Source organism: Electrophorus electricus, chromosome 12, assembly GCF_013358815.1.
Source record: "Electrophorus electricus isolate fEleEle1 chromosome 12, fEleEle1.pri, whole genome shotgun sequence".
Classification (NCBI taxonomy): Eukaryota; Metazoa; Chordata; class Actinopteri; order Gymnotiformes; family Gymnotidae; genus Electrophorus; species Electrophorus electricus.
Window position 1 is genome coordinate 2,649,713 of NC_049546.1, and position 70,000 is coordinate 2,719,712.

Genomic DNA, 70,000 nt, shown 5'->3' on the forward strand with positions numbered 1-70,000 from the left:
ACTGGAGAGAAGCCGCTCTAGGGAGCAGTCCTGTTCTGATCATTTGGTTTGTTTGATTTAGTTTGGTTGTTTAACACTAAATTAATAGATTTAAATACTTCCACACGGGTGCCTGCAGCTCTTTTAATGTTATTTATAAAGCCTACAAAAATGGTTTTTAAAGTCTTTTAAAATATGCTTAACTTCATTTGCAATATTGTGATTATTTAGTCCCTTAATTGGCTTGTATAATTAATTTTTTTTATACTTTTAAATGCAAGTCATATAAGTTCCTTATAAGGCATGAATTGCTCCTCCCTGTTGGAGATGGAGACAGAGACAGTGTAGCACACTACACACACACACACACACACACACACACACTACACACACACACACACACACACTACACACACACACACACACACACACACACACACACTACACACACACACACACACTACACACACACACACACTACACACACACACACACACACACACACACTACACACACACACACACACACACACACACACACACACACACACTACACACACACACAAACAGACACACTACACACACACACACACACACTACACACACACACACTACACACACGCATTACACACAAAATATATTTTATGACGTTGTGCCAGTTCAGAGGATTTCACATAAGAACCACTCTGGTAGAATTTTATCCTCAGAATGAATGAACTTTAGACAGTTATGCACATTTGCAGATTGATATATAATTCATATCTATTTTCCATGTTTTGACGCCATTCTGACAAATTCATTAGGCATGTACGCTCAGAGAACAATAGCAGCAGTATAATCAGGAACTCACGTGGGTTATTAGAGACCCAGAATCAGAGCTTACAAAGGCAAGGAGGAGCCTAATAACTTGGCATGAATGTCATGTGACAGACAGTGTCCTCAGACCTGTATTATGAGAGGCCCATTAGCTGTGCCAGTCAGACACACACACACATACACGCACACACACACGCACACACACACACGCACACACACACGCACACACACGCACACATACACGCACGCACACACGCACGCACACACGCACGCACACACGCACACACACACGCACGCACGCACACACGCACGCACATACACGCACACCCACACGCACGCACAGACACATGCACACACATGCACACGCACATACACACACGCACACACACACACTCACACGCACACGCACACACACACCCACACACACGCACGCACACACGCGCACACACACACTCGTTAACAGTTTTCCCTAGTGAGCCTGGCCTGCCCTATGTAAGACAGGTGTGAGCCTCAGCTTTAACACAAACTCTCTCTCAACACATACTCTCACTCTTTCTCTTTTACTCTCTCGCTCTCTCTCTCTCTCTCTCTCTCTCTCTCTCTCTCTCTCTCTCACATACACACACACACACACACACACACACACAAACACACACACTCACACAAATTCCCCTGCTACTACGCAGGCCACTCCAAAATCATGTCTAGCTGTTCACATTGGCGCTGTGTTGATTTTTGAATTTTACTTTAGTTTAAAATGTTTAGTTTAGCATGTATGCTGCACCTACTGACATTCTTCACAAATTCCTGTTTTGATGTTTTATTTTCTATCAACTTAAATAGTAGCATATTAGGTGCCACACCAACCAGGCTCACTGCCAACTCTTTAATTATGAAAGAATTATAATCCTTTTCATTTAATAAAACTTTGATTAATTAACAGCATATCTAGAGATTTAATTGTTGCCGTCTGTTGAGAAAACAGGTCAGGACCTTCTCGGTGCTGAAAAAGGATCGTGTGACTTGAAGTTTTTAATTACGTGGTGAGCACATGAGGGCCTCGCCCTTTCTTACTGTGTGCGTAGCTCGTAGATCATCCCAAATGGGAACATTCTAGCAAATGATTTTTTTTTTTCCCCTAGTGCACAAGCTCTGGGCTCCACCATGCTTCATTTAACAGAGCCCAGACTCTTCCTGAAGTAACGAAGATGACAGCACAATTAAGAGTTACCTTGTGCGTGCCGCTAGGAGTGTTAGCGCGCTACCTGCCTGCGCAACTGCTGCCCGCGAGAGGAGTCAGCAATTACAGCGATGTAAACACGGCGCCTCCGCCCACCACACAGGCTTCTGTCGGCGCTGCGCCACCCACACCTCCCCGTGTCAATCACAGCCCGTCAAAACACATCAGCTCCGCGAGCAAACAGTGGAAAACTCGGGCCGACAGCTCGCTCTTTATCACACCTCACGCCTCGCACCTGTGGCAGGTCCGCGTTTGCTTTTTACCCGATCACGTGGTTCCTGGAGTGTGAGAAAGTAAAAAGTTTGTTCTGGTCTTGATTAACTGAGGGACAGCAGTTAGCTCTAGGCTGGTTTTTGGTTGGCATTGTTTGGATGCCAACTACCTTCAATTTGCTTTGAATGTGTGTCTGGCATTTGAAAGTTAGCAGCTCAGGGCGTGACACTAGTCATTCTGTACTCACAAAGGCTGTAGCATCTCCAAACCCTTCACTCATGATTTTAGGGCAAATTGACATAACTGAAATAAACGAATCTTAGATGAAGTTTCAGCACTTTGTAAAAAGCTGAGCTGTTTTTGACCGATGATGGAAGAAAAGAAGATGCACTCACACACACACACACACACACACACACATACCACACACAACACACACACACATACCACACACAACACACACATACACACACACATATACTACACACAACTCACACATACACACACATTTACCACACACAACTCACATGTACACATGCACATACATTCACCTTGGCATTCTAGGTAGGCCTGGAGAAATAGAGTCACACACACACACACACACACACACGCACACACACATGCACACAAACACATCTCTTGGCAGTTGGGGCCAAGCCTGAGCACAGCTAGAGGAGGAAATACACACACACACACACACACACACACACACACACACACACACACACACACACACACACACACACACACACAAACTCCTCTCTGTGCATGGGGCAGGCCTGGGTGTACCTAGTGTCTCTTCTCTCAGCAGACAGGCCCCATCTGCCACCTGCTCCTCCTCCTCCCGTGTGTGTGTGTGTGTGTGTGTGTGTGCGAGTGGGTGTGAGCGTGTGTGTGTGTGTGTTGTGTGTGTGTGTCCCAGTCCCAGTGACAACTGTCGAGCAGCCCGTGCAAGATTGATTATCAGTCAAAGCCCATGGCGCTAGCGGCAGACTTCAGTGGGTTAAGCTTGCTGATCCAGCAAAGAGCACAAATACACAGCTATGCGGGCTGTGCCAACTGTGCCCGCCGCCGTGGCGCTCACAGAACAGCCGTGCGTGTCGCCGTGAAAGCCAGCCAAGGAAACACAGCTGCGGCACAGAAGTTCCGGCCTGCGAAACTTGGCGCCTGGCGAAGGGCTCATAAATAAACATGGCTGTTGGATGGCACGGTTTTCAACCGTCTCCCGGGCCACGATAAACAGCACGTGAGCTTGAGCACTGCCCTTAACGAGGGCGACGTCTCAATACAGCGCTCCCATAGAACCGAGGCGCACGAAAACACGGACACTTACCATCAACCCTTTAAAGTGTTTCCCTCATAACCACACCTGTTTTTCCTTTCTCTTTTAAAAACTTGTATATAACAACTTTATGACTACTTCATTCAGTAAATTGATATTCTACAATAATTCTAAATAACCAATGTACATATAAATAACCAGATTTACCTAATATTAGAACTTGCACTGATTTACATAAATTTATAAGTGCATGTTTATAAATGTAGATATAATGTCATACAATAGGCTTATACATAATAGGTCATTATTATACGTAATATTCATATATTATATGAATCATTATTATATATAATATTCACAAATGTCTCTGCCATTTCCATAATGAGAAGGCAGAGGGGCATACTACCACCAATCAGACTCTTTCCTGTTCTGGTCAGCCAACAGGATAAGTCTAATTATTTGAAGTCTGAGTGAGCGCAGCCGTTTGTCGTGGATCAGGAACAGCACAGGCTGGAGTGCTGGAGGTATTCTTGTCACAGACATCTTCAACCGACTGCCATGCATTTCAAATGGGCTCCAGCAATGCTGCTATTGACCTGCGCCCCTCCACCCCAGCACACGCCTCTGCCTCACACGCTCCAGCTCGCTCCAGCTGTGGCTTTCGGGCGAGAACTATTGGCATATGCCATTTGTGGGAGCTTGGTAATAGAATCAGAATATCATTTCCAGGAAATAAAGTGCATATATGTTCACTAATGTCCTCTGATTAAGAATAACTTCTTTTCCATGACAATGTTACAGGGGACAGACTTCAGATTTTTACTGCCGTATTCGTTCCACTTTGTAATTTAATGTAGTCTGAAGTTGTTGGACGTGACGGCTCCTACTGTATTTCGCAAAAATATTAACGATCGTGGATATTCAGTTTAACAGCGTGCTTGGTGAAGTATGTCGGATTCATTCGATTGGGATCCAGAGCCTTTGATGGAGAGCTGATTTTGAAACAAGGTGTACTTGATGTGTTTGTGTATATGATCCTGTGTTTGATCCATCAGACTGTGGTTGTGTCACCAGCCTCTGCCTGAATCCTACGTTTTCTCACACACCTCTGTGTGTGGCTGTTGGCGAGAAAAACGTACGATGGAAGGCTGATTCCACACTGGTGGTTCTGTGAATTCAGGTGATCGTGTATGCTAGTTTCTCTGGCTAGCACTTGACTGTAGAGTCTGCGTGTTTCACACTAGGGTTCATGTTGAGTTCATCTTCCTCCATCCAGCAGATCAAACATGTACATCACTCATTTCTGGAGGCCATGTTCGTTTAAAATAGAAATCGCACACACACACACAGGCTTGCACACGCACATGCAAACGCGCACGTGCACACGCACACACACACACGCACACAAATTTAAACTAAAACCTATTAAAATGGCTTAAAATGCAATATCCAGATCACAATACAATTATAATGCATTACAATCACTTGCAGGTTTATATTTTCAATATTTTGACAGCATGGCAGCATCTGACCAGAAGAATATGAAACTCACTGTGTTAGCAATGTTAGCAACATTAGAGAGCTTTCAATGGCCTTAGAACAGTGTTTAATGAAGAATAACTTATGTGTTGTTAACCAGAGCTGAACCAGTGATTAAATGTTGACTGTAACAGGAAAATATTCATCTATATTATTGTAGTTGTACATCAACACATGTTGATTAAGAAATTCCTTCCGCTTGCTTGATTCCACTCAATTAAGAGACCCGAATGGTTATTTGGTCTTACTGACTCTTAATTGAATGGAAAACACCCGCTCTTTGGATGGAAAACACCCTCTCTTTGGCGGATTTGCCGAGCACATGGAATACTCTCAAATATCTGGGCTCTGTGAAGCTCTTTGACTGCTGTCCCCATGTGGTTGGCATTCTCGTCGGAAAACAAACGCTGGCAGTGAGTGCATTGCGGCCAAGGGGAGCAGGATGCTGTGGGTAGGCGAGGCAGCTCGCGGGAGGGGAATTCGCCCCGCCGATAATGCCCGTTAGCCAGAGGAGCAGAGACACAGACAGTGGCTCCCTGCCAACCTGCTGTCCATCAAAACCCTCTCTGGCCTTTCACGTGGAGGGGACCATTGTGAGAGATTTGCATTGACTGGTGAGGCAGGGGTGAGTACAGTGTGTGTCTCTGTGTGTGTGTCTGTGTGTGTGTGTGTGTGTGTGTGCGTGTGTGTGTGTCGTGCTGCGATAACTCCCTGATCCGCGATTAAACATGCTTCCTTTCTTCTTGCTCTGGTCACTCCTTTCTATCCCAGGTGCGGACCACCGTAGCATGTGCGTTCGGTATCGTCCCCCACCGATCCCCTCCCTCAAAGTCATCTACGTCGGGGAACAGCCACAGTGAACTGGACCCCCACCTCTACCACCACCCCCCAGCCCCATGTAGGTCGAGACAGCAGTGCTTGGCAGGCTTTCAGACCTCCAAATTCCTCCGTTGTCCTGCGGTGGGGCTGAGACACACATGCGTTTTTTTCTCTTTTTCTTCTCCTGGACCCCCCCCCCCCCACATCCCCCCACCTTACACACCCCACACACCCCCCCCTTACTCTTCACCCTGTGCTTCCATTCTCTTTCCTCCACGCGGGTGTCAGTGGGGCACTCAGCTCAGCCTGGTTGAGGAGCACGCATGGCGACGTGGAACAAAGAGGTGGAAACCCTCGGACAAAGCTGCCCACTCTACTTGAATTACAAGTGGTTGGTACTCGTGGAGAATAAAGGGGGTCTCAATGGACCACTCAGGGGGGCACTGTGGATCCTCACCCACGGAAAAGGCAAGAGGCAAAAAAAAAAACCCCAAAAAAACAAGCACATACACACACACACACACACACACACACACACACACACACAGAGGACCACTAAAGTGTACCACAAACAAACACTGTTTTGAGGGAATTTCATACTAATTACTGGACTCGGTTCTGTACACTTGAAACATTTGCCACCTTTTGTGTGTTGGCATTATATACTAAAAACAAAGTGCCCTTGATGTCAGGAACGTTTGTGCGGGCTGGGAGAACCACAGAAACACTGCACTGGCTGGCATTAAGCAAGTGTAAATAAAGTTTAAAAAGTATGCATGAATTCAGCATAGAAGTATCAAATTAACTAATTGTGAACAGTTATGAGGTCAAGAAACCTTCATTTTACATGTTTGAAGTGAAATTACAGGAAACTTTTTATTGTAAGAAGCCAAGTGCCTAGTCACATGTAACCCAGCAACTTGGGAATTCAAGTGGAATGCAAAAACAAAGAAGTGGGACGCACCACTGTGTTAACTGGTACCCTGTGAAATCTGTAATGTTATGTTGAATCCGTGATCTGTATATTAAACCGAGAGCTTATGTTCACAAAATATATCAGCTAGATCTCAGAGCTTCACAGCGCAAAAAAGTCATGTCTTAATGTGTGTTGTTAGGCTGGTGCTCTCTCTCTGTGTTTCAGCAGGCTCCTTCCTGAGTCCTCTTCTAACAAAAGACTGGCTTAGATCTTATTTCATTAGTGGCTTGGCATTGTTGGTCTCCAGCTACCCACGCACTCGCTGGCGAAGAGAACGTTTGGAGGGAGCGGTGGAGATTCTCGCTCTGGGGAGCGGGTCACATTGAGCTACACCAAACATCTCTCTCTCCCTAACACACACACACGCAGACACACACACACACGCAGACACACACACACACACACACACACGCAGACACACACACACACACGCAGACACACACGCACACACACACGCAGACACACACACACACACACACACACACGCAGACACACACACACACACGCAGACACACACGCACGCACGCACACACACGCACACACACACACACACACGCACACACGCACGCACGCACACACACACGCACACACACACACACACACACACACACACACACAAGCATTCATTCTAACAGGTTTTGATGGAATGACTCTGTTCTGTGAGTTTTTCTTTCTTTGTTTGATTTAACTGGACTAGACTTGTGTGAGCTCCTCTGTCACTCATAATATCCAGCTTCTTCCACAGTGCATCTTGGAGCTTGCAGACAAGGCTGGTCCCAGTGACCCATCCAAACTGGAAAAAGTGATGAAACATCATCAGCTTCAATGAAAGTGTAAGATGATTAATCAATATGACGTATAAACTGTTTATGGTTATCCCTGATATTGATAACATAACAACTGAAAACAACAATTTGACTGTTTTGGTGTCAGGAGTATAATTTCTTAAGGAAAACACACACACACACACACACAGGCGTGCGCACGCACATGCACACACACACACACACACACACACACACACACACATACACACACACACACACACATAAACACTTGGTGTTTTTAATCACTTTGAAAATTGTGAATTAGTTTGCTGATTTTTTATGTTAGCTGCTCATCAGTAATTAACACATAGATAATTATAGACTAGCTGTATTCCTCTATTTGGTTTCAGGTTCATGTTAGCATCTCCAGAGCAAGAGGTTTGCCAGTTTGTGATTTTGTGATCTAAAGCATGATTGATTTCTCTGGTGTTTCTGCAGTCATCTTAAAAAATGTTGACACCTTTCTAGGAAGGACATGTCAGGTTTAGGGTTGTGATTGAAATGGAGAACACTGTATCAAACGCAACCCACCAGAAAAGTTCATCAGCCCCAGAATAAACATGTTTTTATAATGATAAGCTGCAGAAATGGTCATCCACTCAAAATGTGAAGGGGATTCTCTGATTGAACAAAACTGGGTATAAGACCCAAGATGCAGCACCAAAACACACTCTTAGGAAACACTGGGTTGAATTTTAAAAGAGCAGTCAGTTCATTCAGAAACTAACCTAAAATATTTAAGCATTAAAATATGACACAAAATCACAAGTAGAAACAAAATATTGTTATATAGGCTAGTAAAAAAAGTATAACGAACTGTGCAGTTCATATTTTACTTAAAACATTTTTAGTCTATATGGTAAAAGTTTAATTTTGCACTAGATAGAAATTAACAACAGTAATGACAAACTGCTTTATAATAACAATACCCAAATTAGCCTAACGCACAAAGATAAACAAAAGGTTTCATGCATGTCATGTGGCAAGATGCTCATTAAAAAGTTTGGTAATTAAGAGAAATGCACAAGTGGCTGAGGTGTAGTCAGGGTGGTTGTTTTTCCTATAAGACCCTATTTATTTATTTATCTGCAGCACAATTAACAATTTATGACAAGGATTCAAGTCCCTGCTTGTATGCAACACTATTCTTATTTCATAGCCATTTTCTAAGAACAGAGTCCTCTAAGCATTTACTTCTATTTTTCTATCTATCTATCTATCTATCTATCTATCTATCTATCTATCTATCTATCTATCTATCTATCTATCTATCTATCTATCTATCTATCTATCTATCTATCTATCTATCTATCATTATTTTATTTATTTTTTTATCGGTTTTACCACGTCTCGCGATAATATATTACATTTCCATACATTACTACTAGGGTCTCGCGCCTTCGAGATGACGTTCCAATCCCAATCCGTCTCCATGGACACGGCGTGCTCTCGCCTCCGCTGCTGTGTTACTGTTTAACCGTTCGGGTGGAAACGGAAAGCGTCCGGCTACTAACGAGCACAAGTAGCTTTCCCTCACCGGTTAAATGGCAAGTTTAAACAGAAACACATATGTTGTATAATAGAGTATTTTTGTAAAACAGTTTTGATTGCTACACGCTGACTGGGCAAAAAAAAAGAAATTCCTCACAAGTTTCTACCGAGGCGGAAATAGTGAGACACAACTGTTTACTGGGCAAATTGTCAGCATGGCCAAGAGGGCAGTTTACATGCCCATCAGGGTGTGAATATGGAAAGTGAGAAATAGTTCCCCGATGCGAGGTTTGGCCTTTCGTCTTTAATCTCAGTTCACCGGTACAATTAAAATGTCGTCACTGGTGTGACTGGTTTTGTCGCCGTATGATGAGAACTTTACCATGCTACTCGGTGGATTAGCAGTTAGTTAGCTGGCTAGCTATCGTTCCTATTTTGGTGTTACTCTATTAGCAAGCTATTTATCTTTGCTATTTCTTCGCTCAGTGTATTTATCATCGAGACGAATCTCCGCATGGTTTAGCCTGTTCCGAGTATCTAAATGTTTTGGAGCTGTATTTGATTTAAATGCGCATTAGAAAGTACATGTTTGGACACTACTTACTTATGCTAGAAATCCAGCCAGCTAGTTAAGTCACCACCGACTTCAGGTGTTGTTTATAAATGTAAATGGCCTAAATACCGATTCTTCGGTTTATTCTGAAGTGATGGTTAATTCTTGCTCCAACCACCTCCTTTAACGATCAAGTCTAAAGGGTGTTCTAGTCCTAAGTACAAAACAAAACTCTTTCCTGAATCTTAAAATGCCTACCATGAATTTAGCTGTTGTGTTCGTCAATCTGCATTCACTACCCACTTTCTTAGAATCACCTTATAAATGTACAGTTAGAGTGAAATCTGTTGCCATGCACAGTTTGCGATGTGCACTTCTTCAGCTGTCACAGGGGCAGTGCTTTGGGGAGGTTTTTAGGTGGTGCATGATTCTCACGTCGGTAGTCAAATGAACATATTTCCAATATGTGGGTTTGTGAATGTAAGAATGTATACTGAATACTGAAGTCTGTAAAGCCTGACTGCAGGGCCCTCACACATACACAGGAGCAGATGGAGTAAGCTTATGATTTGTTCTGCAGGAACATGGCAGACACCAGCAATTGCCAGAAAAACTGGTACTCCATACTAGGGGCTTCTCCCAGTGATGATTTACACGAGCTGAAGCAGAAGTATCAGAGGCTTGTACTTATGGTATGTATGTGTTTATGTATTTATTTATGTACCTTTCTTGCTATTCTCCAGGTTAAAAAAAGATCAACAGTCACTAGCCACTCTAATCAAGTGGTACCTGTAATAGTGAAACACCACTTCATTAGAAACAGCTTGGAGCTGTATGGTTTAGTCTCTTGCCATTACGGTGTACTCATGCTTCGCCCTCGGCAGTGTCCGTTTGATGTGACCTGTTTGATGCTATACCTGATTAACTTGTGGCAGCAGTAGAGCTGGTCAATATTGGGGCCAAAAAAACCTTTAATTTTTTTAAAGGTTTCTGTATGGTTCCCAGTTATGATGTAGATTTTTTTGTTTCTGAAGTGGGGCATTCTAATTCAAACAGATCATTTTTAGAATGGACTTTGGAAGATTTAGAGTAGAAAAACAGTAGCAAATACCACCATCTATCTATAAGAACCACATAGTGAATACAGTGGTTTCTTTTAAATATCCTTCAACTGGACTCAAGTAGAACAAAACTGTAGAATAAATCAATGTAAGAAAAGTTTTCTTTAGTTGTCTCATTTCAATAATAGCAAGCAGCTCTCACTTTGAACAAATATAATCTGCTTACTTTTCAGTTAAAGAAAATTAAAAGCATTGTTTGTAGCCCTCAGTTATCTATCAAAAAGCAGAAGTCCTGATATAAGCAAATATTAGATACAAACAGTCCATCAAAGTCTGTCTCTGAAGTTCTATAGTTAAAGCTGAGGAAATTTGGGAAGCAGAAATGCAAAGTGTTGTGTTTGTAGCTCTCGATGAGCTCTATAAAGAGCAAATATCTTGAGGTTTAATAACACAAACATTTTACTAAAGCCTATGGCAAAGCTGCCCAACACAGGGCAATGATGCAGCAGATGTCAGCTGCTTTCCAGCGGGAGCTTTGGTGTGTGTGAGGGCAGCTCACATTAGTGTTTTCATCATGCTGGTTCTCACATTGTTCCCATTCCTCCAGGAAAAACTTTGTCGCGCTGCCACTTGTTGTTGCAGCTGACTTTTGACGCAATTTACATTTAAATTTATTCAACATCAAATTATTCAAGTCCATGCTAATTTTGTGTCACTGAAGTGATGTTTCCAGCTTTCTTTGCTGCGAACTCATTACTCTGCAAAGTTTTTATGGTGCATATGCATGACAGGGTGGAGCCTGCACAGAGACCTGTGGGAAATGGCATTCATCTAGTGCAGAAGGCTGTTTTTCATTCGTTTTGCTTAAAAACTGATACTTTAACAATAAAATATGTGTATATGTAAACATGTACAAGCTTGATTATCACGCTAAATCAATAATTCCGCTGAATGAAATTGATCGGGAAAATCGTTCAACGCTAGGCAGCACAACACCCATTAACCTTCCAATACCATGTGAGTTCTGCTGCTGTGTTTACAATGGTATGCAAAAGATTATTATTTAACACAGCTGACTGCTTTGGTACATTTGCTGTCTTACAACACACCACTCTTGATCTACTTGATATCTAATTAGGGTAATGCTTGTTTAGTGCAGAAGCACTAGCAGTTTATGTGTTTATGAGAAGAGAAAAAAAAAACCTTCAGTCTACTTCCAAACCCCCATCACTACTATTTTGTGTTGGCCTTGAGCCGATAAATGATATTTTTGGAATATTGAGATAACTTACATAAATAAATTACAATATTAAGTACTATTGTTGTTGTTGTTTTCTCACATACCGTTACCCTGTCACATCTTTCTAATGGCCTCGTCTTTATTTAGCCATTCACTTCCTGCAAGCATTTCAATCTAATTAAACATCTATACAATAGAAAAGATTGTGGTTAGTTTTGCACCAAACATGACCAACTAACACACTACAAGTATACATTTTTTAAAATGATGCCTAAAAAGATCGTAACCGATTTTAAGTCTGTCAGTGAATGCTGGTGTAGCTGCGAAGAGAACAAAAAGACTCGGGAACATGTGATGAGCTCTCCTGTAGAGAGTGAAAAGATGCTTGCCAGAAGAAGTGCATCAACGTGGCAGTTTGGCACAGTTTTGGTTTTAAACCAAATGAACACAGAGAACTCGTTTAGATGTTACCACTGATAGAAAATAAAATTAAAATCTCAAAAGTAACTGGTAATTGCTGTCATAAGTTCATAAAGTGCTGATTGGCAAGAACTGCTGAAAAGATAAATGTATGATAATAGCAGAATGTGCATCAGCTAAATGCCATAAATGTAAATGTGAATGTTCATGTCTGAACCACTCTGTGTAGATAAAAACTATAAACTACCGTAACTACTGAAGAGCTACAGATGAAGCCATTTTTTTAGCACAGCAGAATTTTTATCCAGAATTAAGATCCACCACTCTCCCGATGAGACGCAGCAGTTTACTTGTGTAGCGGCCGCAAAAAAAAGGTCACACTGCTGAAATAGACAGTCCATAGATGGGGTACTTCTTGACTGAGTCACTCATGTGGGGTACTTAACTGAATTTGTGATTTCTCTCGCATAGGTGAGAGCTCTATGAGTCATGGTCTCACAGCTAAAAACTGCGCTCTCAACTTTGGGTGGTGAAAATACCATATATTCACATTTCTTTCAGTCTCTAGTGCTGTACGGAACATGGAAGGTTGGTCAGTTCTGTCAGCTCTGTCAGTTCTGTCAGCTCTGTCAGTTCTGTTAGCTCTGTCAGTTCTGTCAGTTCTGTTAGTTCTGTCAGTTCTGTTAGCTCTGTCAGTTCTGTCAGTTCTGTTAGCTCTGTTAGCTCTGTCAGTTCTGTCAGTTCTTTTAGCTCTGTCAGTTCTGTTAGCTCTCTCAGTTCTGCTAGTTCTTTTAGCTGTGTCAGTTCTGTTAGCTCTGTCAGTTCTGTGAGTTCTGTTAGCTCTATCAGTTCTGTTAGCTCTATCAGTTCATTAGTTTTGTTAGCTCTGTCAGTTCTGCTAGTTCTGTTAGCTCTGTCAGTTCTGTCAGCTCTGTCAGTTCTGTGAGTTCTGTCAGCTCTGTCAGTTCTGTTAGCGCTGTCAGTTCTGTTAGCGCTGTCAGTTCTGTCAGCTCTGTCAGTTCTGTTAGCTCTGTCAGCTCTGTCAGTTCTGTCAGCTCTCAGTTCTGTTAGTGCTGTTAGCTCTGTCAGTTCTTTTAGCTGTCAGTTCTGTTAGCTGTTAGCTCTGTCAGTTCTGTTAGCTCTGTCGGTTCTGTTAGCTCTGTCGGTTTTGTTAGCTCTGTCAGTTCTTTCAGTTCTGTTAGCTCTGTCAGTTCTTTCAGTTCTGTTAGCTCTATCAGTTCTGTTAGCTCTGTTAGTTCTGTTAGTTTTGTCAGTTTTGTCAGCTCTGTTTGCTCTGTCAGTCCTGTTAGTTCTTTTATCTCTGTCAGTTCTGTTAGCTCTGTCAGTTCTGTTAGCTCTATCACTTCTGTTAGCTCCGTCACTTCTGTCAGTTCTGTTAGCTCTGTCAGTTCTGTTAGTTTTGTCAGTTTTGTCAGCTCTGTTTGCTCTGTCAGTTCTGTCAGTTCTTTTATCTCTGTCAGTTCTGTTAGTTTTTTCAGTTCTGTTAGTTCTGTCAGCTCGGCCGGAACATGCGAGGGCTGGAGAAGTGCCACTGCTAAACGGGACCTTCCACTGTAGCGTTGCTGGTTAAAGTGGTTGGGATGTTACTGTGCGGCAGTACTGGGCCCAGCCCAACCCATCCATACCCACTCACCCTTCACAGGAACCTGCAGTGCATCCACATATGTTTGCACAGAGCAGAGGCCCAGTGGCAGCATAGCAAGGCAGTAGAGACAGGAAGTAGATCAATTTTATGGTGGTGGAGATGGGACATTGATCAGTGGGGACTTTCACAAACAATGAATCTGTTTCTATTTAGCAACCTTGTCATTTCAACTCATTGTTTCACATGCCAGTTTAATCAAATTGCATATGTACTGCAAGCTCAGTTCTGCTGGGTTCCTTATTAAAATGAAGGCATGACTGGCTTGTCACTATATACTCATAGTCCTGTTTCATGTGAAGATGGCATAGCATTGCCAGTTTCCCAATGTCATTAGGAGGCACCGTACAACATGTACAATAGAATTTACACTGAGCTTACCAGCAGGACACAGTGTGCAGTCTTAAAGTAGTTGTGGGATTTATGTGATTATAATAAATGATTAAGAAGCTCAAATTGAAATAGTAAAATTCATGTTCAGAAGTGTAAACATCAAGCTTGCCAGCCATGTGTACTTGTTTCTACATCAGCTGTTCAAGAATCTAGTGGCCTGCTCCCTGTGTAAAATATGGAAGCGTGGGAATGGGTGCGCAGGCAGGAGGCTTAGCAGAAGCGCCGAAAGCAAACACAGCGTTATGAGTCATGCGGCTCAGTGAGTAACAGTGAACAACCAATCATATTACTACAGAGTGGTTTCTCTTCTAATGATGGAACCCAGATTGTCGCATCCCACCCAGTTGTTTAATCTGCTCGGTTTAAACTCAAACCCAATTCAATTAAAGCAGTGTGCAGTAAATCCGTCGGGAAGCCCACAGATCCATTAGAGGAGTCTCTCTGAGGCGCGCAGTCTTCCAGCCCTGTGGCTCCCAGCTCACTGCAGTGGTTCGGTGAAGTGGTGGCACCGCGAGAAACTCCGCTGCCAACACCCGCCAGCTTACCTCCGCCAGCTGCTGCGAGCCGAGCAGGGCTCCTGAAAGGTTTCTGCGGAGGCCTGTTTTTAAACGTGTCCGCGCGGAATTCCGTCAGGCTTCAACCTGCGTTGTTAAAACACGTTCCCTGGAATGCTGAAACGAGGTGTTGTGTTTTCCCCCTGGACGCGTCTGGAGTCCCGTGCGTATGTAGTGTGGGAGCGGGCTGACAATAGGTGGCAGTAGCGTGATGTCGGCAGCCTTTGCAATACCCCCCACCCCCCCACCTCCTGTGCGGCTGGGCATGAGGAACAGGATAGGCGGGTACCCCCCGGGCACGCGTGCGTGCTCACCGACAGTCCCTCCGCTGATGTATGGCCACAGCCGGAAAGAGCTTCAAATTGGCCTGCCCTTTACATTGTGTCTCTGCTCAACTAGCTCCATTAGACCCGGCAAATGAATATTTTACAATGCATGCAAAGAGACAGCAATTAAAGCGTGTAAGTCCTGAGATGAGGCAGGAAGGGAGGTAGAGGGGGCGAGGCTCCTCAGCAAAGCCGCTGCCTCCCGTGCGGGGTTTGCGTTAGTAGGCCACACCTGGGCTTTGTCAGGGGAAGCTGAGAGGGCAGTGCCCTTGGGATGAGTGTGAGAAGAGCCACAGTTTGTCTGCCAGAGGCCACCACTCCCGTACCAAACAATAGGCTACCCTAACTTATATTCACTTATGTTTATACTTTAGCATAAGTTAAAACGTACACGTTAGTAAACATTACAGTGATTATTTGGATTTAATTTGTTGGTGAAATCTGATAGAAAAGGCTTCATTTATCTTCATTAAACATGCTGTATGCTGGTGTTTTTCAGATTTCTGGAATATCCTTTATCTATCTATCTATCTATCTATCTATCTATCTATCTATCTATCTATCTATCTATCTATCTATCTATCTATCTATATATATATATATATATATATATATATATATATATATATATATATATATATATATATATATATATATACACACACACACACCCCACACACACAGAGAGAGAGAGAGTAAATAAACAATAAACACTACTACAGAACTCCACTGGGAATCTTTGTGCAGTGGAAAATGTTGTGTGTGGAGTGTCAGTAAATGTTGGCATACCAAAGCTTGACTACATGAAAGGAGAATTATAAAATAATCCAGATCTGTGCAGCTGCCTATGTGACCATTGAGGGTACCAGTGGCAGTTGACCTGGGCTTTCACGCCGGACAGAGCGACCCTGGGGGATGTTCGGGGGTTCAGCAGGGTGACAGGCTCGAGGCTAAGCCCCACTTCAGAGCCACGGACATTCGCCTCCGTGCGGAGCTATTTCCCCGCCCTGCAGGGGACGCTCCGGCTGGGGAGAGACCCGGCACTTTCAGACTTACTTCCGTAGCCCTCCAGGAGCCAGCAGGGAGACTACCGCCGGGCTGGTTGTCATTGTTCCTGCCGCCGGTGGTCTTTGATGCGGACAGCTTGTGTTGCGCTCTTGGCAGGTGTGCCAAGCCCAGCACAGGCCAGGGAGCTGTGGGCTTATGTAACGCTAACTACATTCTGTAGTAACCCGCTTCCATCGAGATAACGAGGCCGTTTTTTGGTGTGTGTGTGTGTGTGTGTATGGAGCTGGAGGTTTTGAGATTATGTAACATTTGCAGTGTTTATGTGAAAGATTTGCCTCAGACTGCGGAAAGAGCTTCTGGTGCTGTCGACATTCATGTGTCAAATTCCACGTTTTGGCCGTAGGTGAAGATTCCCAGTATTGTCCGTGGAGAGAACTCGGATGGCTCACCCTTTAGCTGTTACACTGGGCCTTGCTATTCCACCTCCATACGTCTTAACGCAGAGTACAGCTTTGATGAAGATGATCATTCAGACGTCCCTGGGCCTCCCAGCTTATGCCGTGGCTTCCTTATCTACTATTTGCATAAATTGCTTGAAGATCGAGCTAATGGTGACTCACAAATCGGCGCTTTCGCTTTTATTTTTCCTACCGTTTGATCTGTGGACTTCAGTGCCTCTGTGACCTTCTCTCATCCCGCCCGTTACCTCTGCCCCCGTGGATCCTTTCCTGCTCCCGCTCAGGATATCTGACCTGTTTGCACGTTCCCACACACAAGTTGGTGTAATCCTCTCCATGGGCGTCCTGCACACCCCGGGTCCGGAGACTCTGCGCTGCTTGGGGTCGAGCCATTCTGGTAGTTTTAATTAAGAAGAGCTTTGAGGAAACCAAAGACGGAAGCTTCTAACTTGGGACCTGAATTTTGCTTTGTCTAATGCATGTCTACTTCTAAAGACTAGTGTGTGCTAAAGCATATATCAAAGGTAGAGGTCAGGGCTTTAAGTCAGTAATCAATATCAGTGCAGAGCTGGAGGACCCTGGTGATTAGTGATGTGGGACTGTATCTGTGTTGCGTGTGTATTGGCAGATAAATGAAGTCACAATACTGGTGCAGGTTTGATTTGACTGATATTTAGGGCTCATATGATGCTACTCTACAGCTTTTCTGCAGACCGGACAGGTGTGGAAGCTATCCACTCCCAGTGCTGCGTGCGGGGCTGTGTCATTGGTTCATTTTGACTGCTTCGACTTTGAGTAAATAAAGGCTTACTATCCAGATAAACTTATAAAAATGTTTGCACTACACTATTAATCTATTTTACAGGACAAAGGAATCTATACACATACAATGCAGCAAAGTTCTTCTCATAGGAGAATGGATCCTTGGTGAATGGTGAAATTCCATGCGTCCCAAAAGTGCTGTTCCTCGCTGAATATTTGTATCCAAGCCAAATAATAAAAAACACAGATACGGACGACGCTTCTTCCTACCATTTTGCTTCCTACCAGAAAAGTGACGTACGGAATTACTCAGTCGATCCACGGTTCGGAGAGAGTTATTGTGTGTGAAAGCAGACCCAGAATCGGTCCTGTGTGCAGGCTCAAGTATTCAGGATGAGTGTGAAGGCGCCCTTACGCTTCCACGGTCCTGCCGAGCAGAATCAGCAAGCATGTGACTGAAGCAGTAGGGGCTTTTACTTTGATTACCAGTCGTGTGTGTTGACATAAATACAAGAAATCCATGATATGAGTGTTTTCGTCATCAGTGTGAGTGAGACTCACTTTCATATGTATATGTGGGTGGATTCATGCAGCCAGCATGTGGCTGAGTGCAACCGTGGAGCGCCTCTTGCCTCGTGGGCCGTTTGTGAGCTGTGCAGGACGCTGGGGTCAGACTCGGATAAACTGCCTGACCCTTCCTCCATCCATCAGCCAGCTCTTCGTGCCAGGACACAGGAGCTCCGCAACCACACAGTCTCTCCGGTCTCCCCACCCCTGGCCTGTCTTTCACAGAGCCTTTGCCCTTTTAAACTGTAATCCTGCCATTACTGAGGAACTGTTTTAAATTGATTGGAGACGACTTGGTAGAGGAGAGCTCCACCCCCTCAACTCCATGCACCTCCCACATCCCATAAATGCCCCGCCTCCTCCACGCCCTTTCCACCTTCCCTCCAGTCACGGTCCAGAAATGATGCTTGTTGGTGATCGTGAGGGTAATTTTTGGCTCATTGGTGAAGTCAGTGTTCTTTTGCCTGTCTCCTGTTTCATTTAAATGGACTGCTTGTCCAATCAAGAATATCAAAACTTCATAACAGATAAGAGACAGAGAGAGGGTAGAGACGGGAACGATCATTTAAACACTCAAGCAACCCTAAATTTTAATTAGTTTTAAAACTAATTGCTTTATGGAATAGTTTAATCTTCCCTTTCCTTTAATTTACAAATATAAGCCTAACAGTAATCGGCTACCCAGCACTGCTGGTTATTGGCCAGCAGTGCAGCCACCAAAACACAGCAACCATACAGAAGTCCTGCAAAGGCACGTCAGAATGGAATCACTGGCCAGGTCAGACGGCTCAAGAGGACCAGGCTGCTTTCCTCTTTCTCCCTTAGTCCTTCCATGGGCGGCAACGGCTCCCTCCTTTGCGGATGGCCAAGATCCGTCCTCTGGAGCAAAATCACTTCACTCTGTGTGAGCATATCCAGTCCAGCGGGAGGGGGTGGGGGGGTTGAGAGTGCACGCTACTGGTGGAGCATTACTGTGAGCTAGCTGTGGCTACATCATCATTTAGTCAGAGTGCCTGGGCTCCACAAGTCACGTTTTCAGGTCTTAGGACGCCGCGGCGGCGGCGCGTCACCTTTGACCTCCCGCCCAGGCCACCAGGCCGGTCTGCTCTCCCTCTCCGTGATCATCTGTCCTCTGTGATTGTTTTTCCCCCTGCTTTCTTTTTGCGCCGTAATCTGTTTGTGTTTGCTCAACTCTGCCTCCTCCGGTCAATTGGCCAGAAGAAATGCGACGTGCTATGAGCAGACCATCCGTACAGAGCACTGGACACATGCTGGGATGATGATTGTTGTTGTTGTCGTTGTTGTTGTTGTTGTTTGTCCCTTGTTCTTCTCCCCTCTCATTGACTGTCAGACTTTCAGGGACTAGCTTTCTGTTAATAACTTCGGTTCTTAATAACAGGTCTCCAGTAGGTTATGCCCCGCGCCTCACCTGCTTCACCAGGCCACAGCGCGGCCTAAGCGCACACCAGTGCTCATAGTTTGTTTTGATTGGTAGCTTCACCCAGACAAGCAGAAGCCCGGCATCTCGGCGGAGGAGGCGTCCCTGCAGCTGCGCAGGTTCCTGGACGTGGATCAGGCCTGGAAGGTGTTGGGCGACGAGGAGAGAAGGAGAGCATTTGACCTGCAGCTGCGTGGTATGTACCTTCTCCTACTGACGACACCTGCGCACCTTTAGACCTTTAGAGGATAGCTCGTTTCATCCTGGTGAAGATATCAAGCCTCCTTCACTGCATCAGAAATGTGTGTTCTACCGGCACTGGTGCTGAATAGAGACAAAACATTGTCTGGTATTTAGCTTGAAGGCGGGCTTAGACTGTGGCATACTTGTGCTAGCTTACGGAAGAGTTCCATGGAGACAGCAAAAGGCTTCTTCAAGCGTTCGATAAATGATGCAAACGTAAAATGATTTCGTTTAGTTGAATTGTATGAATACTATGATTCTTCAGACACTAAGAGAACACTCATTTGCAACTTCTGAGATTGGTCAGGATGATTGCAGCAGCCACTACAAAATTATGTTATATGTTAGTCGGCTCATCTGCATGTTACTACCTTTCACGATATCAGTATTGCAGAGGCCAGGCATCGAGGTGTCAGCTGAGTGGTGTGCTTGTGTGGTGTTTGGAAAGGTCACATGACATGAGCTGTTAACTAGGCCATTTAGAAAAGCATGGGCAGTAGTTTCAGACACGAGGTTTCATTGGCTGTCAAAATGGCGTCAATGTACAATATGTTGTAAAGCTTTTTTTTGTGGCGATTAATACGTCGCTAAATTGAAATAAGGCTTATCCAGGCTGTTTGCAGATTGATCATTTATCATTTACATTATTTGATTAAAGACTTAAAGACAAAAAAGAGGTTGTCCAACAGAAAACGAGGTGAGCGTGCGAGCGTGCGTGCGAGCGTGCGTGCGTGGAACAGAGCGAGACAGTTTTAGAATGTGTGTATGGGGGAGCAGGATGGGGAGAGAGGGAGAGGAAATGTAGGTCAGGTCTATCACACATGGCCTGTTCTTACATGAAGTGATGGGCTGTCTCTCTCCTCTGGCCTGAGGAAAGAGCTCCTCCAGCTTCCATTAGGAGCTTCAATAAATGTACATCCAGGCACACCATTAAAGCAGCGGTGCTGGGCAGCCCTCTGGGGGGGGGAACACCCGCCTACAACCCCCACCCTCCGCACCAGCTGTTTGGGGTCACAGTGCACCCGCCCTCCTTCCCCAGTGGACGCAGACGTTCGAACTGGATTTCATGTGTGCTGTCGCAAACTGTCCCCTGAAACTTACCAGTACCCCTTTCTGAGGCTGAGACATACAACAGCGATCTCTTTGTTGTACAGAAAGCACACATTTGTCGTTCCGATGTTACTTCAGGAAAGTCCGTCTTAGTCAGGCGCGCCGGTCTGGCGGTTCCAGGTAGTCACCTGCTCACGTGCCTGTGGCGGTAATCAAGCCCAGCGATTGACTCAGGCTTGTTCCCCAGCCCAGTATGAGGAGCGATTGATCGGGCCCTGATTGGCCTTTACTCCAGTGGCTCGGGGGTCAAAGTGTGGGTAAGAGTGCAGTAGAGAGGTTTAACCCTGATGTAGCTGGAACCACTACGCCATAGTCATATGCTTCAGGATATTAATATATGAAAGTGGGATATATATTCATGAATATTTAAACAGTCTGTTCTTTATGCAACATGAAGAAAGGATATTCCTGAATATTTAAATAGATCATTCTTTATGCAATGTGAAGGAAAGGTTATTTTTTCACACTGCATAAAGAATGTGAATGAAGCAGCCGTGTTTTTCTTCATTTCAGAGTAACCAGGAATGTTTGAAAATGATCGCGCTTTTATATGTATATATTTGTGCATGCATGTGCAGTCTCAAGCATATATCTATACACCATATTTTGTTACTGTGTGTGTGTGTGTGTGTGTACCTTTGGGTATGAATGTGTGTCTGTGCGTGTCTGTGCATGTGTGTCTGTGCATGCGCATGTGTGCGTGCGTGTGCGTATGTGTGCGTGTGTGTCTACGTAGGATGTGTGTGTGTGTGTGTGTGTCTGTGTGTGCAGTGCGGAGGTCATCTTAGTGGACCAGATCCATCCTGGTCCTCTCCATGTCTGTTCCATCTCAAACTGTTGCCCACTCATGCTTGGTAATTACTCCTCATTTAAACTGTCAGCATCATCCCATAGCCAAATAAGCACTGCTTGGCCATGATGGCACTGGGGCCCATCTCATATGATAACTTCTATCCAGAACCAGAACTCGCTGACCCACGTGCACCTACATGGTGGCCATAATAGGATTAAACCCCTTATTAGAGTTTAATGGCATCCCTCTGTTCCATGTATAGTTGACTTTTACCGTCTTTTATGTGTCAGTTCTCCCACTGCAGTTATAACGTACAAACCAACCTAGACACAGCAAGCCTCCCTGGCAGAGTAGCAGTGCAGACTGGACAGCAGTCTGTTGGTCTGCACAGGGCAGATGTAGGCTAGACAGCAGTCTGTTGGTCCGCACAGGGCAGATGTAGACTGGACAGCGGTCTGTTGGTCGGCACAGGGCAGATGTAGACTGGACAACGGTCTGTTGGTCTGCACAGAGCAGATGTAGACTGGACAGCGGTCTGTTGGTCTGCACAGAGCAGATGTAGACTGGACAGCGGTCTGTTGGTCGGCCCAGGGCAGATGTAGACTGGACAGCGGTCTGTGAGTCTGCACAGGGCAGATGTAGACTGGACAGCGGTTTGTGAGTCTGCACAGGGCAGATGTAGACTGGACAGCGGTCTGTTGGTCGGCCCAGGGCAGATGTAGACTAGACAGCAGTCTGTTGGTCGGCACAGGGCAGATGTAGACTGGACAGCGGTTTGTGAGTCTGCACAGGGCAGATGTGATGGGTTAATGAGAGCATTTCACTAATTTGAGCGGCGCTTCTGCAGGTGTGAAACACGCTTCTGACGACTCTTTTGTTGAAAGTACCCACACGTTTTTACTCATCTCCACCTCAACTACACATTCCCCCTTTTCTTATGGCATGGGAATTAGTGGTGCAAATTTCTTTGCCAGACTTTAGGAGGGACTTGCAGGGCCAACTGTAGCGGCACGCGCTCAGGGCAGACTGCAGACTAATTAAAGGCAAACATGTTGAAAAGTGGCACAGGGACGTGCTAATTACCATTCTCTCACAACGGCTGCAGGGCTCTTCTCTCTCGCTCTCTCTCTCTCTCTTTTTTTGTATTTCACGGTGTTACATCTTGGTCTTTCTTTCCTCCTCCCCCCTCATTCCACTCCTGTGACAATTAATTGTCAGATTTCATATTTTCATATTCCAGAAACTGTCTTTCACACTCTTAATATATGTTGGCTTTTACTGAAAGCCTGTGTCGGCTCAGCCTGTTGGGAGTGCCTATGTGGGGGCCTTTTGTGAGAGTCTGACGCCCCCTGCTCTGGCGTTTTTTTCCTGAAGCACCTTTTGTCTGCTCTATTCTCTGTGTGTTCGGCGGGGTTGATCCAGGCCAAGCTGGGTTTCACCTGAAACCGTTGTCTAGTTTTCGGCCCCTTTCGTGGCGTTCCGATCTTGCTGTGTGATCTTGATGATCAGGTGGTTTTTCTCCTCTCAGTTGAGGTGAGTTGGGGGTTGAGAACCATGCTGGTCACTCTTAAAGGAATAGTCCAGTGAAAAACCTCATGTAACATGCGTTTTGGTTTTAGTTGGCACAGAAATGATCTCTCGTAGACTCAAGAACCAAGCACTTCACACACAAACTCTTTTGAACCTTTTTGAAATACTCTGAAGGTTAAAAAATTGTTTTACAGTGAAATTTTCTTTTTAACCCGGAGTGTCTATGTACTCGGATATATCAAAGAGAAAATGCAAACAGGAATTGTTTCATGACCAACCATCTGCAAAGGTCATGAGTTATGGATCAAATTAGTCACACCTGTCCCACAATTACTAATTCACTACACTCAGTCTTTAAAGAAGTATAATACAGTGAGTGCCTGTATTCATACTAGCGTAGCGCCATGTGTACCTAACTGTCATATGACGATGTCTGCACGGAAACATCATGATTGCCAATTTTATTTATTTATTTTTTTGTAAAAATCACTTGCTATGATATTGTTTGATATTATGGTATGACATTGGTATGACTGATCACTACTGATTTAGCAACATACGCAGCTTTTCCCTTGTTTTCACATTCCTATTAATTATTATTATTTATTATTATTATTATTATTATTATTATTATTATTATATAATGTGTGTTTGTGTGTGTGTGTGTGTGTGTGTGTGTGCAGCTGATGAGCTAAAGCAGAGCTGGCCAGTGGATGCCTGTGTTCTGCTGGAGGACATGTCCTGGGACAGTGGTGAGTAAAGTCCATTTAGAAAGTTCCAGAACCCCATTCTAGCCACAGCTGCTGCACTCCTGCTTAGTGTGGCTTCTGTGAATGAACCACGGCAGTACAGCCAGTCTCCCAAAGGTTTGTAGATTGAAGCCCAGCGATTGACAGAATAATGTAGGTAAACAAGGCAGCAGTCACAGTCTTGGTCTAGTGGGCTCTGGTGGGCTCCTTGGGGGAAAAAACTCTTAATCCTTATTCTGGAAATCCCTAGATCAAGCCCAAAACTCCATTACCCACAATCCCTCTGGCAGGAAGTAGGTAGGGACTAGGGATTATAAGGAATAGGAAAAGAGATCAAGTTCCCTGGTCTCCTGCTGTGTGGTTTCTGTATAACAGAGGTACAATTCGTAATACTGTTTGGATGCATCATGTAAGTGTTCTTCCAACTCTCAGTATATTGTTGTATCTGATGTTTAAGAATAGCCATACAAGATGGGAGGATGCATGTGTTTGTAACGTTTGCTTCCTTTTGCTGTGGTGTCTTTAAAGCATCTATCTATGCCCTCCTCCACCCCATTATGATAAAGATGATAAAGCCATCCGGATCATTACTTCCTGTCCCTGTTGTTTAATCAGACGCGTTGTGGTGCTCCTCAGTGCATTATACTGTATCCTTCACATGCACACCATAATTCAAACCACCTTCTGTGATCAAGGGCCTTCACAGAGCTCCTGGACTTTCCCTCAGACCTTCTGCCCTTCCTCCGGGACCGAGCTGTAGCAAGACCGTGAAAACACAACTGTCCAGAGTAGCCGCAGAACCCCAGTCCCGCCTCAGACGCTGGTTCTCTGATAACTCCAAACCTCCTGCTGCCGCTGTGCTCCAATCGATATCTCGCCTCTGTTTCAGAGTGCGGGAGTTACTCCTACGGCTGCCGCTGTGGCGGAGAGTTTGTCCTTGAGGAGGAGGAGACGGAGGACATCGCAGTTGTGTGCTGTGACACATGTTCGCTCAGTATCGAAGTGAAAAGGTGTACGTGATGGCTCCTTCCACTGCACAGGCCGTGTGTTGTGGTGCCTTACCTCTCTGGGTACTTACCTCACAGCTGGTAAACTCCTTTGTCATTGAAAGACTAATTTTGGTTTCTTGTCTTGTCTTCCCATTTTGGTCTTTATTTAGTCGAAGGAGTATAAAAAATGGTTTATGCCAAAATCATGTTTCATATTAATGTTTTGTTTAATGTTTTGATCTTATCATTTGCAAAAAAACACCCTTGTTCTTATGCAGAAAGACCTTGCGTGTTTGTTTTGATTCTTGTGCATTGTTGTGAAATATTGTAATTTTAACTTGTTTTATTTGCAATTAATTTATTAAAGAGGACTTCCGTCTTTGTTTCCTCTTCTGGCTGTTTGTGATTGGCTGTGCCCTGCTGCAGTGTCACGCAGCCTAACTGAACCCCTGGACCCTCACCAGAATCCTTCACCAGCTTAGTAAAATGTAAACCATTAAATTCTCACGCAGCCCTGTTTCACAGCATGTACACCATCAGAGGACTCTTTCAGGAAGTGGGTCACATCTTCCTGTTTACTGGAAGCCCTTGGGTTGTTGGCTCTAAGGTGACCTCATTCTTTTCATGGGCCAGACTAGACTCAAACTGGGACCGACCGCATTTTCTCCTAACAACCGCCCAACCCCCATCCCCCAACCCCCCACCACCACCCACTTTGTGAGGGAACACGAACGTTCCAAATGTTGAACGTTTTGCTAACCCAAAGAAGTCTTATTGTTTTTCTTTCTCTCCTGTAATCAGGGGACATGTGGGGTTTCATGGATCAGGAGAAGAGTAGTGGATGGTTGAGACTTCAATCTGGTTCGTTCGACTCTGGGCAAAAATCAAAGAAGTGGCTCGACTGGAGCAGAAAAGCCTGTGCCTTTTTAATCGGCGCCCCCTCCTGGTGGTCCAGCCTGAAGCTGAAGCTGGACATGCCCGAGGGACTGCAGTGGACCGAACATTAATCCATACTGACATCAATTAGAGATAATCTCATCACTTTTAGAGAATAAGCTTGTCAAAGCACTAATTAAGTCTGCTGCTCCCTTCCCTTCTATGTGCAGACAGGATCAACAACACATTGTAGCCCAGTGATGGACATCTTCTTGCTATTTTTGTGAGGGCATAGGTTCACCGCTGGTCTGCACCCTCCGCCCTGGACCTGGACATTGTACGTGTTTTTTGCTTTTTTCCAGAGTACAGTCATAGGAATAACAAGAAAACAACATGTAGTTCAGGCATTTAAGTTCCCACATTTCTGATTAAGATGCCAGAACAAGCAGGGTCTTCAGTTTAGGGTCTTCAGTTGCTTTTCATAGGCAATGTTACCACAAAATGGCTTCGCAGAGATTAAGGCCCGGACCTGTAACAAGCAGGCTCAGGGTCAGAGGTGAGACAAGTGTCCTGTGATGATGCAAGATAGAACTCTAGAGAGGAACCTAGACTCCAAAAGTGCCTCAGTAGTCCCAGCTAGTTAAGTTATATGCAGTGGAGACAGTATGTGGATGCAGATGAAACTCTTAAGCTTGTTATTATATCAATCTTTAAGCACATTATTTAGGAGTTACTGTGGGCTATTCAGTAACTGCACTGAAAACCAACTAGATTGAGACAGTTATGAGTGAGTCTGAACACACCACTCGGTTCATGGAGTGTAAGGGGTTCGTAGAAATGCAGTTGATTCAGAAGAGGAACGTGGGAGATTACTACTGACCAACCCTAACGTGGAGACCTGAGAGAGCAGCTTTATCTAGTGTAGCCTTCCTCTATCCGAACCACACAGCAAGGGAAGAATTGTGGCAGCAGATCAATGCTGAGGACTGATGTTCCTAGAATCCCAATATACTGGCTTTAAAGTTCAAATAGAAATTCAAATAGGGAATAAAGGTGCAGACTCAAGAATTAATAAAAGAGAATAGCTGGTCCCATCCTTTATTGCAAGTTAAAGGCATTTGAGGCACCCTCCAGAAAAAGTCACAGGAGTTTAATTTTTATACACTTTTTTTTAACATTGATCTTTGAAGTTTCCACCATTATGTCCAACTCACACATTATTTACCATTTTGCAAATTGATATTCAGTACTTAGAACCGTTAGAGACTGCTGGGAAAAAAAAAAAAGATTTCATCCTACATATGTAAGATGGGGTTGTTTTTCTGTTCCCTCCTGTAGAGGCCTCTACAGAGGCCCCTGCTCTGTACCCAGATCATTTTATAAGATACAGAATCTTTCTGTTTTATGTTATCAGTATTTCTAATTCAATGTTTAAACATTTTTTTCCTGCAAACACTCTTTTCATTACCTTCGGAGGCAGTAAAGGAAACCAATTCACAGATCCTCACCGTAGCCTGATTTTAAGGCAGCTGTCATCTGGATACGCCTCCCCACCAATCTGGATTTAGCCCTCACCTTCTGGAGCTGAGGGAGCAACTTATTAAATATAGACTGTCAGCAGTTCTGTTCTTGCAAATCAAATAATCTGAATGATAACCCCATTCAGGGGGTTAGCAGGAGCACGTAACCCAGTATGACCTCGGATGCTTAACATCTTTTCTCATGCTATCGGAGGTGTGGAAGTCCTGACGTCCCACTCGCATGTGTGTGTGAGAGAGAGGGAATGGCAGTGGTAACCTTAGACTTTCGTCAGGCGAGAACACAAGCTGTGCATTTCACTGATCTTCCACTCACTTCCCAGGTATCTCTGAAAAGCCCAGAGGAGGAGGTCCTCAGCACCTGAACTTTGGACACTTCTGTCCCTCCTCCTGTTCTCTCCCTGAACTGTGTCGTAATCTTAGGCAGACAAAAGCCGTTCATATCCCTGCTCAAACCTTTAAAATGGCTTCCCTGTTTTGGCCAAGACTGCAAATGTAATTGCGTCTACGGACTCGTGGGTGTTAGCAGCACAAAAGTTGGACTTCACAAGCACCAGCAGGTGTGACCTCCCTATTGGCTAATAAGGAACTAGAAAGTGGAGACCTTGACTGTCACGTGTGTGTGTGTCTGTGTATGTATATATATATATGTATCTAAGTATGTATGTATGTGTGTAATATATGTATATGTATGTATATATATATATATATATATATATATATATATATATATATATATATATATATATATATACGTGTGTATATATGCGTATATATGTCTATGTATGTGTATACATATATATGTATATGTATATATGTACGTATGTATATATGCGTATATATGTCTGTATGTATGTGTATATATATATGTATATATGTACGTATGTATATATGCGTATATATGTATATATATATATATATATATATATACATAAATACATACGTGTGTGGGGGGGGTATGTATGTATGAATATACATACACACATACATACATACAGTGGGTGAAATAAGTATTGAACACGTCACCAATTTTCTAAGTAAATATATTTCTAAAGCTGCTATTGACATGAAACTCTCACCAGATGTCGATAACGACCCATCCATTCCACACATTCAAAGAAATCAAACCATAGATGTCCATAAATTAAGTTATGTGTAATAATGAGAAATAACACAGGAAAAAGTATTGAACACGAAGAAAGAGGTGCAAAAAGCCATGGAATGACACCAGCTGAACTCTATCAGTAATTAGAAAGCAATCCTGCCACTTACTGCAAATTAATATCAGATGGTTCAACTGGTGGCCCATAAAAAGGTGTCTACTAAGGAGCCACACAAGAACCATCTCATGATGGGTAAAACCTGTGAGCTCTCTCAAGACCTTCGCAACATTATTGTTGCAAAACATACGGATGGCATTAGGTACAGAAGAATTTCTGAACTACTGATGGTACCAGTGAGCACAGTTGGGGCCATAATCCAGAGGTGGAAAGAACGTAATTTCACCATAAACCGGCCATGACCAGGTGCTCCCCGCAAGATTTCAGACAGAGGAATGAAAAGAATTATGTCCAAGAGCCAAGGACCACATTTAGACAAGTCTGTGAAATACTGGGAGAACATAGTCTGGTCAGATGAGACCAAAACTGAACTCTTTGGATTCCATAATGTACACCATGTTTGGAGGTCAAAAGGCACTGCATATCAGCCCAAAAACACCATACCAACAGTGAAGTTTGGAGGTGGGAACATCGTGGTGTGAGGCTGTTTTTCAACATATGGCACTGGCACACTTTATATAATTGAAGGAAGGATGAATGGACAAATGTACCGAGACATTCTTGATAAAAATCTGCTGCCATCTACCAGGATGATGAAGATGAAATGAGGATGGACATTTCAGCAAGACAATGATCCCAAACACACAGCCACTGAAACTCTCAATTGGTTTCAGAGAAAGAAAATAAAGCTTCTAGAATGGCCCAGCCAATCACCTGACCTGAACCCAAACATCTATGGAAGGAACTAAAGCTCAGAGTTCATTGAAGGAGCCCACGGAGCCTTCAGGATTTGAAGGGTGTTTGTGTGGACGAACGGGCCAAAGTCACACCTGCGCAATGCATGCGACTCGTTTCTCTGTACATGAGGCGTCTTTAAGCTGTCAGCACTGACAAAGGCTTCTGTACGAAGTATTAAATAAGTTTCAGTAAGCGTGTTCAATACTTTTTCCTGTGTCGTTTCTCATTATTACACATAACTTCATTTATGGACATCTATGGTTTGATTTCTTTGCATGTGTGGAATGGATGGGTTGTTACCGACATCTGGTGAGAATTTCATGTCAATAGCAGCTTTAGAAATATATTTATTGGTGACGTGTTCATATATATGCTCAACACTACGTTTTAAAAAATAAATTTTGTGGAATTGTCAAAAATGAAATGAAGAAATTTGGAATTTTTTTTAATCATTGCCTTTTTATTTTCATTGCATTCAATAAAAAATCTCACTAAATATAAATATATGTATGTATGTATATATATATATATATATATATATAGAGAGAGAGAGAGAGAGAGAGAGAGAGAGAGAGGTTCAGAATTGTAATGAAGTACACAAGGTTTCTAGAGAAACAGGATATTTTGAACAATGTTCTTCATCAGTTGTGTCAGTAAAGTGCTCCCACAGGTTTGAAGATCTATAAATCTTACTACTGCAGCTATTCACCTGGAATCTTCTTTGGTGGGGAGGGGGTGCTTGTAGGAGCTTCATACCACGTTATCCTCTGTGTGAGAAGCCCTAGTGAGAGTTGGAGGGTTAGTTTTCTCCACCTGGTGTTCTTTCTCTTTGAACCACTGTGTCTATAGTCACGGCTGAGAGCGAAACAGTGCAGCAGCGATCTCCCTGCGTCTTCTGTTCAATCAACCAGCCGTGGTTACGAAACAGATCAGAAAGAGACTAGGAATCCTCAGGGCAAACAGAGTGCTCTCCAGGCTTGTAGTGTTGAGGCAGTGGGATCAATAGCTGATGTCCAGACACACGTTGCCAGTTACGAACCTACACTAACACTGGACATAATGTCAGCAGTCTGTGTGCAGTCTGGAGAGCTCCTACTTCATTGGATGGCTATTTGTTAGTGTGTTTTGAGCACTGAATTTCGTGGTTGTGATATTTGTTTCAGTAAGTGTAGAAAGTGTGGGTGTGGGTGTGGGTGGGGTTGGGTGTGTGGGGGGGTGTGTGGGTGAGGGTGGGTGTGGGTGGGGTTGGGTGTGTGGGGGTGTGTGTGGGTGAGGGTGGGTGTGGGTGGGGTTGGGTGTGTGTGGGGTGTGTGTGTGTGTGTGTTGTGGGTGTGTGGAGTTGGGTGGGTGTGTGTGGGTGGGTGTGTGTGGGTGGGTGTGTGTGTGTGTGTGTGTGTGTGTGAGGGTGTGGGGGGGCTTGCTTGACTGCAGATACCACAGTGCTTAAGACTCTCATTGTTTCTGTGTTTATGACAGTGGTTGTGTCAGATCCAGAGCTTTACTGTGCCTCCCATCATCCAGCTCACCCAACTGGCACTAACACAAACAGCCCTCCGTACAATCCTGGACCTCTATGTGATGTGTGTGTGTGTGTGTGTGTGTGAGACAGAGAGAGAGAACAGGAGAGGGTGAACAGGGTGACTGAGTAGTGTTACTGATTATTAGGGTCGGCCCTTTGTCCCAGCAAGAGCAGAGACAGATTTAACTTCCTCCTAAAAGTACTGTAACCTCTGCCACAGGAAAGACACCATCACGTAAAAAAACAAACAAACAGAAAACGATAGTCTGCCTTGTCACGAGCGAAGGTTGGACACAACAGTTGGATCTAAAAGCCTATTTACGCATTTGTTGTGGAAGCAGTTACCAGAGGGGAGTCTCGCTGTGACCGTGTCCCCATTGTGTGCGACACCGCTGGAGCGCGGAGAAGCCGCAGGGCCCCAGGGTGGCCCCTTAACCACCCCACCCCCGCTGCAAGCCCAGACCTGCCTGAACCTGACATAAAAATAACCCCAGATTGTTAATCACAGACACAGACCCCTCCCCCTCTACACACACCCCCTCCCCTGTGTTCATTATGTTGACCCCGTCACTGGGAAGGCCCCCATGTGTCTGCTTCTAAATGTTCTCATGTCATTCAGACTGGCACACGCAGTATTTCTGCAGCTCATGAGGACGGTGTTATTTCATGGGTCCCGATCCCATGGGAGCAACCAGAAAAGAATCGGTCATTAACAGTAAACTGCACGTTGGATACGGCAAGGCTCAGTCTGGCTAAGCTAAGTTTAGCTGCATAGATTTGTCTAAATTGACCTGGAGCCACACTATGCTGATTGGTTTGCTGGCCACTGAGCTGGGGCTTGGTGCTTGGAGTGCAGCATGGTGCTATTTGTGATAATTGGGATGAATTACACTGTGTATCGTTCAGAAATCTTTACATAAGCTGAGCAGCTGAGTTCTTTTCTCGCTCGGTCGGGTGCCTGAAAGACACCGCCCGCTGCTCGGAGCGAACCTTCCCATCCATGTCTCCCCGGGGATGGCAGGGAACCATGCTCCTCACACATTTTACCATTTAGTTTTTGTATTCTCTTCATGTGCAACACTTTTTAAAGTACATCCCAGAAAAACTACATTACACACATTTCTAGGTTTACGGTATCATTTTTAATTTTATTAGTTGACTTGTAAAGTCAAATAACAAATCCAAAAGGGTGCTGAAGAAAAAATTGAACAAGCGTTTGTACGATTAGTTTTCACTATTTTAGCAAAACTACAGGAGATAAAATTATGTTTGGTCTAGTACCAGCTAGCATAATAAGTTTCACTCTGCTAGCCAGAGGTGAACAACAAAAGCCTGCTCATTGCACTTAAAATATCCGCCTGCATACACTATAAAATAGAATTTCTTTAAATAAATTTTTTCAAAGCTGGAACTGAAGATCCTTACACTCATGTTGTCTTATTTTAATGTTTTAAAAATATTCACACGGTGAACCTTCAGGTAGCCCATATCAGGTGGCTCTGATGATCACAGTCTCGTTGTACTGTGAGAGTGCCAAACAGCACTAGCTTTTGAGACATCTTAAGACGAATTATGATCAAAACGGGACACACAATAAAATTTGGCTTTGAATTTCTGAATGAAGTCCTGTCTTCATGTTTTGGGACTGTGGTTATAGATAATGAGTTCTCTTTTTCTCTTTCGCTCTCGCTCTCTCTCTCTCTCCTCTCTCTCTCTCTCTCTCCTGGCAATGGAATTAAAGTAGAGGCTAGCAGAGCGGAAATCACTCCCGGTCTTTCTGAATGATGTCCCAGAGATGGGAACGGATTAGTGCCCTCTCTCTGTCTGTCTCTTTTTCTCTCTCTCTCTGTCTGTCTCTCTCTCTCTCTCTCTCTCTCTCTCTCTCTCTCTCTCTCTCTCTCTCTCTCTCTCTCTCTGTCTGTCTGTCTCTTGCTTTTTTCTGCTCCTGGCAAAGGTGTTACACTTAATCTCATTACACTGCTGCTCAAGCTCACAGACCTCAGAATTATCACCCCCAACCCTCCTACTCTTTCATTTTTGCGCTCTCTCTCTCTCTCTCTCTCTTGCCTCATGCTCTCTCCCTCTCTCTTTCCGTCTCTCTCTACCCCTCCCTCTCTTCCCATCCTCTCTGTTTCCAAGTCACTGGAGGTGGCTCCACCTGAAAGGAGAGAGGAATCGGGAGGGCAGCTGCTGTTTTAGCTGCCGCTGTTTGCTCCCACTGAATGCCAATCCTGATCCAATTTTGCCACACCGGTGGTCTCTTATTCCCCCATCCAATAATGTGTCTGCTGGAAAAATCCCACTGCTTCAAATCAACTCTAATCCTAGCTGGAGACCTCATGTCAATCTCATCCTTCAAAAAAAAAACATTCAGCAGTCTCTCTCTCTCTCTCGCTCTCTCTCTCTCTCTCTCTCTCTGCTCCGTTGGACTCCTGGGACAACCCTCTAAGTCCCACATCTCCTCAAAAGAATAGAGCAGGGATCACACAACATGACCTCCCTGCACCTTGATATCACAATATTGCGACCCTCGAGACACTGGGACGTAGGTGCAGATTAAGACTTTGCATAATAAGATTACACGCTGGCTGAATGATATCAAGGGAGGATCCATATGTGGTGGGCTGGCGCTCCATCTCCAGATCAGTGGCAGGCGGGGCTTCTCGGAGGGGCCGGTGGGAACCGATTCGGATCACGAGCTGGCCGCGCCGTGGCAGCCGAGGCGCTGCCGCTTGTTGATCTGACGTGGTGATTCAGCTCCACTGCTCTGGCTAGGTTTTTTTTCTTTTTCGTTTATTTATTTATTTGTTCAGACCAAGACAAAAGGACTTACAGGTCTGCTGGGACTTAGCACCGGTCCGCCCACGAGGAACAGAGCGCAGATGTTAGATGAGGCCTGCTCACTGATCTGTCAGATATGAGGAAGCGTTCAATGGATGGGGAATCTGGAGTGATGGAGGGGTTGGGATGCCGGAATTTGCTTGAATACAAAAGTCCTATCATTGCCATTGTATTGTTAATAAAGAAATGTCAGTGGAAAATTTGCAGTCTGTATTCCGTCTAATTGCGTCTACAGTCATTGTTTAGGAATGACCAAATGGGGCCTTACAGATGGATCGGAGGTCTGGAAGGGCACTGGAAATGCTCTTTGTTCCATGAATTCCTCAGATTCTGTGCTCCAACTGTGACACTTCCTGCTTGGAATCTCTTGCTTTAGTTGGGAATCCCAACATCCTCCACTCCCTGTTCCAACTTTGCCTCTAACACTCAGACAGGAACGTGGACATTCTCTGCATTGTTGTTGCCACCACGAGGGCGTGTGCCAGGGGTCTGGGATCTCCTGCACCTGCGGCAGTATGCAGAAAAATGGCCAAGCCCATCGTGGCTGGGACCGCTAAACAGGGGCAGGACATGGAGCGAGAGTGAGAGCAGCGTGAGGCCAGCGCGAGCACAACGCAAGCTCCGACACCACAGGAAGCTCGAGGAACTGTAAAAGTTAACAGGCAGGGGGCCCTGAATGGAAAACACACCTACTGGTGTTAAACAATGCCCTCCTTGGTGGTTATGGAATACAAACCTGTCCACTTGGTAGTGTGGGCTCTGGGGTCAGGCAGAGAAGAGGATACTGCAGTTTAGCTGAAGCGTCCTTTGGGCCCTCCCTGAATATGGGGAGTACTTTTGGGGACATGGAGGGACACGAAAGGACACAGAGGGACGCAGAGGGACGTGGAGGTTGTGCTGAATGATGCAGTGAGCATTTGGAGGGAAAGACAGAAAAGGAGAAACAGAAGAAAGAGGCAGCTGGGGGGAATTTAGCTTGGTATCGTAAAAATTTTCAATCACAAAGTAGATGATTAATGACATTCACTTGTAGATGGTTTTGATATCTACCCAAGAGGGTGAGGGACTTCTTACGGGATACATATTCCACCACAACAAAGCCTTCTAATCCCACTCCTTAATAAACCTGTTATCTTTTATCAGTGTTGACCCCCCGACACACACACTCTCTTGTGGGGTCATGGCCTGTGATCAGGAAATGTATGTCACCTGCTTATCTTAAATCAAAGTCCTGCTGCCTCTTATGCAAATACAGTGAGATGGGCCTTCGAGCAAGCCACCAGACTCCCCAGTCCTGTGTCCCATTCCCCCGACGCTACAGCGGCTGATGGCAATCAGCGCTAAACAAGCGTACCACATCACAGACTCAAATTAGCCAAACATGGGAGGAGAGATCCAGGCAGCTGCAAGCTAAAGAGGATTAGAGGATTCCCCCCGGTCCTGCAGCCTCTGACTCACAAATTACATATGTTAATCAGCCAGCAGCTTCACACAGCGCCTTCGTCACGGCGCAGAGATCCGCGCCGATCTGTGTTATCAGGGCAAGGCACCGTCACTAAATTGGGATGTTTCCGATTGTTACGGTAGCTCGTTGCAGTTTTGATTGGTCACATGTTTATGGCTTACAATATGCACTGTAACGTGAGATCAAAGCCTGCAAATCCTTTGACATTATCTAGTAATTCAAGGCTGCTAAATGTTCTGGATTAGTGTATCCACTGATCGCTATCCATGCTTTTTATTAACCTCCATGATTTATTTTCTCTCTGTTCACGTTCTACTGCTAATTCCATAGCCTTTTTTTTAATCTGAACATAAATATTTATTTAATGAATATCTTTACCAATAAATCTAAGATCCCCTCAATATTCTACCGACCAGTAGCACATATAAATAGCGTTAGTGCGGAATCCGCAATCTCCACCTGAGTTTCTGCAGTTACCACCTGATAAGTTGGCATAACTCCACAGACTACTAGAGCAGATCCCTGTCAGAATGTGCTTCCTCGGTGGCTGCATGTCATTCAGGATTGTTAAGTTGGGGAAACCTGTGGTAGTTGGACAACAGGTAGCGGTGCTAATGGTACGGCTTGGCAGCGTGCCTTCGGATCCTCTTCCTGTGGACATGGAGGACTCGGAGCACAGCGGCCTGTGCTTCAGACAACTTCGATTTTATACACGACTGCACACCTATACAGGTAACCCAGCTCATCAAGTTCAGTGGAAAGACCACAGTAACAGCAAAAATAAACAGTGCTGACAGTACCTGTATGTATAACTTACAACAAAGTATCTTGGGGAAGAAAAAGAACTCAAAAAAAAGGAACTCAAAAATTCCTATGTAATCTCCACTGGGACTGGCAACATATAAAAATAAACCTGAAATTCATTCCTTTCTGCGTTTTTACATATTTTAACATTTTGCTCATTCGTTACATGCAATGTAATGCTATAAAAAGTTAGATTTTTAAATGAACACTTACTTTCAGTACAGACCCCCCCCCCCCCATCCCCGTGTTCTAACAAAAACCCAGCTGGCATCCAAACGGAGTTGTCTGATGATTTCCTCTGAGGTAGCGTCCCCTCCTCTCCCACCTGTCAGCAGGTGAGAGCCAGAGGTGGAAGTGCCTTCCCTGGTGGCTGGCCACACAAACAGACTAATTCAATAAGGCGATGTTGGCGTTAGCTGAAGCTTATCTGTTGAGTTCGCACAGGCTCCGGTAGGGGAGTTTGCTCAGCGCGCCGGGGTGAATGAAGGGGAAAGCTGACACCTGCCTTTCTGCTCCCCGAAGGAAACATCACCTGCCCAAGGTCTGGCGTCACGCTCCCAGACTAATCCTGCCTTCAGCAGAGCAGAGAGCTGGACTAAGGAGTTTGTGAAGGCAAATTAGAAAGTACGGGCGCCTCAGATGTTTAGAGAAGTGTCTCAGGGTCACTGACCTAGTCCATCAGTAAAGACAACGTTTCTCACATTCACTGCAACGTGAGCAGACGTTATTTTGGAAAACATTACCGTGATATGTTGGCAGTTCTAGTATCGGTAAATGATTGACTTCTGCCTGAATATCTCCTGAGCTGCCGTGCTCCTCAGTCGGCACGCAGAGGAACAGATTGTTTGCACTTTCCCCACAACTCACAGAACTTTGCGACATCTTGGCTTGCTATTGTGAGGAGAGCAAGGAGTTTATTCCCAATGAAAAGCAAGGGGAGCGAAGAGAGTAAAAGCTTCTTGTCTTAAGAAAGAGTCTCCGCCGCAATTGTTGTGATGACGGATCTGCGACTGGCGCTATCAGCATTACCCCCGCTAGAGAGGCGCCTGGCCCATAAAGCAATCTACCAAGGACTAATGGGTCCTGTGCATTTCATTTGTAAGACACTATAGAAAGTGCGAGACAATGGGTTCCTTCTTGAGAGGGCCCATCTGGGCGCCTCTCAGATCCTTAGAAAACCACGGAGGGTCGCTGACCTAGAAAGTCATCAATAAAAGACAATCCCTGGGAGGACAAATTGAAGAGTGGGTTGGTTGGTTGGTTGGTTGGTTGGGTGTGGGGGTGCCTGGGGGGTGTAGTTGTGGAGTAGGTCTGTGGGAGAAGCAGCCCTGCCGTGGGTGGTGCACAGCGCCTCCACCGTCTTACTCTGAGGACAGGACAGGTGCTTCTTAACTTTCTATCCGCCGTGAGTAGAGTTAAGCCCCCTCCGCCAGCAACACGAAGGACTCTTTGGGGAATGTCCAATGCTAAGCAGAGATCAGATCACGTGCTGTTGACGAAGGCTAGATAGAACGTCTCGTGACGCACAACACTGTATACATGCAGCCGTACCCGCTTCTCCAAAGACACGATAGCAAAGGCCAAATTTCTTCATGCACTCAGCGTTCATGCTTAAATAGCTTCCACTCAGATGAATCTGCTAAGATTAAGTTGGCAGATACCTTTGAGTTTTAACTCGGACGAAACATAAAGGATCCTTATAAGAGCTTTTTCTCTAAATCTCCAAGCTATGCATGTGTGATACAGAGAGATAGAAGCATTAGTATGGAAGACACAGTATTAAATGACCTCTGTTTGTCTGAGATGTCTTTATTTGTAGTGGTTTTTTCCTCCCCTGTCATTTTGTGACACTGGGTGGAACTTTGACACATCTGAACATGCCGCTGCTCACAGGTGAATGCTTCTTAAGCCTGGCTCGCCCGCGCAACACCAAATAACAGGTTTTCATAGACAAAACGCATACAGCGATGATCCGAAACAAACGACACATTCAAACCTTTGTCTGTCTTTCCCTCCCAATCATAATACAACTTATAATTACCCTATTGCTGTTGTGATATGGGGAAAGAAGAGTAGTTAATTATGGGACTTTTTATGCCACTAATCAGATAAGGTCAGCGGTATGGCTGTCACTCTCTGAAAATGCCTCTTAGGCAACAGATGTTAATTCAAACCATTACTGTCCTATTGCTCCTACAGATGAGCTGGCGACAAACAGCGAAAGCGTCTCCCATGCCGAGAGGGAATGTGAAGGAGAGACAGACTAACAGACTATAATTACCTCAGCTGCCATGAGACTGATGGAGAGAGGCGCAACGTAGAAAGGGCCCCCATCACCTACCTTAGATATAATATTTTACTACCCGGCAATTTATCCATCATTGCTGAAAGCATTCACGAGCTATTGTTGTCAGAGCAGGAGATGAAGCCAACAGCACGGACTTCAATCTCTGAAATTACACCATTTCGGAGACAAAAGAGAGTGAGATCATGGGAGAAGCAGCCGCACACTTTTGGGTGCCACGTTTAGCACTGAGTGGCAGACAGTTGAGCAATCAGCGAGTTGGAGGGCAGAGTGCCATGACAGCAGACAGACGCTTTTGTTTTTCAAGGAGACAGTTGAATTGAGGGGTTTTTTTTTGGCTTCAAATGAAAAAAAAAAAAAAAAGGAAGATTTGTGCCATATCATAATATAATTTAGTTGTAACCGATTATGCTATTTGTGTGGATTGGGTTGAAATATTAAGCGCTGTTGTGAACGATACTTTGCGTTGAATCATACGCTCCACATTACCCTTCATCACTGCTTACAGTTTCTCGACGTGAGAAGGTCTTGCTGACAGAGCGAAGGCCCATGGTGTTCACGTGTGAACCAGCTCCAACGGGCAGTGTTTCCTTCTCTGCAGTCTTCCAGTGCTCCCACAGACGGCCGGTCCTGATGCAGTGCTTGTTTGCTGTTAACATCCCCCTCAGGCGACCCCCCACACCGTGGCCGTCGGGGGTCCGCGAGGTCGCAGATCAGGGGTGAGAGAGGAAAGCAAGGGTCACACAGAAATGCCCGCGCACAGAAAGAGGTGCGAGAGGAGAGAGAGAGAGAGGAAGTGGATCTTCTGCTTGTCGCTACAGCCACGTCATGTTGCTGATTTTAATGGCCCCCCTGAGTATTGGCCACCACCGGCGGGGGATTGTAGGGGGCTGATCTCCTGGAACCCCCCGCACCACCCCGCGTTCACAGGCAGTAGGACGGAGGATCTTGGCTGCCACAGGTCTGCAGACAGATGGAGGACCATTGTGAGTGTTTTGATTGATAGAGGGTGGGGTCAAGGCGTAACCTCCGTTTTCCATACAAATAGGCTGGAGTGGGCATTCTGTGGGATGTTGGGGCATCTCTGATGGCAGCTTCAATCCTTCACATGGCCGTGGGATGAGGAAGCCGAGGCTCTGTCTCAGTGGGCCTGAAAGGTTTTGCTGTCCAAGGAAGAATGCATCGAGCGCTTACGTGAGTGGCGGAACGCCGAAGGTTCCTCGTCACTGACAGACACCCTTGTCAAAACTGTCTGCTGCGATGTGAGAATAAGAGACATTTTTCTAAAACACAGGAAAACAAAATAGCATAAAAAATCTGATGGGGAATTTGAGTTTATTTCAAGTAAGAGAGTGTGGCTAATGAAGTTTTGACACTGGACAGAGCTACAGCTAGAAAGGGCTGACTATAAAAGTGTGTGTGTGTGTGTGTGTGTGTGTGTGTGTGTGTGTGTGTGTGTGTGTGTGTGTGTGTGTGTGTGTGTGTGTGTGTGTGTGTGCATTAACTTAGAGATGTCAGATCAGTGTGTGTCTATGGACACAGAACTACAGCTGGTAAGGGGGTACTAGAAATGTGTGTGTGTGTGTGTGTGTGTGTGTATGTGTGTGTGTGTGTGTGTGTATTTCATTATTTCATTTGTTTTCTGCGTAAATTGTATTTAATTTTTTAAAAATAATTTGTTGTTTTATTTGTCTTCTAAAACTTTCTTCTTTTTGGCAAAAACCTTACTGAGGTGATAGGATGCAATAAGCTTTGTTATTTAAAGTCTTCTGTCTGTATAAAGCACTTGGAATTGCCACTGTGTATGAAAAGTGATATACAAGGAAACTTGCCTTGCCTTGTGTACTTCTGTGTGTCTGTGTCTGTGTGTATGCATATGTGTGAGTGTTGAAGTGTACATGTATGTCTGAAAGTAAAACAGACATTTTCTTTTAAGTTGTCCATGGCTGCAGGAGTCAGCCCTGACCTGAAGGTCTAGCCTGCTTCACCTTATTACACACACACACACACACAAGGATACTCTCATAAAGATGACTGAGAGCTCTGTGCACCCATGGGTCTATACGTAATCTCAAACACATGCACATAACCACACAGACAACTGACTGAAATCCTTTCTGCTTTATTAGAATATTGTCTCTGAGAGCCTGTAAATATGCAGTGTATTAGTGTGATTTTTAATTAATGAGCCAGCAGTGTGTGATGGCTGTTCGTGGGTCTAGCATGACCTGTGCCAGGCTTTGGGGCACAGTCCCAGGGGCCCGGCCTGCTCTGCCTGTCCCGGTGCCTGTGCACTGCCCTGAAGAGCCCATTTGGCGAGACCCCTCCGGTTGCTCAATCTTCCGGCGTGCTCCCACCGCCTCTGAGCTGTGGGCTGACAGCCATCTGAGCAAGTGGCCCCAGCCATTGTATCATGACACGCTCCGCTCTGCGTCTCCATGTTCAGTATGGTTCCTGAAATTTAAGAAAAGCGGCAGAATTAGAAGGAGCCGTAAGAGGTGGAGGCGAGGGGAGGACGGGTGGAGCTAATAAATTTGTTTATCCATGTGCTGTAGGGTGTGTGAGATTTGTCCCAAACCACTGAACCCTTTGTGGCTGCTCGTGTGGGTGTGCTGGTCGGCCAGACAGTGCTGGCGTCTCCTTCCCCGCGCAGCTCCTGTTTAACTCATCCTTACAACCTGTTAGGAGCGCAAAGCCTCCATCCTGAAGTGTCTGCACCCAATTACTTGAATTTTGTTTTGCTTAATCTTTAATTCCACCTCCGGGACCCTCACAACAGACCATACGAGAAACATCGCTGAATGACTTTTATACCCTGACCAAACATTTCTCCTGAATAACTATCTTCATGAGTTTTGCCACTAAACTATTTATCACTGGAGCCTTAATAACCAAAAGGAAATCTGTAGTCTTTTTTTATGTAACAAAGATTGGACTCTGAATGACATTCCCACTGCGTTCTCTCATCATTTTGCTGCCATTTGCTACCCACACAGACACTTTAACAAGGTGCAAGTGCATACAAGTAGGCCACACGTCTAGTGCTCCCAGCCAGCACAGAGAGTGTAACAGTGACCAGCCCTACACACACACACATTACCTTAATGATGTCAGATCAGGACCCCTCAAGGCCAAGGCCCGTGATTGGTCCTCAGTACCTCGCAGGTCTAATGAGCAGGAGCTGGTGTGGGGGCAGGGAGCTGTGCTAATTAAAGGTGCTATCTGCGAGACGATTGCTTATTTTGTTATTGCCTTTGAAAGGTGAACGTCCCAGAGGCCCTGACACCATCGTGTCCTTCACACACACAGCCAATTAGAGGCATGCAGGAGTGCGAGGACCCGTTTTACACGTTTGTAGCAAGGAACAGCATGGGAGATATGGGAATATAGTACCACACTCGGAAAACGCAGAGAATATTACAAACCTGACAATGTGCTTTTTTCTGATTTTTATGGTGTATGGTGTATGCAGCATTTAATATATTAGGACTGTATGTAAAACATCTACTTTTAGAATATATAGGTTTACATTTATTAATTTAATTTTTTTATTTTTTTTATTTGTTAAGGTGTTTTCTTTACCACAGTGATAAATTACTACTTTGTAACAGATTTAAGAGACATCGCTTTCCATCAAGTTGGCTTTTGTTTTTTATCAGAAATGTAATATATGATCAAATTTCCTTCATAAGAATCTGAGTCTCACCAAGTTCTAGCTGCTCTATTTTAGGCAGCTATGATATCACTTATTTCATTGTGTCAAGACAACGCATGAGGACCCTAGACCATAAATCCTGCCTCATTGTGACCGTCTGTAGTTTTGGGCTGATGAAAACGGACCTGCTCCCCTCCCTCCAACAGGAGGCCGGATTGCCAGCCGCGAGCAGCGCTGTCATCTGGAGTCGGAGTCCACTGGAAGCCATAACGTTCCCCCACGTTTGAACAGCAAGCCAGAGCATCATCTTAATTACTGGGAATAAAGGTCACCAGTAATAGCTGCTTAATGGGAGCACTTAAATCACAGCTAGCAGATATCTCTGAATGCGCTGGAAATTCAGCACTGCGCTAGTGAACTATTTTTCTGGGCGCAGGTCATGCATGAACCTGCGAGAACATACATTTCCATGGCAGATCTCAGGCCAGTGTTGTTTTGTCCATAACCAGACTTTAACTTATTTGAAACCTACATTATTACCAAGACAATATTATATAATTAGTTAACTGAGTACATATACAACATACTATCCTTAAGATCTCATACTACGAAATAACCACGAAATAACTACGAAATAACCACGAAATAACTACGAATGAACCAGTCATTCATTTTAACTGAGTTCAGAAATCTCCAGCCGTCTGTCCTATTGCCTGGATGGGTTTCTCCTAGATGCTGCCAGGTAACATGAGTCAGCTTGTTGTTACTTGTGTTGGGGATCAGTACAGGACTGATGGCAGGTGACGATAATGTCGGATGAAAGATGCGGCTGCAAGACTGGACTGCGGTGACCTGCCAGTCTGTGTCTCTCTTTGACCAGAATTTCCATATTCCCCTAAGAGCCACATCACACCGGCTGGCAGGAGCAGCAACAGGTGAACAAACACACACACACACACACAAGGATATTCTCATAGCCTGTAAATATGCAGTGTATTAGTGTGATTTTTAATTAATGAGCCAGCAGTGTGTGATGGCTGTTCGTGGGTCTAGCATGACCTGTGCCAGGCTTTGGGGCACAGTCCCAGGGGCCCGGCCTGCTCTGCCTGTCCCGGTGCCTGTGCACTGCCCTGAAGAGCCCATTTGGCGAGACCCCTCCGGTTGCTCAATCTTCCGGCGTGCTCCCACCGCCTCTGAGCTGTGGGCTGACAGCCATCTGAGCAAGTGGCCCCAGCCATTGTATCATGACACGCTCCGCTCTGCGTCTCCATGTTCAGTATGGTTCCTGAAATTTAAGAAAAGCGGCAGAATTAGAAGGAGCCGTAAGAGGTGGCGGCGAGGGGAGGACGGGTGGAGCTAATAAATTTGTTTATCCATGTGCTGTAGGGTGTGTGAGATTTGTCCCAAACCACTGAACCCTTTGTGGCTGCTCGTGTGGGTGTGCTGGTCAGCCAGACAGTGCTGGCGTCTCCTTCCCCGCGCAGCTCCTGTTTAACTCATCCTTGCAACCTGTTAGGAGCGCAAAGCCTCCATCCTGAAGTGTCTGCACCCAATTACTTGAATTTTGTTTTGCTTAATCTTTAATTCCACCCCCGGGACCCTCACAACAGACCATATGAGAAACATCGCTGAATTACTTTTATACCCTGACCAAACATAGCAAAGCAAATATTTGCTTTCTCTCCCCACCAAACAAAATTAAAAGGTACAGTTCTTATTCAGCAGTTCGCTTGTGTACTGGCAGCGATATATAAACTGTCACAGCATGAAATCAATTTTCTGCCTTGATTCATTTCAAATCAGAGGTTTTGAGTGCATTAGTATTGCAATTAGAGGCCTGTGTAACAGGAGCCTAGTCATAGAGAGAGAGAGAGAGAGAGAGAGAGAGAGAGAGAGAGAGAGAGAGAGAGAGAGAAATTAAGAGCCAGAGACAAAGATATTCCTTCTCCACGTTACTGCTCACAATCCTTTCTTTTCTTTTCGTTTCGTTTTCTTTTTTTCTCTCTGTCCCTCAGACCCGACAGCTTTAAAAAGGTGACGGGGCAGGGCAGCCCTAATCGCCACAGATAATAAATTTATCAACTCTTAAAGTTGTGAGAGGGCTGAATGGAGCTGGCCCCGGCCATTGAATGCGAGCAGATTACTCACGCTTAGTTGGCTCTAGGTAGGCTTTGGCAAGGCTCCCCACCAGCCTGAGGAATGGGCCTCCATTGAGCCTCCATTGAGGTCCATTCACAAGCTCCTGACACAGACCATGCTTTTATATGCTGCTTTATTATGAGAAGACCCCACCCCCCCACCCCCGTCCACCACCCTGGGCTTCTCCGTGCTATACTCTTTCTTCTGTGTTAAGAAAAGGTTATCCCCTACCTTAATCTATATTGCAGAGCGGATCACAGTGAAGAGAAGGGATGCTGGGTGGGTGGGGGGGGGTTCGTTCTGGAATTCGTTCTGGAATCCCCATCCAGAGATTCCTTCTCTCTTCCTCTCTCTCTCTCTCTCTCTCTCTCTCTCTCTCTCTTTCTCTCTCTCTCTCTCTCTCTCTCTCTCTCTCTCTCCTTCTTCTTTCTGTCTCTCTCCATTTCTTTCTCAATCTTTTTCACTTTCTCTTTCTATACCTCTCTCTCACTCTATCACACTCACACACACACACACACATTTTTTTTTTTTTTTTGCACAGTGCCAATAGTCTCCAGTGGAGGATTTGCATCCTAAATCGGTAACCTGCAGATCTGTTCTATGAAGACATCAGATCAAAGATCAGGCAGTCTGGGCTGCTAGAACGTTAGGGAGGCCGGCGTGTCGCCAAAGCAGAGGGATGAGTGACCACGGCCACAAGAGAGGAAAACACACTGGGATTCCTAATCCAGATTAGGAGTGGATTAAGGGTACAACAATGCCGTCAGATTTATTTAGGAATCACACAGACCTCGGCTTTGATTATTCTGTCTTCAACTTTTATTAAATTAAAGAGAAAACGACCACTCCCATTTTTCACTTGCTTTTCCGGCTTCAGTTTTAACGTTTTACAAGCAAAATATTTCAAATGAAATCTGATTAATTAAAAAGGATAAAATTTAATTAACATGTTTATCTAAAATATTATACGTAAAACATAAAATATCAAAAATAAACAGATTTATTATGATGATTATGATTATGATTATGATTATTAGGATTTGTTGTTCTGCAAACAACATTAAGAGTATTTTTGAGGACTTTGAGCTATCAGAATCAAAACTGAAGAGTGGAACACAGGCATTAGCCTGGAATACTTCGGGAGATTTTGCTTACTTAAAATTACACTGTCTTAGATCCTCAGAAGACATGATAACCTAAAGTTGTGTGACATCTGTCCAGTGTTATTTAGTGCATTGTGGGAGGTCATTCAAACTGGACATAACCCCCGAGTAAATCTAAGAGAGCCATTCGAGGTGCAAAACTGTTGTTGTGGTTAAATACTGCATCCAGAGTCCCATCGCTCATAGGTGCCAGTGAGACAACTTGGTAGAGACTTTGTATAAGTGTTTGACACTCTTTGTAAAAGGTTACTGTGCCATGACCAGGATCTATCACAGCAGGCTCTCTGAAATGATTCTGTCCTTTCTGAGCCCAAACTCGGCTCATGGACTGCTTTAACGTCTTTTTCTCTTAGTTAGACTGTTCCCCAAATAAACACCTGCTTGACTTGAGACAAAGACCTTCTTCGTTTCCATGGCGTCAGGGTGTGTGCTAAATTCCCCCCCCCCCCCCTTCAGATAGACCCCAAGTAGACTTTTCCGGCAAGGCACGGTGACAGAAATTAACCCTTTAGCTGTTGCAGCTATCGCATGGGGCAAGTGCCCCACGTCGGTTCTGTGACGATTAAATTGCGGTATTTTATATGATATGATATAATTGGTATCAATTGCTCTCCAGGCGATACGGACCCCGATGCTGGAGTAGCACGCAGCGATGGCGGCGTCGTGCCGCGCGCTCTCTGCACCCCGACGTGTCTAATGGCGGTCCTGTGCTTAATTAGCTCGCTCGTGCGCTCCTGCAGACATCCTCCCAGCTCGCGTCATTATCCGCGAGAAATACGCGCCGTCGGAACGACGCGATACAATGTATCTCCCACAAAAGCGACCGCGCGCAACGCGCCGAACAAAAGGGCTGCTCTCCGGATCTGCGCCGTCTAATTTGCGGCTACCGAGGGGTGTTTAGCCCAGCGGGCACGGAGGGTCCCTTTTTTGTTTATCCAAAGTTAAAAATGCTTCTGCCTGGCAGCTCTTTAAATACAGGTTTGAAATGCGCGCTGGTTCTAAAGGTGAATTTAATTTGTATTTCAAAAGGGGGGAAAAAGAAAGGTCCAAGTGTGACTAAATTGAGGGGTTTCGAGATGGGAAAAAAAGACCAGAGTCCCTCGAATTAGGATTTGTGTATTTTTAGCTCTACTTATACGTAATGGGTTTTGTTAAGGCCTAAGAAGACTGAGAAAATGTTAACTGTGCTTGAAGCCCTATCCGGAGAGAGGCTGTGCAGATCTGACTGATCTATATGTATTTAGGCTGTGCAGTGCCTGAAGATACACCGCAAGCTTAAAGCACCGACCATATGTCCAGCCATGGATCTGACATCCGGCAAATGTCACCTGTCAATCTAGTTAATCATCTGTTGCAGGATCCACTGGGCGGAAAGCTACGCTCAGGATGAGAATCACGATGGTGGCCCTCGGAGGACACACTTAGTCCTGCCTTTTAGAAATACTGAATACTGCTAAACAATCACACTGTCCAGCAAATCCAGACACTTCTAATTTGGGTATGGATTTGGTCATAGTCAATGTACTGCTGATTTGTTTAGGCTTTCTGACAGCTAAACAAAGAAGGTAACAGTTGGCATTATTGGCATTATTTATGCTCTGTTATGTTCTTCAGTTTCAAAATAACTTCCAAAATAATATTGTGAAGTATATTTCACTTATTTTGATTAATTTTGATTGCAGTCAATGGAGTCCTCACAGACACATATGGTGCTGTATACCTATTCATTTGCCTTTAAAAATCATCTTAATCAAGCTGTGCCAGGGGTCTTCAAATTAACATTTCTTGACAGGTGTGTTTGTCTATGTGTTTGTGTGTTACTATGCATGTGTAGGCATAGTGTGTCAGACGGGTTCATAGTGAAAGATAGCTTGTCTCTAAGGAAAGTGAGTGTGTGTGTGTGTGTGTGTGTGTGTGTGTGTGTGTGTGTGCGCACATGTGTCTAGGAGTAACATGACAGACAGAAGTTCAGTTGGACTGACGCTCATGTCCCAGGCGAGGGGGTGTGTGTGTGTTTGTGTGTGTGTGTGTGAGAGAGAGAGAGAGAGAGAGAGAGAGAGAGAGAGAAACAGACAGAGATTCAGGATTTGCGAGGCAACTTGTCTCTCAGGTGAAGAAGCTCCGCTGACTCAGCTGTGTGCTATTTATTAGCGACAGAGACAGAGAGAGAAGGAGAGAGAGGGGGGCAAGAGGAAGCGTGGGCGGGGATGAGGGGGAGGTAGATCAGGTGTGTACTAGCTGAGAGTCTCATTAATGGGCCTTCATTATCTTTGATTTAAAGCTGAAGTGTCATGGAGGTGTCATCTCGTAACGGACTTCATTAAAGCTTTAATTTTTCCAGAAGGTAAGAGAGTCTGGTGTAATGAAGCCATCACAGCCTCAGCACTGTTCACCCCTTGTTAGGCACTACCACACATGTAGAGTGACGAACACACACACATACGCATGCACACACATACAAAGTCTGAATTCTGAGCCTGCTTCATCATGTGAATTATCAATATTACCCTTCCTAATATCCACACACGCCTCAACAACGCCTGTAATATTGTATCATATTATATCATAATTTCATAGGCTCTGTCTTTTTGTAAGTGGGCCAATGGGACAATATGAACAGTAGGGGAAAGTATAATAACCATTTATAGGAATTTTTTTATCATCACATCATCATCATCATCATCATCATAATCATCATTTGTATTATTCCCGCCGTTAGCTGCATTTATCTGTTCCGCAGGAGCCAGAACTGCAGGCTGCTGAGACAAGCGACGCGTGCTCAGAGCTCACCTCTCTACTTATCTCGTTATGAATGTTTTGATTTTTTCACTCCGTGTCCCGGGGCTCCTGCAGGGCCTCTGGGGGCCTTTAGTAGCAGCAGGCACCAAGCTGTATCCAAGGGACTTACAGATAAACAAGCCTGCATCAAGCTTGTTGATTTGTCTTATTGTGCTCCCCTTAAGGTAACGTTTTTGACTGGTCTGTAATAACAAATCGACACGCCCCGTAACCCAGGGATTTGCCTGATTTGTGTATTTCTATTATAAAATAGTCCCATTCCTTAACATTTTGTTGTTTACATGGATCGTTAACTTTCATGAGCAGAGCGTGCAGCAGGCGGTTCATTAAGAGAAGTGACTTTTGCGTTTGGCTAGTGGATCATTTTTGATGGGTTTTGTCAGGCATTTGAGTTTTAAATTAGAAGAATTTTCGTGCCCGTGCAGGTCAAGCCATTTCTGTGGAAAACGAGGTTAATAAACGGGGCGGTAATAATTCTCACATAATGTTTAGCTCATGGGATATCGCTCACCCCCCAAATATATTTAGTAAGATACCTTTTGACCGAGTTGGTTCAGATTATTATTATTTTTTTTTTTTTGAAGTAATCATTTACTTCTTAAGAACTACAGTGGCTACCCAAGAACTTTTTAAATTATCCATTGTGTAAAAAGTAATCGTTATGACTTAATACATGTGAAATATTTTATTCTGCCGCCTTAAAAAACTCCCCTTCCCTTAAGACACGTTAACGGTCAGTCTCGTGAGGCATGTTCAGGCTAACGCGCTCCGTCGGAACAATAACGGATAAATCAGCTCAGGCATTGAAGGGAAGGTTAACGTAGTTTTAGTTTATTTTTTCAATTGAGGAAAGACCAAAATTTGAACGTATATTTTAACAGCGGTATCTAATCTCCACGTTAAGTATTTTGAACGGAAATTTATATTTGCTGAGGGAGTACTTGTAGTCTTCAGTTAAGTTCATTTGCCTTTGATACGAGGATAAGTCGCTATGTAGAGTCGTCTTTTATAAAACGGGGGATTGTTTAAATATTACAAATATTACACATAAATCGATGGTTTACCTGAGTACGCTGAGACCACGGAAGCGTTTTAGTCCTAACCTAACCTACATGAGAGTGGAGGCTACAGCTTCTTGAGAGGCCTACATATGCGCTTTAACGGCCTTTACACACACACACGCACACACACACACACACGCACACGCACACACACACACACACACGCACAAAGTTTCAAATGTTTCAGATGTTTCCCTTTATTGATTGTATTAACCTGACATGGTGAATGTGCTTGTAGGATTTATTTTTTTCCCATATATGTTTGAGAAAAGCTTGTATCATGCCTGTTGTTGTTTTTCTCTTCATCCAGCTATTGCTACGAATGTCATTTCCCGCAGTGCCAAAGAGGCAGCTGTCACTGAATGGTAAGATGATGGCTTGGCCGCTGTTGTTTACATACACCTACAAATCACAAAATCCACAGTCATTATTGGCACTAAGTTACACACAGCAGGGTTTCAGCTCATGATGAAACCCAAGTATCCTGGCTGAACTTTGTGATTGTTTCCACAGTTGTCATATCACTGACTAATTGTACTCAGAATCATTAAGGTGGGCTAAGTGGAGCCTGGACTTCAACTTTTAAAACCAGACCATAGACGCTCTAGGCCATGAAGTCTGCTTTCCTGGGGCATGGCTGGATTCAACGGCTTCGTTCCTAACCCACTCACTGACTGGAACATATGAGGTTTAAAAAAAAACACTGTTACAAATTGCAGTCAGAGGTCTAAGAGCTAATTTTCCAGACACTGACTAAGACAAAGAAATTTCCAGTGAAAAATTCACCTAAAATGTGATCTAGTCCAACACCAAACCTAGACAAATCTGTCTAGAAAAAGGACTTTACCTATGTTCGCTATTTAGAATACTGATTAACTTCAGTAAATCATCTTGGCAGAGGATGGGCACAAAATCTGTCAGCATGTCATGGATCTGGCGTCCTTACTCCGGGTTTTCATGTTCCCATAAATGCCTGACATGCCAAAAAAACGGACTTTTGCTTTTGTAACGAATCCAGCCTTTGTAAATGGAGCTCTAGTTGATCACTCTCTCAAGCCGGCTTTGTTCTAGCTCCTCTGGAACAACGGATGCTCGTGTTTGCCAAGTGTCCCAGCGCACACTCCAGCGTCGTGTGTGTGTTTGGGAAGCAAACACCAGTTAAATCTCTCTTTGGGGATAAGGATAAGAGAAGTGTTCAGGAAGAGTCTCCTTTTAGAGAGATATCCCACCCTTAAACAAACATGTTCTGTTGATGTCACAAGATAAAAAAGGTGACGTATAAAAATGTTATAGCTACATTTGTTGTGGAAGGTACTCATAGCTGTGATTATACAGTCAGTTCTTACTACAATTGCCTATTAATTCAGGTTAAGTGAATATTCTTAAGGTCTCTATACACAGTAAAAGCTTTTTTGAAAATTATTTTTAACAATCATTTGTTGTATTACTGCCTTGATTATTAGTTTTGGAAAGCCCATGGTGTACATGCTTGGATGAGTTTAAAGTGGGGGTGGGTATGTGGTGTGTGTGTCTAGGCACTTTTAGTGCATGCGTGTGCATGGGCACAGGTGACTCTGCACATTGTGTGGCTATATTCTGTGAGTTTGTACATAGTCTGCAAGTGTGTATACGTGCATACTTAAGGCAGTGTGTGTGCGTATCGGTGTGTGTCTGTGCATGCATGCGTACGGCAGGGTGTGTGTGTGTGCATACACACATGCATGCATGCCTATTGCAAGGCATATATATAAATGACTTGGGGTGTGTGTGTGTGTGTTGGATGGGTCCTGCCGAGGGGGGCTCCGTCCCGCTGTACGTTGGGGTCACAGGGCGACAGAGATGCAGTCAGCTGGGGAGGCATATGGACATCTTGGCTGAGCAGGCAGGCAGACTGTGGACAGCTCTGGGTCCAAATGCTGCCACAAATGCGCTAAAGGCAGAAGGCATGGGGAACCCCTGCACTGACCATGCTCTGAGGACCCAGGGTGGTGCCCTTAACAGATGCCCGCATGGTTAACACAGGAAAACGTTTCATCCATAGTTGTTATTATATTAAACAGAACTTGCCCATGGCTGTTTTCTGTTAAGTAACATTAAATTGTTTGTAGTGTTTAATTCTTAATTTAATTTCTTTATTATTTTTAAGAAGCATCATTTGAGATCAAACAAAACAAGCAGTTGTATCCTGAATAATGTGATTATATAAACTTAAAAAATTTGTTTTGTGATCTGATTGGCTTGAGCAGGTCTTAATACACTTGTGACATGTTAATTAGTAGTAGGGGGTGCTGATGAAAGCAGGGCCCTTACCCAGGCAACACTAGGGCAGATAACGACAAAGAGGAGTGGCAACACTGCTTCAGTGATCCACAGTGCTCGTGCCTTAAGCCTGCCTCTCGTCTGCTATATGCTGCAAATGACCGTAAAATTAATAGTAACTCACTCATGAGGGGTGTGTGTATGAGTATGAGAGAGGGTTTGTTGTTGATGCAGGTTAATGTTTTTGTGTGAGAGAAACACAGCAAGAGCGTCTGTGTGTTTGTCAGAGAGGGCTGTTGAGTGTATGAGCAGGCTTTTGTGTGTGTGTGTGTGTGTTTAGTGGGTGTGTATGAGTGGTGGGGTCCTGGGAGAGAGTGGAGGCGAGGGGGCCACATGGCGGCCCAGCCGTGGAGTGCTGGGCCCGGCCGTATGGAGGCGGGGGGTTGGGCCAGCAGCAGCACACTCACCCAGGAGCCATGGGGAGACTGGAACCCCGAGACTGCTGGGTAACAGCCAGCACACCCAGACACAGGAGTCCGCTCGTGTGCTCTCTCTCTCTCTCTCTCTCTCTCTCTCTCTCTCTCTCTCTCTCTCTTACCCCATGGCTTTCTATCTCTCACTCTCTCTCAGTCCTTCTGTCTCAAACCACGTGCATTCCATATTTAGAGATAAGGGCCTATAAAAGCAGGTCTGTTGCTGCTTGCTAAATTCTAACTGAAGCTTCTTTCCTGCTCTCAGGTATACTGCATATCATATTCTGCAGGATGGATGCAGGTGGATTTTTACTGTTTGTTTAGATCCATTTACTGGAACTTCACATTCCATATTACTTCCTTCCTGCTCTGTCCCACCGTCTGTCTCATATGCTGCGAACTTCCTGCTTGTAGGAAGAGTCTGTGTGGACCAGCACAAACATAAGTCAGTTATTTAAACATTAACTAGAGAAGTACACTGAAGCCCTAGAGGGGACGGCTTCTTAGCTGTATATGATGGTGGGTAAAGGATGCAAGACAACCGGGGCGTTCCCTCTTTTTGTTGCAGTGAGGTTTAGTCAGGATGCGCTTAAACTCCTCGTTTATCCCCGCTGCATGAGACGGGTCTCCACGCCAGAGTTACGGACTCATCCCAGCCGACTCTGACCACGGCTCAAAGTAGGACAAAAAAAAACAAACATTTTTTTTTGTCATGAAAATTGCATCAGGCTGCGACAACAAACGTGGAGCAGGAAAAAATGGGAGCCATGTGAAATATTGAAAAGGTTGAATAATTCAGGATGCTCGTTCATGTGTTAAGAACAGGATTTTTGGAGGGCTCTGAGGGGGAGCGGGGGAGGCAGGAGAGAACAGTGTAGCCTCCTCTCCCTCTCCCATCTGCAGCGAGACGCACCCTCACGGTGGCCGAAGCTGTCTGGAGAGGGAGAGGATTAGCGCGGCCCACCTCTCTGCTCCACCGGCAGCCTCTCAGCCGGAGAGCACCAGGAAGAGGGCCACTGTCAGAGCCTCACACACACCAGCCTTACGTTGGGAGGAAAAGATGAAGATGCTGCCCAACCCTGTGTGTGTGTGTGTGTGTGTACACAGAGAGAGAGAGCGAGAATAGATGGACAGATGGATAAGTGCATGGACGGATGAGTGTGTGTGTTTGTGCAGTTATCAGTCAGTGCTTTTCTGCTCCCTGAAGGTTACCTGCATCACCTTCCTCGGCACCACTGCACTGTTTAGTGTTTTCCACGTTCTCTGCCAGGCGTCTGGTCTTCTAGTGCTCCTTAAAGCCCAGCGTGTGTGGCACGGGCTTCTGCTGAGGGCGGCACTTTTGCAGTTAAGCAGTGTAGATGGTGCAGTATGACTGGCTTATAAATGTTTAAAACAAGCACAACCACTATACATACACACTGCAATATACAGCAGACACACAAGTCTATTTCCCCTGCCCCCAGTCCCCTCACATATTCAGCCTGCATTATCAAGTATGAAAATAACAGCAAATAACATTCAGAAGTGACCTATTGATTGTTTTTATCCTCTTTTCCTATAGGTTGGTGTTTGTGAAAGCTCATACCCCCCCCCCCCCCCCACTTCTGCAGAGAGTGGAGGAGGCGTGGCTTTCTGGGGAGAGTGGAGGAGGCGTGGCTTTCTGGGGAGAGTGGAGGAGGCGTGGCTTTCTGCTGCTATTGCTCACAAAAAAGTGCATTAGGCGCTGTGAGGGAGACATGGTAACCGCGCGTGCTGTCAGGACACATTAGTGTGACAGGAGTCAATCAGACGGACTGCTTGGCTCTGGGGAATTTTCAGAATGCCACATAAGACACTCCCCCCTCCCCCCTAAATAACCCCACCCCTCTCACTCTCTCTCTCTCTCTCTCTCTCTCTCTCTCTCTCTCCTTTTTTCCTCTCCTTTCTCTTCTTTTTTCCTGTCTCACACTCCCTTTCTTTTCCCTCAGTCTCTTTCTGTTTGTGGAATAATACGTTCATTCAGCATGTATGTAACTTTTTTTTTTGCTTCTGTTTTTTAAAAAAACACCTGCAGTTTAGATCCAAAGCTGTTCACTTGGAAATGCTGTGGTAGTGAAGGCTGGTGCACGCATGTGTGTGGGTACAAGTGCGTGCGTGCGTGCGTGTGTGTGTGTGTGTGTGTGTGTGTGTGTGTGTGTGTGTGTGTGTGTGTGTGTGTGTTGACCTCTGAATAGCGTTTGTGTAGGGCTCATTAACTGCAGTGGTATAGGCTAGGATCAGCAGGCCAGCCCTAATGTCACATGCTGTCGGGCTGAGGGGACTGAGTGGATCTCTCTCTCTCTCTCTCTCTCTCTCTCTCTCTCTCTCCAAGGTTCTCTTTCTCCTCCTTTCTCCCATCTGTGTGTCTATCCTTCTCTCACGTCATCTCTCCCTTTATGCTGTGCCCAAGTGCTCCCTTGCTTTAAACATGGCCTCCCATTTCAGGCAGCAGAGTGAGAGTGAGAAAAAGAGACCAGTCTCACAGGGGTCTGACTGACCCCGTCCTCCTCTCCTCTCCTCCCTCCCTCTCTCCCTCCCTCTCTCTGTCTATGTAGGCTGACCTCATTCCACCGTATCCTCTTTGAATCTCTCCTTCTCCCTCTTTCTCTCTCATTTCATCTCTCCATTCGTCTCTCTCGCTCCCTCTCTCTCTCCGTCCCTTTAACTCTGACACACTCCCTCTCTTTTAGTCTCCCTTCATCTGTTTCTGTTTCTCCCTCTCTTTCCCTCCCTTTCTCTTTCCCTGTCTCCTCCTATCATTTTCAGTCTGCCCCCCCCCCCCCCCCCCTCTCTCTCTCTCTCTTTCTGTTCTCTCTGCCCTGTTTTGGTAGCTGCCCACTGGTGCAGTTAATAAAATAAAAGCGGCCGAGGCATGCTGTGTGCTGCGTGCAAGATGATAGCCCAATTTGCTTACTGTAAATACACTCTCTCACACACACACGCACATGCACAAGCCTAACCAAACACACAAGGCAGTATGTGTGTGAGAAAGAGAAGTGACAAAAACATTAATGGGCCGCAAAACCCTACAATCCAATTTATTTATTTATTTATTCTTTTCCTTTCTTTTTTTCTGTCTGGCAAGAACTGCTGTTTGTCTTGTTCTGCTTCATTGCGTGTGCATAATCATGTTTTTGCTTCATTGCACCAAGTGTCGAACCTCGTGTCTAAAAAGTGTGTGTGTGTGGGTGCGCACGTGGGTGTGTGTGTATGGGAGTGGAGTTTCTTTGCTCAGCACTGGGGGGTTGGTGTAGTAAGGGGCTGCCATGTTTGCCGAGTCTCTCCTTAACAAGTCAAGTTTTTCCATCTGGGCTGGCAAGGACCTGTTCTGTTGTCTCTAATTTTCTTTTGTCTTCTGGCAGGGCCTCTCTCTGACACACACACACACACACACACACACACACACACACACACACACACACCTCTGTTGGCTGACCTGAAGCTTACACTGACACTTTTAAGATTAGCACTGAGCTCACGGCCATGCCAGGGTAGACTGTGTGTGCGTGCAACCAAGCATAGACGTCAAAACAAACATGTTGAATACAACCCCCTGCCCTAACTTACACACACACACACACATGCCTTTCATTTGTTTGTTAATGATGAAAATTGTGCTGTACCCTAGCAACCTTTAGGTTTTTTGTTGGGTTTTTTTTGCATTTTTTTTTTATACATGTAATAATATTGATTTAGATTTGTATGCATCCTAAAGTTTGATCCTAACAGCAGTTCATTGTCTGTAATCAGTCTGAAATAATGTCAAATAAATATCATTTTATTGATTGGGAATGGACAGGATTCATGAATATTGCCTTGTAAAGTTAGTTTTCATCTTTTATATGCCCTACTTCACAAAGTTAGACTTGCTCTAGACTTGCTATGTTGTGAGGTTTAATTGGTCGTAAATATCTGGTTAGCGTTTCAAGTGGCAGAACTCTCAGTCTCTTCTCATTTGTTTGCTTGCTGTTCCATGCTGTAAGGGGGCCATGGGTTTAGATCGTTTGGCCCAATTGTATTCATTCTTAATCAGTAAGCTCTCTTTTATTGAAGCATTAGGGGCTTATAAAGGCTTATAAAGGCTCTTAAGCTTGTGTGGGTGGCCAGGGGTGGCATCTTAAAAGCTGTGTAGGGTTTCTTCAGTACCTTTTGGAGACTACAGATCCTCTTGGAAAGCCAGCTCTGCTGAATGTGTGTGTGTGAGTGTGTGTGTGTGTGTGTGTGTGTGTGTGTGTGTGTGTGTGTGTGTGTGTGTGTGTGTGTGTCTGTGGGTTCCTGAATGCCATAGCTGTCCCTGATTAAGTCCCCCCTGGCCAGGAGTGGCTAAGCGCGAAAGATCAAACATGCCAGGACACAGGAGGGTCCCCCAGTGACATGGTAGTTATCTGCCCTCGTCAGTGTAACAGGGACGAGATAATGGAGTGTGCACGAAACCAGGGGGCAGCTTCAACAACTCCACCCCCTTCAATCGTCCTCACGGGGGAGAGCAAAGACACTTAAACCCAGGTCTTGTTTCACATAAGAATGGGCTTCTGTTGGTACATAATTAGCATATTCTGCCCCTCCCTCTTTTCTCTGGCTGGTGGCTGGACTTGGCACTGCTTTGGTGTTTGGGACTTCACCCTCAAACGACCGTTCTGGCCCTGCAGTGACCTGATGGCCTCTTGAGCTGACCACTTGATTAGGAGGCTTAAGAGTCTTCGTCCGCTCTCGATGGTCAGTCTCCTGCCGCTTACGTCAGACGTGTAGCTGCTACCTGCAACAGTTTGAACACCTTCATCCAATCAAAACCTTAGTCAGACCATCAGTTTACAGCCCAGCCCACTCAGGCCCTGAGTGCTTTCTGATTGGTGAATTAATGGGTATCTAGGTGTGTTTGTCACATGGCACAAGTATGATGGTATTGAAAGAGGAAGATGGAGAACTGTTTTGTTCTGTCTTATATTTGACTAATGTGCACATTCTGGTTAGACTGTTCATAAAAGAGGAAATGAGATTTGGTTTATGGTTGTAAACTGAAGGTGTGTTCTAAAGCTTTAGACTTAAATAGGGTTTCAATTTTTAATTCTAAAGAAGGCTTTGGGGAACTGTAACCCTTTAGTGTTTTACAATGCATTGTTATTCTATTACTTATTGTGTTTTGTCTAAAACAGGTTTTCTAATTCCCCCTAATGTTAGAAACATGACCTCCTGCCCCTTGCTGGGATTTATGGTGCATTGTGAATTCCAGATGGCTTAGGCTTCTACACTGAGGCTTCCTGTTGAGGGAGAACTCTCAAAGATATAGATCTACCAAATGTGTCGAGGGGTTTACTTTAGTGAGTTGCAATGTGTGTCGTGCACTTTTGCGCTTCTGCTTTGGCTCTTTTTCTGTCTGTCTATCTGTCTGTCTGACTCAGTGTCTGTCTATAAATCAGTATGTATCTTAGTATACAGACGTTACATTTCCCTTGTGTTGTTTTGGTTTGGGATATTTTGCCTTTTACTTACCCAGTGGAGTCTGTTTCAAAATACTACTCCTGTTTCAGTCCCTATCAGACCCTCATGGCACCATTCATCCCTTCTACTGTCAGACCTGCTCAATTTGCTGTTACATTGTGTAATGTGTGCAGTAGTTGTTTGGAAAGCTGTTCCAAGTAAGGAATTTTAACCATTAATATATATTGGAATACCATGTCTAGAGGGGCTCATCTTTTGTCTTGCATAATATGTTGAATTTTCTGAGGAAGACCATTAGGGAAGAAGTCCTCTGACATAGTTGTACCATAATACAAAAAAGCTTTAAAAACGTTTCTAATCCGATCACCTCCCCCCCAAAAAAGTTGGAATCTTAATGAGTGAGAGATAAAAAAGGCCCTTTTGACTAAATGATTGTCCTGAATGCGCTGCAAAAGGATATAATCCTCAATTGGGCCAATTAGTGTGAGCCTGGGTTCACCGCGGGCAGACGGACTCGCTGATCAGAGCTGACACCACGTTAGTTTTCACTTCTGCAGTGCCAGGTATGATGGGCCCACTTCAAAGGGCCCGCAGGCGTAAGCAGAGGCGAAGGGATTGGAGGCCAAGCTGAGCCTGCCTGCTAATCTCCCGCCTGCTAAAACCATGGCGTTCCTGAGTGCTCACACAAAACCAGCTCACAGTCCCACAATCGGGGGTATTCAGCCAGACTTTAGCCATGTCCATTGCTTTTGATTTTCTAATCATTTGACCATGAGGATGGTCGCACATCTTGGCATCCGTGTTCAGAATCTGTGGCCACATCAGTGAATGTGAGCTGATAGAGCTGCAGTGGTTTTTACTTCCATTCGGATGAGCTTGTTGGCTGATATTTGATTCTGAATCTAAATGTAAGAAATAAACAAACATTTTCTAAAATTATTGTAATTATGCTCTATGAAGGAGCAGCTATGGAATGTGTTATAAAAATAGACAACATTCCCCGAGACTTCAGCGGTTAGCAGAGAGCCAGCCAAGCAGCACGACTTGCCTTCAGCAGTGGAGAGCCTCCAACCGACCCCACGCACATACTGGACCTGCCAATCTCGTGTCATGTTGCACACCCAAACTAATTAAGTTACAACACACGAGGGATTACCACAGAGCAGGCTGGGAAAATGGCCTTACATGACTCATTGAGAATTTTGTGTTTTTTGGGTGCACCAAACCATATGTGGAGCAGTCTGGAAGTAACTGGACAGTGACGTAGTTCCTGATGTTTTATTTATGAAATTCATATTGTCTGCTTTAATCTCAAGGTTTTTATATCAGCACTAAGTGAACTACAGGAATCATAATCCTTTTTTATACATAGTCTTCCCATTTCAGACACGTATTAATATAAATAAATAAATAATAAGGGTACTCTATGACATAATCTTAAATTTAAACATTAATTCAACAATCAGACCATCATTTATAAAAATAAGTAATCCAGTTCCTCTGGAAGCCAAGACAACCATGTTTCACAAAGATGATTTCACTGGTCATTGGCAGTTAGTTTCTTTGTCTATAATTTCCTCAATCCATCAGTCTTGTATCGGTTAATGGTGGTCACATCGGTTCGTATAGCTTCATTTTATAACTCCATGTCGTCTTTTTTAAAATGTGCATATTTGTCTCAGAACTCCATATCTTTTTGGCATATTGTAACCTGGCCTTTCTGTTCTTCATGCTTGCTAATGGTGTTCAGACCGATTTAGATTAGCATATTCTGATGGCGAGTTTTATTAGTGCTTCACTACTTAGGAAAGGGTAACGTTAGCATGTAGCGAATAGCTTATTCTGTCAAATCAGCTCCATTCCAGACTGGGCTGCTGAGCTTGGTGTCCTCACAGATACCAGCGTGGGGATGAAGTTTAATGCTGCAGGATCAGTCCCCAACAGAAGGTTTCCTGTTCAGGTTCTCAAGCACGCATCTCATATCTCCGTGGAAACCTAGGTTTTTTCGCATGACACTCACTTTTAACAAATTGCTCCTAGATATAGTTTGTTTTTGAGCATTCAGGTAATTAAAAATTGACGATGGAAATGTTTGTGGTTGATTGTCAATGTTGTCGATAATGTTCAATAAATGCTTCAACTCTAATCGAATGTGTCTGTGGTTTTTGATCAAATTACTCTTGAAATCTCTGTGTTAGAATCAACTCCAGACCTTTCATTAGTCCACGGCTGTATGAACGCCGGTGATGCAATGATACACATCTGGATGAGAAGAACTGAGTGGCCATGGGCCAGATTTCATATGCAGGGAATATGTAGAGAAAGTGCTGTGATTCCTCCATTACATCCCCAGTGAGCATGTGAATCCTCTCAATGCTGCACATTGATCTCTGTCGTGGCTTCACTTCAAAACCTGGAGTACATACACAATTGTGCTGCCGACTAGTCTTTCTGCGCTGCGTTCACTTTGGTATGGCCCAAAAACACAAAATTCTCAATGAGTCATGTAAGGCCATTTTCCCAGCCTGCTCTGTGGTAATCCCTCGTGTGTTGTAACTTAATTAGTTTGGGTGCGCAACATGACACGAGATTGGCAGGTCCGGTATGTGCGTGGGGTCGGCTGGAGGCTCCACTGCTGAAGGCAAGTCGTGCTGCTTGGCTGGCTCTCTGCTAACCGCTGAAGTCTCGGGGCACGGCAAGCAAAGGCACTGCTGCATCAATTGCCTTTTCCATCACTGTTTAATGGCTTTTAATTAGGGCTTGTTTTAGAACCGTCCGCATGCTGTCAATCAAGCAGACAGAAAAGGCATGGTCGAGGGTTATAGGTGACTCGAGAGAAGACATGTCAAGTGGAATGTTGAGTTTGTCTCAAGATGAAAAAGAGTGTGTTAAGAAGATATGCTCTGTGCCATATTAATGGAGACCTTACTGATGGGTAAAGGAAACTAGAATTATTACCGTGGCAAACTGTGAAACCTTTGGCCACTTGCCTTAGTTACATTTTTCTGATGCGCGTGAAAGACCTGAAGTGAGTTGTCCGAATGTCTCAGTCTCATATGAATAGATCGTGTTAATTAAAAGCAGTTGTATAACCAGTGAACCAACCTTGACAGGTCCAGTCATCATAAGGTGGTTAGCAGTGATGTCTAGATCTGGAAACATTTCACTGGTGAAGTGAAAGATGTGGCTCAAGTTGTGTTCACCAAGTATAGAGGTAGAAGGCGCTAAATCCCAGCCTGTCCTGTTGGTTCATTCTTCAGAAGAACATGAATTAAAAGTAAAAATCCATGTTCCTGCACCTCTCCCAGATCCACTGTACCATTCATCTCTCTGTGTAGTCAAGTGGAAGTGGACAGCCTGTACCAGACCTGCACAGATACCATCACTGCTTGGGCCCAGCCTGCATATTTGTGGCAGAAAAGAGTTCAGGTGTAGGTTGACATCCAGTCATTAGGGCTCGTGCAGGCATTAGCCCCAGGATGGTATTAACCCCAACTTTCGTCAGTTCTGTGCTCAGAGGGGGATTAAGGTGTCTTCCGAGCCCCTCACACTTCAAAGTCCTGCCCGTTCATTGAGCTGAGCTAAGATAAGGCTGCAGGACTCCAAAACTGCTATGCTTAATTAAACTGCTCTTAAGGAGGCATAAGAAGGAGATTGGTGAGGAAGTCATCTCTGACATGGTAATATCTTTAACGACTTGATTGGTGTCAGTTTAGGTCAGCTTTGGAAGGTGTTTATATATTTTTTGTTTAGACTGTGAGCAAATGTAAAGTTTAAAAACTTTAGTCTGTCAGGATTACATTCCATTGAACAACCAGTATAGCAAATTATTGAATATTCCTGGTATAATTCTTGCTGTATCTGCCCACAAGATACGTACACATACTCTGTATTTACATGTCTGGGTGTACTTTACCATGCACCTATGTGTGTCTAATGTAATAGTTCGGTGTTATATGTTTGTGTCGTTTAACCCTGGACAAATTGCCTGCAATTTCTAATGTCAGATGCTCCTGTTGGAAGCCGAGCTGCAGGAGTTTGAGGCGCCAGTTCAGGTTCTTGTCTCCCAGAATAGTACTCTTCGCTGAGCTGTTTTGTCAGATGCTGTCATGCCATCCCTGCTCCCATTGGCTGCGATCTAACCTGAAACATGTTGGCATCAGCTTGCCAGGGTGCAGCAACAACACGGGTGGGCAGAGGGGTGAGGAGAGTGAGAGAGCGAGACAGAGAGAGAGAAAGGAAGAGAACAAGAATGCAAGTGGGGGATTTGATAAGAAATGGGGATCTGAGAGGTGAGTGGAGAGAGAGTGGGGTGGGGGGTGGCTATAAATCCAGAGTGTGCCTTTTCTGCTGAACCAGGCTGTAGTTGGGTTTGCTTCATTCCTTTTGGATGGGTGATTATCTTCACCATGTATTGCGCAAATGGGTACCCTGCACCTTCAACACTGCAAAATATTCCAAACATGCATAAAGTGTGTAGCTGTGCCCGGGAGTGTGTGTGCGTGTGTGTGCATGTGTATGTGCATGTGCGTGTGTGTGTGTGTGTGTGTGTGTGCCCTTTTGGTTTAGTGAAATGGTTTTGCTGCTCTCACTACTAAGTGGATAAATTTCAAGCTGTACCTCATCATTAGTTTCATTTAGGACTGATCTCTTTCCAGTGAATTATGTAAAGCATTCAGCCCACACCAGTCCTAAAGTGTTAATGTGCTCTCTGCAATTGCAAAGCCCTATTAAATGCTCCTTTTATGTACCCACCCATGTCACATGTACCAGTCTTCCATGTCAGATTTGCCCCATTGTACTTGTGCAAGCTAGTCCTTTGGCCAGAGGGTCATAGGCCCTTTCGCAACCAGCACTGGGTCTGAAGGAGGTTACAGTTTAGTCTGCATGTCACAGTTCAAGTTCATAACAAGCTCCCATTCCCATTCCTGGTTTTAACATTATGAACTCATCGATTTAACAACTAAATCAGATGTGCAGTATTAAGGAACAGCTAAAGGTCTTGCGTCATTCTAAACCTGGGGTACAGCATAACAGTCAGCGCCACAGAGGGCTGAATATTGTCTTGGCTGGATCAGGCCCTGGTGACCAGAGATCTGATCATCTCCGCTTACTGTCCAGGCTGCATTCACACTGGGGAAGTGTAGAGGTGCTGTTTTGATATGGACCCACTGAGGTCTGCAGCCAGGAGTGAGGTTGGCTTTGTCTCCACTTGCATTCCTCTTAAAAAAAACTTTCCCACGGCCTGCGTCCTGTCCGGATGCTGGCGGGCCATGCTGAGCACGACAGAGTTTGGGCGAGGTGGACCATACAGGGGACAGAGCTCAGCAATAGCATCGTCCTGATGGAATGTGGAGTGATGTGTTTACAAATTAGACACGTCCACCAGCAACTCGAATTCTGAGTCCTTGGCACGTACCCCTCAACTGGATGAAATGGTGTTCGGTTTACACTTCCACGCTGAGATTTTCTTTCTCTGATTTCAGAAGTAATTGGTTACAACTACGGTAGCAGAGAAGCCGAGTTTAGATTGCAAAGTGTGGGAATATAAGGCCCATTAATGTATAATGTAGTTTATTCAAATGTATGCTGACTAAAATATAGATTTTGAAAAAGTCCTGAAGACTGTGACTGTCACAGCAAAGACTGATGCTGGGACCGGCTTGATTATAGTTACTACAGTACTAAACACCAACAGAAGCCATGCGCTGTGCTATATAAATACTAAACACCAACAGAAGCCATGCGCTGTGCTATATAAATACTAAACACCAACAGAAGCCATGCGCTGTGCTATATAAATACTAAACACCAACAGAAGCCATGCGCTGTGCTATATAAATACTAAACACCATCAGAGGCCATGCCCTGTTGTAATATAAATACTAAGCACCATCAGAGGCCATGCGCTGTGTAATATAAATACTAAACACCATCAGAGGCCATGCGCTGTGCTATATAAATGCAAAACACCCACAGAAGCCATGCGCTGTGCTATATAAATACTAAACACCAACAGAAGCCATGCGCTGTGCTATATCAATACTAAACACCAACAGAAGCCATGCGCTGTGCTATATAAATACTAACCACCAACAGAAGCCATGTGCTGTACTATATAAATACTAAACACCAACAGAAGCCATGCGCTGTGCTATATAAATACTAAACACCAACAGAGGCCATGCGCTGTGCTATATAAATAATAAACACCATCAGAGGCCATGCCCAGTTGTAATATAAATACTAAACACCATCAGAGGCCATGCGCTGTGCTATATAAATACTAAACACCAACAGAGGCCATGCACTGTTGTAATATAAATACTAAACACCATCAGAGGCCATGCGCTGTGCTATATAAATACTAAACACCAACAGAGGCCATGCGCTGTGCTATATAAATACTAAACACCAACAGAAGCCATGCGCTGTGCTATATAAATACTAAACACCAACAGAAGCCATGCGCTGTGCTATATAAATACTAAACACCAACAGAGGCGATGCGCTGTGCTATATAAATACTAAACACCAACAGAGGCCATGCGCTGTGCTATATAAATAATAAACACCATCAGAGGCCATGCCCTGTTGTAATATAAATACTAAACACAATCAGAGGCCATGCGCTGTGCTATATAAATACTAAACACCAACAGAAGCCATGTGCTGTGCTGTATAAATACTAAACACCAACAGAAGCCATGCGCTGTGCTATATAAATACTAAACACCATCAGAGGCCATGCACTGTTGTAATATAAATACTAAACACCATCAGAGGCCATGCGCTGTGTAATATAAATACAAAACACCAACAGAGGCCATGCACTGTGTAATATAAATACTAAACACCAACAGAGGCCATGCACTGTTGTGATATAAATATTATAAATGCTAAAGGCTTTTCACACATGAACATAGAGTGCACTGGAGTTAATGACATGCTGAATTTCATAAACGACCCAAATAACTCAAACTCCTGCAAAACGTAAAAAAATCCTAATATCAACTGTTGCAATACATCGTTTTTTTGTAAAGTGGGTTTTGTACAGTGAGCAACATTATTATGGTGTCTGTCATTCATTTAGTACATAAAAATATATCGTCAGTTAAGTGGATTTCATAGGAGCTAGATTTCAGTTCACAGATTTTCCTTAGTAAAGGGCAGTTAAGCATCTCAGTGAATACACTACTGACACACTACTGACTGTCCTGAATACACTACTGAAACAGCTCCTGAAAAAGGAGGAAAAGAAATGTATACCGTTAGTCAACTATTCTCAATTGTCATAAGCACCACAGTCTGTCGGTTTTGGCATGTTGTCCTCACGCAGGAGACACAATAGCAGTTCACCCTTTTCTTCCATGTGATTTGCAGAGATGAACGCCGCGCTCCGGGTCACAGCAGCCGTGCTCGTGTGGTGCTGTTTACCACGCTTCTAATTAAAGCTCGTGCTATTGCACAAACAAGAGAGTCCAGTCCATTCTGCCCTGTGGGTCCTGTCAGGACTCAGGACTCTGCCTCACAGGTAGCTATTCAGGACAGCCTCATAGAGACGTAGCAGAGCACAGCTAACGCGTATTGATCACCGAAGAATGTACTTTATTGTTGTGAAAAGATTGTTCACGGACGGAGGCATAAAGAGTAACACTACTTCAAAAAAAGAGGGCCTGTGTAAGTAGATCCGCCTTCTATTTTGTGAAAGATTTCTGAGCGCCATTGTAAGCAGAGGATGATTTTAAATGTGTGGCTAAGATAAACTTTCCCATTGTCATTAATGAGCCGAGCTAATGCTGAGTGACAAATGCATTTGGAGAGGAAGAAAAAAGAACTGTTAAATTTGTCAAAGCAGATCAACTCAGTCCACCAAACTTAAGGCCTTTGGGGGGGGGGGGTTCTCTCATAAAGCCATTGCCTAGAACCATTTTCAAAACGTGCAGCCAAAATAAATAAAGGAATGGAATGATGGAAAAATCCAGACTATTTAGCAACATGTTTTTGCTCAGCCTTGGTCATTTTAATTTCCACTATATTCTTATTTTAACCCTTTGGCATCATAAAAATTCATTGTACTTTTTTCAGTGAGCATGTCTAATAATGACAACCCATAATTAATGTTGCTTGCCATAATATGATATGAATATTTGAAGTTATCATTTTTAGCTCAGTAACTATTTATTGAGTTTATTGAGAATTGAGTTTATTGAGAATTTATTGAGCACCAAATAAATTTGTTCACCTTATATTTTGAATGTAGAAATTGTATGACAGATAAAATCTACAACGTACAGTCAGTGCAATCTTTTATCTTTTATCTTTAATATGGAAAGGTGATTTCTGCACAAGGTTTTTCTGTTCAATTTATTCTTTCATTGTTTTTATTTCATAAACCAAAAGCTCTATGGAAAAGTGTGTGTGCGCGTGCGTGGTGCAAGAAGGCGCTGAATTCCGGAAGCACTCGCTGTTTATGGCTAGTTTTCTGTTCATGGAAGGTACAACTACGAAAAATGACTTCAACCAACTACATACATTTTTCATCAGGGACCTGTCAGCTGAGGCCAGAGGCTTTTTGAGCCTCCTGTTTTTAGAGGAAAGGTGTGGAGAACTCCCTCCCAAAGCCTGTAAGGGAAAATGCATCCATCACCCCTGTGAGGAATGGCCACAGCTTGCTAGAAAGATCCAGATCCGAGCGCTGCACTCAGGGTGAGGGAGCACACACCTTGCAGTGCTGCAGTCAGTTCCATGGACACTATAGCTTCAACTCTCTTGAGATGCTGTGCATAAAATATTTATCTCTGCATTGTGCGCTTGAGTGGGAAAGCGGAGGAGAAGGAGGGTAAAATCCAGTCATGCAGTTTGATGTTTTTTTAGTCTATCTCTACAGGTGTCATTTCAACACTGCTGATTTTTTTGCCGTTTACTGTTTTAACACTGGTGATTATTACCACTCTAAACACAGTTTCTGTATTAAAAACTAAATTCTCCGTGTATCTCTAAATAGACCAACAGCTGAGTCAGGAGCATCTCTGGGGAAGGACTCTGAAGATGCCCCAGTGTCAAGACATTCTTTGTCTTTTAAACTTTCTTGTATGTCATTCTGTCTGACTTTTGTTGTAAAGGGTATTTACTGAGCTGTCTTTAATATTTATATTTTCTAGATATGGCTTATGCAGGCTGCACACTGTGTGTCCTGTCAACCTCATGTCATTAGTGGCCGGCCTATGGTTCTCCGATCAGTTATTTACCTAGATAGCTGGGTCTGATAGATCCATCAGTGGCTCATCAGTTGTCATGTTGTTGTCAGGTGATGTGTATGGCCACTGTTGCCATGGAGAGTCTCAGACAGGCAGATAGACAGGGGTGGGTCTCTCTCGTCGAACTCAGCAGTGAGGATTCCTGTGATGCAGATGTCTTGCTGAGGTGGGCTATGCTTTGCCTTTTCACATTTGAATTAAGATATTTGTTCACTCATTTAAATTTGGAAAATGTACATTTAGGTATGAAAAAATGAACCAAAAAAAAAACTCATAAAGCACCACATTTTTTTTCATTTGGAAAATTTAACATGGTAAGGAGTAATAAGTTTAGACTTCTTCCATATTTTGTCACCTAATCATTTGGAAGACTATGAAGTTTCCTCTAAGGAGTGCTGTTGGTCCAGGAGCCCAGGCACTGGGAAACCAGCCTTAGCTGTACTTATACTTGGTCATTAAATTATTGTTGTGATTGGGGCTGCAGTGATTATTTTAGTTATTGAGTTTTCTATCCATTATTCGCTCAATTAAATGAGTAAACAGATAAGAAATCTATACAGCATGGGTCTCTTAAAATGAACTCCTTGGTTCCTAGTTTAGAAAAAATATTTGTTTTAATTGCATACAGTTAATAAAAACATAATTTAAAATTATTTTTAAAAAAGGTATCCATGATTAAAAAAAAGGTCAAAAAAAGTTTCATGTGATTTTCAAGATATGTGCGGAACATGTGTTTGTGAACAGAGTGGTTAAACATTATTTTGATGAAGCTGCTGTAGTGATGCTGTGATTGTTGATTTGAATGGAAAACATGTTTACACACATGAAAAATATAAACCAGTTAAGCTTAATTTAATTGCATTTAGGTGATTCCCTAACAGTATGTTTAACTTATTCAATTCCTTAATTCGTCTGAAATACGATTGTATGTAGTGTAACTTACTCCATTACATTTATAATTCAACAATCTCATGTAGCTGGTGAACTAGCTGGTCTGCCAGCTAACCTTCTGTAAAATAGCAGCGACATGATTGCATGACCTCCAGAGTCATGCCTGTGCAGCCTGCTATGTGAACCACTCCTGTCTCTGGTACAGACTGTTTGGCTAAGGTCCATGTCTGCATTTAAGTAAATGTATTATTCTATCACCTGGGTTATATATAATATAATATAATATATTGTTATTATAATGTTATATAATATATAATTCTATTGCCTGGGTTCTGGGCACTTATTCGTAGCCTCTTCGACACTTGCTAATGAAGAAAATATGTAAAAGTCACGTTTGGCTTCATATTATCCTCCAGCCCTTCTTCAGTAGAAGTGGGCCGAATACTTCACCACCTTACTTTAACATTGTTTTAATATGCTCCCAATATTTTGTTGATAGTGAGCCTAATATTTAGCTACTGAATGTTTTCAGCTTGATGGACGTTTTGGATGTATTTCGCACCTGTGTAACATGTGTAACCCCCAAAACAAACAAATAAAAAACACTTTTTAATGAATAATCATTAATCTCAGGTCCCTGTGCACTTTCTTGTAAAGTGCAGATAAGAAATGCTATGTGTATGACTGGTTCATCATCTTTGAAGGCCTGTCTCCCAGTTAGGCCAGATGGACAGGTGAGGGAGTCCACCTGTGATGCAGCACACACTGTTTGGCTCAGAGCGCTGGTGTATTGAAGATTTTGAGGAAGATGAGCAGTAAAGAGGAAGAGGGAGGGGGTAATCAAAAACGTGAACACGCAAACGCACACAGACTACATTCACAAACACTGCTCACACATTCAGAATCACCTGTCATTTCTGTGTGGTCCACGTCTCATGACAACCCCCTGGCTGTCATCAAACAGAAGACTTCTAGTGTTCTTGTGTCCCACTGCTGCACCTGCCTAGTGCCGTTTCTCCATGTCTCTGCTCTCCCTAAGCCTTCAGATGCTTTACATGACCTGTGTCTCGAGTCACAGAGACATGGGGAGCCTTTTTTTATATAGACATAAAGTCCAAGGCCCCTGCATAGGGTGCAAAAGGTTTGTATGTAAACTGGACTTAGTGCTGTCAGGAAATGTGTATTAAAAGGTTTCCATGTCCTACACAGTGGGCGTGACTAGGCCTTCATCCATTTTTCTGCATGATACACTGCACAATAGTTGGTCCTAGACTGCTGTCTGTTGTGATCATAAAGAGGCCTGGCAAACTGAACTGAGAATGTCCACTGATTAGGTTTCCCCCACGTCTGAGGAAGAGGAGGACCCCCTCCTGTCCTTACTCCTCTCTGTTCCTTCTCAGGGTCTTCCAGTTAATTCTTGCCTCTCCTGCCTTGCTTTTCCCTGCCATGAAAATTGATGCTGGTTTTATGGCAGATGCCAGAGCTCATAGCAGACACATTGTGCAGGGTAATATGACAGGTCTTAATTAACAGTAATGAAGCAAAAATAAGCTGCTCACTTAGATATAATATGCTAAACGACCTTTTGCTGGCTAGGAGTGATGATTAAAGGTATCCGTTTCATGAATCATGCCTCATTTAGCCGCTAGTCTTTTGTGTGAGCTAATGTTTGCAGGACGACTTTTAAATTTAGACGCATAAATGGTCGGAGAGTATATTAAACTGATTTACAATCTAGGCTAGCGATGGAACATTATTTTTGCGTTAGAAAAGGCTTCTGGCTGTCTCTTATCTGAGTGTTCCCATTAGGGGCGATGAGAGTGGAATGGGAGTTCAAGTCTTGTTGCTGGTGTTGGACCATCTATCTGGCTAATATGCTAGCATGCTAATACACTAACACAGGATGGCCTTCGATGGTGAACCACTTCACCTGTGCTTATTTAATGTGATTGATTAAAGACAAGTGATTGGTATGTTGCTTGGTTGTTATATTTTCTTCTCCTCCAGGTCAGAATTGGGTTGTTTTCAAGCTCAGATGGGGAAATAAACTATCAGGTTTCATTCAGGCTTGTTCATATTGACATCAAAGGTGCAATATTACACTAAAACATAAGTAAAATATTAAGTTTTTGAAACAAAATGATATTTTCTCAGTTCATTTGTCTTACTAGTTAAATAATTAAATAAATGAAAATATTCTTGAAATTCCATCCATGAAACTAACCCATGGTAGTGGTGTTGACAGGCTGAATTGGTAATTTTATGGAGGAGATTGGCATGCTACTTTATGTTCTGCGTGTGCTCTGCTCAGCATGCTCTGAACCTCTACAAGCTGGAGGTTCCAAGGCTCTTCTGTGTGTCTCAACTGGCTGACATTGTGGAGGGGCCCTGTGTAGCTCCTTCAGTCTGGCTTCTCCTCACCACTCAGAGCAAGACAGG

The 70,000-nt window shown here is 44.3% G+C and overlaps 1 protein-coding gene across 2 annotated transcripts; it reads left to right on the forward strand.

Moving 5' to 3' along the window:
- Positions 1-9,375: 9,375 nt before the first annotated feature.
- On the forward strand, positions 9,376-25,430 carry dnajc24 (DnaJ (Hsp40) homolog, subfamily C, member 24). Of its 2 annotated transcripts, none has more exons than XM_027024994.2 (5): positions 9,376-9,469; positions 10,315-10,426; positions 19,682-19,820; positions 23,984-24,052; positions 24,939-25,430. In XM_027024994.2, the coding sequence occupies exons 2-5, from the start codon at positions 10,319-10,321 to the stop codon at positions 25,067-25,069; spliced, it is 447 nt and encodes a 148-aa protein (XP_026880795.1). In that variant the 5' UTR covers positions 9,376-9,469; positions 10,315-10,318; the 3' UTR covers positions 25,070-25,430. The 2 variants fall into 2 exon arrangements, with proteins under 2 accessions (XP_026880795.1, XP_026880796.1); XM_027024995.2 differs by lacking the exon at positions 24,939-25,430 and adding an exon at positions 24,745-24,855.
- Positions 25,431-70,000: the final 44,570 nt, after the last annotated feature.

Excerpts from the sequence above, each read along its gene's own strand:
- dnajc24 (XM_027024994.2), top strand. The coding sequence starts at position 10,319 with ATGGCAGACACCAGCAATTGCCAGAAAAACTGGTACTCCATACTAGGG. Across the intron at positions 10,427-19,681 it reads ATCAGAGGCTTGTACTTATG|CTTCACCCAGACAAGCAGAA; the intron begins GTATGTATGTGT and ends TTTGATTGGTAG. Across the intron at positions 19,821-23,983 it reads ATTTGACCTGCAGCTGCGTG|CTGATGAGCTAAAGCAGAGC; the intron begins GTATGTACCTTC and ends GTGTGTGTGCAG.